Source organism: Acipenser ruthenus, chromosome 46 (assembly GCF_902713425.1).
Source record: "Acipenser ruthenus chromosome 46, fAciRut3.2 maternal haplotype, whole genome shotgun sequence".
In the NCBI taxonomy this organism is placed as follows: domain Eukaryota; kingdom Metazoa; phylum Chordata; class Actinopteri; order Acipenseriformes; family Acipenseridae; genus Acipenser; species Acipenser ruthenus.
This window is the reverse complement of record NC_081234.1, coordinates 8,815,955-8,887,136: the sequence shown is the minus strand read 5'-3', so window position 1 is coordinate 8,887,136 and position 71,182 is coordinate 8,815,955. Positions and strand designations below refer to the sequence as shown.

At 44.1% G+C, this 71,182-nt stretch overlaps 2 protein-coding genes across 4 annotated transcripts; both read left to right on the top strand.

Annotated features, from left to right (window-relative positions):
- The first annotated feature begins 174 nt into the window (after nucleotides 1-174).
- LOC117968934 (ankyrin repeat domain-containing protein 39-like) lies at nucleotides 175-4,400 on the top strand. The gene is made up of 5 exons (XM_034916792.2): nucleotides 175-418; nucleotides 890-1,022; nucleotides 1,207-1,310; nucleotides 1,921-2,124; nucleotides 2,760-4,400. The coding sequence occupies exons 2-5, from the start codon at nucleotides 923-925 to the stop codon at nucleotides 2,952-2,954; spliced, it is 603 nt and encodes a 200-aa protein (XP_034772683.2). The 5' UTR covers nucleotides 175-418; nucleotides 890-922; the 3' UTR covers nucleotides 2,955-4,400.
- A 21,524-nt stretch (nucleotides 4,401-25,924) lies between these two features.
- LOC117397731 (fibroblast growth factor receptor 1) lies at nucleotides 25,925-67,327 on the top strand. Of its 3 annotated transcripts, none has more exons than XM_059013787.1 (18): nucleotides 25,925-26,678; nucleotides 35,796-35,993; nucleotides 44,323-44,580; nucleotides 45,954-46,040; nucleotides 46,271-46,443; nucleotides 47,703-47,826; nucleotides 50,834-51,024; nucleotides 52,173-52,323; nucleotides 59,233-59,426; nucleotides 59,789-59,934; nucleotides 60,703-60,824; nucleotides 61,206-61,316; nucleotides 62,176-62,366; nucleotides 63,437-63,559; nucleotides 63,957-64,027; nucleotides 64,622-64,759; nucleotides 65,263-65,368; nucleotides 66,377-67,327. In XM_059013787.1, exons 2-18 carry the CDS (start codon nucleotides 35,909-35,911, stop codon nucleotides 66,551-66,553), a joined length of 2,448 nt encoding a protein of 815 aa, XP_058869770.1. In that variant the 5' UTR covers nucleotides 25,925-26,678; nucleotides 35,796-35,908; the 3' UTR covers nucleotides 66,554-67,327. The 3 variants fall into 3 exon arrangements, with proteins under 3 accessions (XP_058869770.1, XP_058869773.1, XP_058869772.1); XM_059013789.1 differs by lacking the exon at nucleotides 52,173-52,323 and adding an exon at nucleotides 53,714-53,858 and having other exon boundaries at nucleotides 25,927-26,678; XM_059013790.1 differs by lacking the exon at nucleotides 44,323-44,580 and having other exon boundaries at nucleotides 25,926-26,678.
- Nucleotides 67,328-71,182: the final 3,855 nt, after the last annotated feature.

The window sequence follows — 71,182 nt, the reverse complement described above, 5'->3', positions numbered from 1 at the left end:
GTAAGCAATGGTTAATACATACATAGTATAACTATGGCGAAAAAAAATACCGTACAGATGTACTGTTATGCATTAACATGCATTCTTATACAATTTATTATGCTTAAGTAGTGCTAAAACGCCACCCAGTGGTCAGTGTTTGTAATTACATTTGGGGGGATGACTACATCCACGTTCCCGGATGTTGTGTGAGCGTGTAAGATGGCGTCCGCAGTAAAGGCTGTTATGACTTTTTATTTTAAAATACACTTGATTTGGTAAACTTTTATAAGGGAAGACTGGAATTAGTGATGTGTCTGGAAGAATAATGGTCTCGGCGAGTGTCTTCATCGGGGACAAAAGACTGCGCGCTGTTCTGGAGAACATATTTTGCTGCAGAAAATTTCCCTTTAGGAATCTGAGCTCGGTAAACCGTGAGGTACGGTCACGTGTCCCTACAATGTAAACACACTTCAGCGGCTGTGTGTATGCATGGACCACACACATTTGTGGTGGTGTTTTTATTTACTTTTGACACAAAAAATAAAATGTGCAAAAAGCAAAATTCAAGCAAGCCCAATCCTGTTTTTTGTAAAAAAGCGGAACTGTCAGTGTTCAGCATTCTCAGAGCAGGGTGATTGAGAACACAGCACACCTCAGAACCATAAACCTCTTTGATTTGATATGAAAATGTAACCTGCTTGAGTAATGGAGAACCAATCAGAAGTTTTTACCAAACGGAGAAAGCGTTTATATTACAGTTCTTTATATTTAAGTGAACGTAATGGTCAAAAGTTCCCAGCATTCTAAACCGAGAAACTTCATCGAAAAAGACTTTTAGTCGAAACATTTCTCATTAAACTCATTGAAGTTTCTTCTATATAATACATGTCTAATTGGATACACACAGGGTTGTAACACATTCTGACCGGAGAGGCTGAGAATGGCTTCCGATGGCCGGCCGGACTGCAGCTGCTGCTCCCACGGCTCCACGGCTCCACACAGCGTCCAGCAGACCCTGGACGAGATGGACTTTGAGAGAGGTGAGGGCACGGCCAGGACCGCACTGAGATTCCAGTTTCACCTCGTGTGTCTGAAGGCGTTTGCTGAAACGTCTTCTCGTCGTCCCTAGCTCCTTAATTTGTTGTTGCAGTGGCTCTTCTCTTCCCCAGGTTCCCCTGCCTCCTCGGTGCCCCTCCTCTCTGACTCTCGGTTTTGTGTGTGCAGGTATCTGGTCAGCAGCAGTGGACGGAGACCTGGACAGAGTGAGGACTTTCCTCCTCAAGGGGACAGACCCAAACACAGTGGACAGAGCAGGATACACTGCCCTGGTGAGTGTGAGGAGACCCCCCACACCGGAACCTGTTTCATAGCTGCATAGTGGATACAGCTTGTATCTCTTTCTGTACAGTCTTGTCACTCCTGTGATCCACAACCACAGCAGTACAAATTCCTGTCTTTATTATTATTATTTTATTATTTATTTCTTAGCAGACGCCCTTATCCAGGGCGACTTTCAATTGTTACAAGATATCACATTATTTTTACATACAATTACATAATTTTTTACAGATTATTTTTATATACAATTACCCATTTATACAGTTGGGTTTTTACTGGAGCAATCTAGGTAAAGTACCTTGCTCAAGGGTACAGCAGCAGTGTCCCCCCACCTGGGATTGAACCCACGACCCTCCGGTCAAGAGTCCAGAGCCCTAACCACTACTCCACTCTGCTGTCTGACCCTTAAAAGCACCACCTTGTTTTACAGTTTATTTTTCTCGCACACCCTGACGGTTTCTTCGTTGCTTCTATATTTTGAACCCTGATGAGCCAACATGATTGTGTGCGTTGTGTGCTAAGCCTTTCTCGAGTCTTTGATCCCCAAGAGACGTGGCTTGTATCTTGTTGTAAGCCTGCTGTGCTGGCGGTGTGTTCCAGCACTATGCGAGTCGTGCTGGCTGTCTGGCCGTGTGTGAGCTGCTGCTGGAACACGGAGCCTGTGCCAACTCCCAGACGAGGGGCGGAGCCACCCCCCTGCACCGCGCCGCCTACAGAGGGCACCTGGGCGTGGTCAGATTGCTGCTGTCACAAGGGGCGGAGCCAGGCACCTGTGACGATGACGGCTCCACCCCTTTACACAAGGTACGAGAGACGCCAAAGCACTTCATTCAGAGTCTGCATCTGAAACACGCTGTCCTTTTTACATGAGAGAGAAAAAGAGCTGCCGTCTTGAAAGCCAGTCGCAAGTCAAGGGAGGCTGAACGGGATTTAAGATCATCCTGGTTATTAACAGCCGTTGAGCTAACGTTTTCATATTCACTGGTTCTGAAGCCGAGGGAACACGGAGACACTTTGTGGTTTGGAACTTGGTTTCAGGAGACTAGGTTTCAGGTCACTGCACGGCACACCAGGGGAGACTTGGGGGTTTGATACAGCAACCTCAAACTAGGTCTCCTGGAACCAGCTTTCAAGCCGTTGTTCCTGTAAAACAAAACGCACTTGTGAGGTATTTGCCTATCCTAATTGGTGGAGTAACTGTAGAACTCTAAGAACATGCGTGGTGGATTCTGTTGTCTTGGTCATTTGTAGCAGACAGTCTATGGTTGTAAATTCAGTGCCTACTGCACAATGGACGTTGTTGGGAGCCTCTCTAATTTAGGCAACACATTCCTGTATGCCGATGTTTAGAAATGAGGCGTCAGTTGATTCTGTACTGACGGGTCCCTCGTGAACTGAATGCTGATTGTGAGCTGCCCTCTGGCTGTTTGTTCCCTCAGGCTGCGGGGCAGGGGCGGGTGGAGGTGTGCGAGGTGTTGCTCCAGCGCTGTCCCGAACTTCGAAACCTGCAGGACAAGAGGACCAGGACACCCTGGGAGCTAGCGGAAGACCGCGAGGGACTGCGAGACCTGCTCAAACCACACAGCGAGCGAGCAGACACACAGCCTCTCCGTGCTGCACTGTCTCCTGACTGAGCTGCAATGTGTCCTGTGGACACCAGAGGGAGCCATAATCACGCTGCACGGGCTCATTTCATTTCCATAAATGACCTGCAGATGGCAGCAAAGTCTGAAAGAATGAACATAACACAGTAAGACGTTCTCAAAGCAGAAGTACTGTCCCTTTTTACAGTCATTGAGAGATTCTTATGGGAAATACTCAAATACTGCTTTCTGTGAACGTGCTTTTAACTTGGATCAGGAGCTGCTGTTCTGTTCTAGTTCCCTGCTATAGACAAGTGTAACACACATAATATATATATATATATATATTCAGAGTTATGGCACGGCAGCTTCTCAAACTCCACAGAGTTCACGCAAACTGTTTTAAAATTTCTAAAAATAAAAAATAAAATAAAATAAATGGGCCTGAAGGGGGTTAATAGAATTAAAAGCCAGTGTCACCCAGTGATCTGTGACTTTGGATCAAATTTCTTTTTTGTACTGCTGGCAATAAATTGCTTAAGACAAAAAAACACACACACACCACATCTGGATAATTGCAATAAGAACCATTTAGAATGATTTGAGAAAATAATTCAGAAGATTGTAATTAGAAGAAAGTTTCCTTTGTTTAGCTGATTCCTCCCACAGGAGCGCCGTGTGGCAGGAAGGTTCTGGTTTATATTGGGACTGCAGCCGCCCGCAACAGCAAAATAAATAACCAGCAGAAACGCTTAAACTGTACTATTAATGATGTTTAAAATGTTATTGCTGTGAGTGTCTGCAGCCAATTAAAAAAAAAATCCCCCAGTAGAAATACTCCATCATCATTGACATTGGATCCAGGATCTTTTGGTTTACAAAGATCTCGCAGCAACCTACGCCAAAGTAATGATACCGAGAAGTAACGTGTCCCACCTGAAACAGAAACCAAAAGATGAATGGAAGTACACAAGAGAAAGGAAATCAATTTCGCAGCCTAGCTTGGCACTTTTATTTAAATTCCAAGCTGTGCGCTGGGCCCCGGTCGTGTTTACTGCAGTGATCAGCAGTATTAGCATGCAGCAGCTAGTCACAGATAAATCTCCAGTGCTTCTGGACATTTGATTAGAAAGGGTGATTAAACAGAGTGGACAACAAACCGCTCGGGAAAGACAGACGGCCGTCCTTGTGTTACAGCTCCGAGATATGGGATGAAGCTGAGGGACAGTCAATTGAATCGTGTGTTGGGGTTTAAAACCATTCATAAAATAAGAAATGCTACGCTGTGCATTGGGAACAGCTGTGAGCAAGCGGGCTGCGCAATGTGGCAGGCATTACCCTTTTGGTTTGTGGTGCTGTGGATGTTGCAATACTTTACATTTCTCAAGGTTAAAATGAATTCGCCACAAGTTTGCCCAGATCGCTTTGAATTAGCTGGGCTGCGGTTTCTGAGTCCACCACTCCCAGAAGTCTGGTATCCTCTGCAGATGTAACAACCTTGCAATGTGAGTCTTGGTCCAGGTCATTTATAGAAATGAGGCACAGGAAGGGTCTAAGCACAGACCCTGGTAGGTATCCCACTGAGCACATTACACTGCATGGGTGCAGCTGTTCCTGTCGGACAATGAGAAGCCTTATTCAGCAGCGTGTGAAAGCACAGCAAGGTGTTCTAAAGCATGGTAAAGAGTATGGAAGCATTGTAATGTTGGTTAGGTATTTTTATCTGGACCGGTTTGTTCTGTCAAAATAAAAAAATAAAAATTTGAGATCAAAAGCAAAACTTGTGCTTCTGTCACGCGGAGGAGTGGGAAGAGAATGCTTTGAAAAGCTCTTGTTAGTTGAGAGTGATCGATGGTGCAATAATCTCCTGATTGTGTATGATAGATATTCACAGAACAAAGAGAGAAAGAGAGACGCACACCCGGGTTTGACAGCAACCACACGTGAATCTGGAAGGATTTCATTGGGCACATCTGGCTGGGCTGTGTTTCCATTGCAGAGAGTAACCACATCCGGAGGGGGGGGGGGGGGGGCATCTGGATCTCATTGCGGGGTGAGGGGGGGGGGTAACAGCACGGCGTCTCCATCTCGTCAAGACGGGTGCGCTTGCAGGGGCTACCTGATTCGACTCGGAAACCTGACTTGATCGTTGCTTTCGTTCTCGGGGTAGTCGACAGTACGGATCTAGAGAGAGGATTTCATTGCCCTTTTAATTATTAGTTTTAGAGCTGCTTTACATTCCTGGTGATTGTGTTGTGTTATTCCCAAATGATATTTTCATTTTGCATTTACCCTTGGAAAAGTTCCCACTAGTAAAAAGCAGAACAAAGCGTAATGAAACACTGTGAAAGCATGGTAAACCACAGGGAAGCATTGTAAAGCACAGAGAGGTCTGGTAAAGCATAGGGAAGCATTGTAAAGCACAGAGAGGGATAGTAAAGCATAGGGAAGCATTGTAAAGCACAGAGAGGTCTGGTAAAGCATAGGGAAGCATTGTAAAGCACAGAGAGGGATAGTAAAGCATAGGGAAGCATTGTAAAGCACAGAGAGGTCTGGTAAAGCATAGGGAAGCATTGTAAAGCACAGAGAGGGATAGTAAAGCACAGAGAGGTCTGGTAAAGCTTAGGGGAGCATTGTAAAGCACAGAGAGGTCTGGTAAAGCATAGGGAAGCATTGTAAAGCACAGAGAGGTCTGGTAAAGCATAGGGAAGCATTGTAAAGCACAGAGAGGTCTGGTAAAGCATAGGGAAGCATTGTAAAGCACAGAGAGGTCTGGTAAAGCATAGGGAAGCATTGTAAAGCACAGAGAGGTCTGGTAAAGCATAGGGAAGCATTGTAAAGCACAGAGGTCTGGTAAAGCACAGGGAAGCATTGTAAAGCACAGAGAGGTCTGGTAAAGCATAGGGAAGCATTGTAAAGCACAGAGAGGTCTGGGAAAGCATAGGGAAGCATTGTAAAGCACAGAGAGGTCTGGTAAAGCATAGGGAAGCATTGTAAAGCACAGAGAGGTCTGGGAAAGCATATTAGAAAAATCATGGTACCCTGTGGTAAATGCATAGTGTGCACATTTTTCTGTGGTATCCATTTACTGTGTCTGTATAACTACTGAAGCAAAAGGAATAACCGACTCTGAGATTCATTCCAATTAGATAAGCTGTTTTCAAGATATAACCAAAACGACTGTGGCATCCACTGACTCCACAAAATCCCACTTACTGTAAAGTACACTGCGTTGTATGTGAAGCTTGCATTGTAACCCTGTACTGTCCTGTAACACCTGGGAGTCGGATAAAGGAGTCTGCCAAATCAATCTGTAATAATAAATATGCAGCCCCTGCGGGAGGGACAGAGAGCCCCACCCCCCCATGTGGAATGGGCCGCTGTTTATCCCGGGACATGTGGGTTTTAATTGTTGCTCTGCAGCCCACTCTAAATACAGGGATTCTGTTTGAAAGCACATCCAGTGCTTGTGACAATAAACAGCAGGGCTGGCAGCAGCAAGGAAGACAGCCACAGAGAGTACCCTGCTGCGGGCCTCCCACCACAGGCCCACCGCCTTCACGATGTTTGATTAGACTGAGAATACTCTCCAGCGCTGTGTTCCTTTCCACTGTTATGTTACACACCTACAAATAAATAATTCAGTGTGTTGGTTTCAAGGCCTCTGCGTTTAACTGTTTTTATTTTCTATCCTTTTTGTAACATTACCAGCTTTCCCTGAAATGTTTCTCAATGACTTTTTGTTTATTTGTTTTAATTTTTTGCATGTTTTTTAACAAATCTCCAGGCAGGCATGGCAAGCAGATTGAGAACCGTGTTGAAACTAGAGGCCTACCCCCTTTTTTAAAATGCTGCACTTCTTTCAAAACTTAAAAAGACCTTTATTTCGTTTGCTCGGAGGGCAATACCATATCAAATATCATGGGAGGGGCGTGCCAAAGAGAAAACTCCCCCAGCCGCTGAATGGAGCAGTCCTGCTGTGCGCAGAGAGGAGCTCTGTACAAAATGGAGAGGTTCGAGGAATTTGGATCCTGTCTCTGTGGTTCATTTGGACGATAGAAAGTCCCCACTTCCTCAACAACGAGTCTTGCCAGACCGGCCAGGGATGTTATTTTGTCTCTAAATAGACGGTCGCTGTGGGTTGTGGTTTGGGCAGGAGGTCCAGTGGCAGCTAACTAAACAACGTTTACTTCAGCTGGCAGCAGAACCACCGGCTTGGTGTGCCTGATTAATTTATCCACCTCCACCCTCTACACATCCGCAGTTTCCAGTCTGCACCGTTAGCAAAAGTTTCCCTTGTAAAAGTTTGCCGTGGTAATTTTTCCCCATGCTTTTAACACAGTTTACATGATGTTTTTAAAATATACTTTACCACGCTGTAATGGAGCTCCCCCTAGAGGCTGATGAGTTAACAACACTGACATGAGACCCGGACTGACCTCCGCAGTACTTGGATAAATGAGGCGTCTGTTTGAGTCTGACAAGGCTGGAGGGTTATTCAAACAACATGGCGATAAACATAATAGATCTTTACAGCCGCCAGACCTCAGGACCAGACAGCCTTTGTCTTGTGTTGCCCTCTCTGAGAGCAGGGTCCGTTTCAAGCTACAGTAATCGGGTAAATGGACCCCTTTCAAAGCAGAGCCTCCCCCCCTCACAGGAGCAGCCCCTGTTTTATCTAACGGAGCTGTCCTACAGTAATCCAATAACCGCCTTCAGATCTGAAGACTTTCTTCCAGGGTGCCACAGCACTGATGGCTAATTGAATAGCTTCTGTCGTTTTGAAATGGCAATGTTTTCTGATAAATGAATCTTCTTTCAAGTTAGGTGGAAAGCACAGAGAAATCTGGTCAGGCTTTTCTGATGGTCGAGAGTAAAATCACTTCCAGAGAGTGGCACTGCGCTGACGATGGGTCTGTGGTAATGGGGCACAGCAGCACAGCTACAATGGGATGAAGCTGCCACTTGTTAAATGGCAACACAATGGTATGAACACACAATCCACGCTGCTGGTAATCCACTGCAGTCCCCTATCAGCAGCAGACAGACAGTGTGCTAGCATACCAGGACCACAGCACTGTGCAGTATCATAGGCCAGCAGTGTGGAGTAGTGTTTAGGGCTCTGGACTCTTGACCAGAGGGTCGTGGGTTCAATCCCAGGTGGGGGACACTGCTGCTGTACCCTTGAGCAAGATACTTTACCTAGATTGCTCCAGTAAAAAACCCAACTGTATAAATGGGTAATTGTATGTAAAAAATATCTTGTAACAATTGTAAGTCGCCCTGGATAAGGGCGTCTGTTAAGAAATAAATAATAATAATAATATCTGCTCCCAATGCACTGTGTTGCCATGGCTGGTAATGGGGTCTGTTCTTCAGGACAGCCTTTAGTTCTGTTATTGAAGCGGTTGTAGATAATAATCTCATGAATCTTGTCTGTCGTGCACTTGCATTTCTTACGAATAAATCTCGGTTTGCAAGCCACGTTTTCACCGGGGGAAAGCGTCCACTCCTTCAACAGCTTCTGTCCTGTCAGCTGGATCCAATCCCCTGTCACCTGATTAGGTGAGATGACCCAGGAAGTACACGTGTAACAGGTTTCCTGAGATTAAGCCATGGAAACTGCGAATTTCAATTTCCGCTTGGTAATCAGTGATGTAGAAACAATAGGCACTCGTGTGAAAACGTCAGACCGCTTTGTGCTTTAATCAGGCGTCTTAAACAACTTCAGAAAAGCCTCCTGCGTTTTACCAGTTGTGGCTCTGTGTTCCTTTTCTCTGACTATTTTAAATTGATTGCATGTGTGGCCTATTAAAGCCATTACTTAAATTAGACAATCACTCGCCTGCTTTGACAATTTTCCATGATCTTCCAGTTCCAGCGGTTTGATTTCATATGCCCAGCAAATCAGAACTACAGAAGCAACGGGGTGTTCTAATGCGTGTGCACACTGCTGTGTATAGCTGGCATTCCTTCTCAGGCGACATTGATACAGAGCTTCACTCTTGTTGTTTATCATGTCGTCGGATCCCTCCATGGAATTGGAGCATTATTATTACCAGCTAGGTGGCCGTACATTTCCTCAATACAAACCCGTGCCATGAATAAAGTAACAGAGAAGGTAATGTTTTGGCCACAGACCTAATGTAACAGACCACGTTGCTTCCCCAGAGCTGAGAGGTCGGAACGGGCCAACTGTTGTAAAAAGACACTAAGAGATTATATTTCAGCGTCAAAACCTCCGTTGTGGGTGAGGCTTTAAATCTTCAGACCGAGGGAAAAAAGTTAGAGCTGGGATCTGGAAGCTTCTCTCTCTCTCTCTCTCTCTCTCTCACTCCCCTCAAGCAGGCCCCCAGAGTCGGGGGGAAGCGTTTGCTGAAAGGGGCTGCTTCATAAATGTTTGCCTTCAGTCTGCCCACCCCCGCTGAGCTGCAAGTCCTTCATTTCTGCTGCTGACCAAAAACTCGCCCCTGAATCAGTGCGGCACACTGCCCGCTACTGACCAGACACGAGAAGACACCTACAACCTCAGAACTGTGTAGTGAACTAAATTAGCTGGCTCTCAGATCCCCAGTACAGCACTGAGTTCTCTATACTAGACTGTATTGAATTAGCTGGCTCTCAGATCCCCAGTACAGCACTGAGTTCTCTATACTAGACTGTATTGAATTAGCTGGCTCTCAGAGCCCCAGTACAGCACTGAGTTCTCTATACTAGACTGTATTGAATTAGCTGGCTCTCAGAGCCCCAGTACAGCACTGAGTTCTGTATACTAGACTGTATTGAATTAGCTGGCTCTCAGATCCCCAGTACAGCACTGAGTTCTCTATACTAGACTGTATTGAATTAGCTGGCTCTCAGATCCCCAGTACAGCACTGAGTTCTCTATACTAGACTGTATTGAATTAGCTGGCTCTCAGAGCCCCAGTACAGCACTGAGTTCTCTATACTAGACTGTATTGAATTAGCTGGCTCTCAGAGCCCCAGTACAGCACTGAGTTCTGTATACTAGACTGTATTGAATTAGCTGGCTCTCAGATCCCCAGTACAGCAGTGAGTTCTCTATACTAGACTGTATTGAATTAGCTGGCTCTCAGATCCCCAATACAGCACTGAGTTCTCTATACTAGACTGTATTGAATTAGCTGGCTCTCAGATCCCCAGTACAGCACTGAGTTCTCTATACTAGACTGTATTGAATTAGCTGGCTCACAGATCCCCAGTACAGCACTGAGTTCTCTACACTAGACTGTATTGAATTAGCTGGCTCTCAGATCCCCAGTACTGAGTTCTCTATACTAGACTGTATTGAATTAGCTGGCTCTCAGATCCCCAGTACAGCACTGAGTTCTCTACACTAGACTGTATTGAAATCAACGCCTCTGATTCCTAGACGTTTGAGTTTTTATCTCTTATGTATATTATTTCATGTTTGATTAAGTTTTTTTTTTTTGTTCTAGCAGCAAGCCTCGTCACCAGTATTAAACAGAGACGTCTATCTCTGTTCTGAAGAGCAGAACGAAAACAAGCTCAAAATCTTTCTCCTGCTCTGGCGCCTCAAAGTGGAACAAGCTCCTTCTGGCTATTAGATTAACCTGCGACCCCCAGCACTTTAAATCTAAATCGCTGGAATGTTACGAAGGCTTTTCTCAATGCGTTTCCCAGCAGTGATGGCTAACAGATGATCTGTATTACCTGCCTGTCGAGGTTCTGTTAAGGGACTTGGATCATCTTAGCACATTATCTTCGCAAGGCAGTACAGAAAGACAGAGGAGTTAGATTGTGAGTTACATTGGTAGCACAAGGGCCACACCAAGGGGACGAGTTTGCAATGGGGAGAACAGTATCCCAGCTGTGTTTTTTTTTTTTGGATTGCTATCGCATGACACTTTTTTCAAAGGTTCAGCCAGCTACTAAAGACCATTCCCGGATTCCTCTAGCTAGTCCCTGATGGGATGACTGCATCACCAGTATGTAAAGGTGAGAGAGTGAGACTGGTCTGAGGATTAGTCGCACCTTCTCCACCTGTGCAGCTTCCCTGCTGACGAGCTGACTAAGTTAATTGCTGCTGCTAACGAGATGCAAGGAGTCGGGCGTGTTTCTTGTACAGGGAAGCTTGCACAGGTGTAGAAGGTGAGACTAATAATCTAATGACCTTCAGTCTCACACTGATGCTGGAAAACAACCCTTGTGAGGAACTAACTAGAAGCATCAGGTTTGCAGGTTTCATTGTTGCCTGCAAACAAAATGGCCCATCATTAATCTTATTTTGCACCATGCAAGTGACCAATCAGGTGCATGGCTTGCATCTGGATTGATATGGTGTTGGGACCTGTATATCGCAATGCATATCGTATTGTGAGATATTAGGGTCAGGGTTACACCCCTAGGATTGGGGTAACGATACAGGGAGGTCATGCTACAGCAGGTATGGTGCTATGATATGCTTCACGGTATTATAACAGTGTTGATGGTCCTGATAATTTGAATGGTGTGGGGTAACTTCACATGAGCATTGATGACAGACTATTTCATGAACGGGACAAACTGTATGAACAGAATTTAGATCTTTTATTTAACATCATGTAATCAAAGAAACCTCAAAATGATATGGCAGAAAGTCTACCGGAAGCCATAATAGTAGTACAGTAGTATTTCATGTTAGATGTGGAAGGATTTTCAATTTTTGGTCACTATATGGGAAAACTGCAAAGCGGTGTGCAATTCAGTATGTTACCGTAACTTTATTCAACAGGTTTCATTCGACTTTATGAAGCAAAATCAGTTCATTCTGTAGGGTGATTTGGCCATATCTTTCACTTGTATGCTGACAACACCCAGCTCTACTTAAAACTCGACCCTGGAAGCCCCTCTGGCATGGCCTGGCTCTCAGCTTGCATTCAAGATATCGAGGCCTAGACGTCTGCCAGTTGTCTTCAGCTGAATACTAGCAAATCTGAACTCCTTCTAGTAGGATATAAAACTCAACTTAAGAATCTCAATACAGCTGCCCTGAACCTTGGAAACTGTCTGCTGTTGCCTTCCCCCGCAGTACGAAGCCTACATCTCCTCCGTGGTCAAATCTTCCTTCTACCATCTTCGAAACATCTCCAAAGTCCGTCCCTACCTTTCCCTCCTGGATGTGGAGATACTCTGTCATGCATTTGTCTCCTCTCCACTCAACTACTGCAACTCTCTATATGGTGGTCTCCCGGCATGCACCATAAACCGACTGCAGCTAGTTCAGAATGCCACTGCCAGGATCCTTACGAGATGTAAAAAACGTGATCCCATCACCCCTCGTTTTGCCCAGCTGCACTGGCTACCTTGTAAAGTTCAGGATTACTTTCAAAACTCTCCTGCTCACCTACAATGCCCTTCATCACACAGGTCCCGAGCACCCCCTCAACCTGCTGACCCGCTGTGTCCCAGCCCGCAAGCTGAGGTCCTCCGACTCTGGCCTGCTTGTTATCCTCAAGCAAAAGTGCAGCACACTTGGAGAACGCTCGTTTAGCTTCATGGCTCCGACTCTCTGAAACTCTCTCCCAGCTTTGGTGTGTGACGCTCCCACCGTCGCTCGCTTTAAATCAGCTCTCAAGACCCACCTGTTCACTCTTGCTTCCCATGCTCTTCAAGCCTGATATCTGCTATTAGCTGCTGTGTTGCTGCTACTATTTCATGTATTCTCCACTGTATTTAATGTATTATGCATTGTTTTTCCCTGTATATCATGTGTTATGCATTTCTCTGTATTTAAAGTATTATGGATTTTCTTGTTGTTACTGCATCTTGTAAAGCGCTTTGTGATCCACTATGAAAGGCGCTATATAAAATAAAGATTGATTGATTGATTGATTGATTGATTGATTGATATCATATATGGGAGAGATATTGGCACAGGGAATTGCTTCACCCATGTGCATTTTATCCAGTTTACCCACCCACCCACCTCTGCATTGCCCCCCCCCCTCCATGCACACTATTACATCATTAGCCCCCCCAGGTGGAGCGGGGCAAAACATTTTATCGGACAGAGTTACAACAAGGACAGAGCTTTCTTTTTACGCTTTCCCCAGGCCTTTTTCAGAAAAAAGGATTTTATGACTTGAATTGTCTGCTTATTCCATTGTGCTGTAGCATGGAGTGGAGAGCACAAGCTATTGAGAGGATGAGACTCTGGGGGTTATATGAAGGGCTGTCTGCACGGCAAAGTCTCATGTTGACACTTAATACGCTGGATGTATTTGTCATGTGATTGATGGCTCTAGTTTTGAACTCACCTGCGCGTCGTATATTTATTAATGTCAATATATGGTCAGCTCATGCATATGTCGTCTGTATATTTGATATGCAGGGAGGGAGGGGGAGTCTTGAAGGGATTTGGCTGGGGGAGGGTTCACAGAGTCTGGGCTCCTCGCTGGCTTTGCTGGGGTGGGGGAGGTTTACAAGCTCAGCTGGGGCTCCTGAGGCTCTGGAGGGAGGGAGACAGACTTCCACAGCTTGTCTCAATTAGTCCCAGATTCGGTTTGATGTGCCGTCTGAAAAGAGGCTTATTGTGTTCCTGGCATCGCTTCTGGAAACCCTCCTTGTCGTTTTTTTTTTTTGCAGTGTTTATGGGTTTGTTTATTTCTGGCGAAAACATTTTCTGCAGTCGTGCAAATGTGTGGAGATTTTGAAACCGAGGAAGAGGGCGTTGGTGTACTCAATAAAATAGCTGAGTTTTTAACCAGTACCCTATCAGCAGCAGGCAGACAGTGTGCTGCCATACCAGGACCGCTGCACTGTGCAGTATCTGCTCCCAGTGCATTGTGGGTAATGCTGTGGCCTGCTGATGGCCCTGCTAGCTGGGGTTTCTTCAGGGCAATGCACTGGGATTGCAAAGGATCCTAATCTTAAAATACTGGTATTTTTTTTCCTCTCCATTTTAGAATGTCCAATCAGTGGGCGTCCACCAGTCCCACAACCAAGCCCATCGCTTCTTTACACCCAGGAACTCGAGAGCGAATGTCGGCAAGCTACCGCCCTCTGGAGGACAAAGACCAGCCCTGCAGCTGTCCGCCTGAGCTCACAGGGTGCTTGACCAGTAGGGTCCGCTGTAGCGCGGTGAGGAGAAACAGTTTAGCCTCCCTAACCCGCGGGAGCCACGGAGACCACTGAGCAACAATCGTCAACTTGGCACAGCCAGGATGCAAACCTGCGTGCCCCTGATTGCATGAGCCTGCACAACAAGCAACTGTGACATTCAGGGACCCCTCCTTTTAACATGTTGTAACTGTCTCTCGTACAAGTTATTGGTCATCCAGTAAAAAGCATTATCGATTATGGAGATGTAATCTGCTGAAGAGGAGCCATCAGTAAAATGCACAGCCATGGAGAAAAATCAGGTCTGGAATACAAAAAACAAAGCTGGACTGATAATTCCAGTTGAAACAGTTTCTTACAAGTGTTCTTTAGGGATGCACACGCTGCTCATATTCTTAATAGAAACAGATCTTTTTAGCATGAGGAGTCGGCTTGCTTTGTTGGTATGCATTACTCGTCCCAGTGCCTGCTTTGTTTAGAAATCTGAAGTACTTTGACTTCTTCAGTGCAATTGTATTTGACAGTAATGTCAGCATTGGCAATGCATACGCATGAACCTCATTGCAAAGATGATTGCAGAGGCAACAGAAGCCAGCTCTTTGTCATGCCTTGATCCCAGCCAACATTTTTCAGCCAATACATTTAAAGGGATTTACTGGAAAACTGTAAGTCACCCTGGATAAGGGCGTCTGCTAAGAAATAGATAATAATAATAATAATAATACTAACTAACTGGACAAAATATTGGAAAACCTTGACTCACTTTTTCTTCTGTAAATACCACCCGAGAAATGCATCCTTTTATACATGAAAACCACTAGACCACACTGCCTGCCTCCCTCCCAGTCCCTCAGCTCTAACCACTAGACCACACTGCCTGCCTCCCTCCCAGTCCCTCAGCTCTGACCACAAGACCACACTGCTCCCCTCCCTCCCAGTCCCTCAGCTCTAACCACTAGACCACACTGCCTGCCTCCCTCCCAGTCCCTCAGCTCTAACCACTAGACCACACTGCTTACCTCCCTCCCAGTCCCTCAGCTCTAACCACTAGACCACACTACTTCCCTCCCTCCCAGTCCCTCAGCTCTAACCACTAGACCACACTGCTTCCCTCCCTCCCAGTCCCTCAGCTCTGACCACTAGACCACACTGCTTCCCTCCCTCCCAGTCCCTCAGCTCTGACCACAAGAGCCACACTGCTTCCCTCCCTCCCAGTCCCTCAGCTCTGACCACAAGAGCCACACTGCTTCCCTCCCTCCCAGTCCCTCAGCTCTAACCACTACAGCCACACTGCTTCCCTCCCTCCCAGTCCCTCAGCTCTGACCACTAGAGCCACACTGCTTCCCTCCCTCCCAGTCCCTCAGCTCTAACCACTAGAGCCACACTGCTTCCCTCCCTCCCAGTCCCTCAGCTCTAACCAGAAGAAAGAAGAAAGAACACTCCGAGAATGCGGAGGGCTCCATGTCAGATATCTTAAGAATGCAATTATTATTTCATTTTGTTTTAGCAGCATTTGGCACTTCAAAGCAGAATATTAATTTCATTTGAGTTTTTCTCTTTACAGAAAACCACAACTGACGTGCACATGTGTGAGCAAGATGTCTTTAAAGTCTTTAAAGCTGCTAGATGTTCGAACCGCATTGTTCCATAATACAGAGCCCGCTACAGTTTGCTCAAGACGTTGTTTTCAAAAAAAAAAAAAAAAAAAGTCTGTTGGGTGATCTTTGGTTTCTAGTTACCAGAAAGAAAGAAAAAAAATAATTCCCACTTTACAAAGGATTTTGAAAACTTCATTGTTTGCTTCTGAAAAACTTTTCCGAAAGGGTTCTGCAGCACAATAGATGTGCAAAGATAACAGCCAGTCCCTAATAAAGGTGTAGCTGCTCATTAGGCATTGATTGATGTTTTCACATGCCAGTAAGTTCCTAAGTGTCTCAAACTCAGTGATTCTAATCATCAACCCCCAAAACGGTGTTTCGCACTAGCTGATCAACAGCAAAAGGTTCAGGACAGCTCCTCCCCACTGCATGCTGGGGTATTAATTGAGCTTTGTAAGAAACATCCCCCTACCGAGTCACCATCATCTCCTCACGCAGGGCAGCAGGAGAGCCCCTCAGAGCCCCCCTCAGTTCAGAACCCCCGCCACTGAAGATGGTCTGGACAGAGCCAACACACCTGGAGTGCTGTCCCTTTCCTGAGATCCTCGCAGTGCTCCTAACAACGCCATTCGGAATCCATCCCAGATCTACCCCCCTCCTTTAGCCTGTAATAACACAGAGTTTGCTTGAGTGTGTGGGGAGGGCGTAATCAAGCGTGGCTCGGGTTCAAAGGGTCAAAGAGCACACCTTCCCATTTGCGAGGATTTTGCAGGCTCAAGAAGAGTGACAGTTCCCATGGAGGTGTGAGAGCAAAAGGGCCCTTAATCAGTGAGTCAGGGAAGAGTCCTTGTGCTGCTGCTGTGGATGGGATTGCGAATGGCAGTCACTTCTGAATGGGGAGCCCCTTTGAAATGACCCTTAGTGCAAAAAGAACATTACTAACATGTTATTGAAATAGGTCTTGATGTAGGATTACCATGACCCCATGTAATATATACAGTATATATATATATATATATATATATATATATATATATATATATATATATATATATATATATAATTTATGCCTGTCTCCTCTTTATAAGTAATATATTATTATTATTATTATTATTATTATTATTATTATTATTATTATTATTATTATTATTATTACTATTAAGCAGGTGACAGGCAATGTATGTATTTTTTTTAAATGGCAAAGCCTGTGGTTAATATTACAGAATAAAAGAGAAGATGAAATTGTACATAAACTCATTTATTAACAAAGTTCAGGATGTTTTGTCCTTCAACAATATGTCCCAAATATCTTCTTCCTTGTTAATAAATCAGTTTATGTACAAGTTCAGCTTTACTTCTCTGTTATAACTATGGACACAGCAGTTAAACCATGTTTTTTGTAAACTTAGAGAGAGAATTCAAGAATCGGGATTCAGAGAGCAGGTAGAGCTAGCCGGGCAGACTGACGCTGTTCACAAACTTCACTTCGACCGAGCTATTTTTTTTGGATATATAGGCTATAATTCACCGTCTATAATTATATGTACACAAAAGGGAATCATTTATTTTAGGACTTTTCCGACAAAAGCCCTCCTTCAGCTGTAGAATGAAAAGTCAACACCGCGCAGTAAACTTGTACATCCAACGAAAAAATACAAATTTATGATGAAAGCCAACCGACTGGAACTGAACCTCTTGGAAAATTGTTAAAATAGCAAATTAGTGATAATTCTAATTTAACTGAGGACTTTAATAGGCCACACATGCATGCAGTTAATTTAAAACAGTCAGAGAAAATGAACACAGAGCCACACATGCTGAAAGGCAGGAGACCTTTAAGAAGTTTTTTTTTAAGATGCCTTATTAAAAGCACAAAGCGGTCTGACGTTTTCACACACCGAGTTCCTATTGTTTCTATATCACTGATTACTGACCGAAAATTGAAATTCTCCCACCCCATTCATGTCGGTAGGTGTATAAAGAATATCAATGGTAAATCCTGAGGTTTTTTTTAATAAATTAACACACGACTATACATGAAGAACCACATAACTTTTGTTCTTGGTAAATGACTGTATGCTGTACTGGACAAACAGACCCACAGCTGCCCGCAGTGCAGAGGGAAGCACAGAAACAGCATTTTAAAGAGATTATCAAGGAGATGGAGGAGTTCTTTGAGCGAGGAGTCTCCGGGGGCACAGGGGAGCAGGGGTTGTGCGTGCGTGTGTTTTAATCTTTCAATGCATGTTTTTCATTGTTTGGTGACGTTAGGGAATGTAAACAGACGGCAGTGCAGTTAAACTTCAGGGGACCTCAGCAGGGCTGGCTTTTTGATCGGGCAATATGGAAATATCCATGCAAACGAGACTCAGTAATGGAAATGTTTTGATTGAGGGTAACATGGGCGTTATCCTGTGTGTGTGTGTGTGTCTCTACAGAGCGTGCACACACCGATGCAGAGCAAAACACACGGTCAGAAAAAACAAACATATATTTGTCTGTTTATGAACTAAGAATTCAAATTGGCGGTTTCTGTGGTGGGGGTGCGTTTGTTGCCGACTGAATTATATCCTATTCGTATTTATTCTGAGGATATATATATATATATATATATATATATATATATATATATATATATATATATATATATATATAATTGTATGTATGAGGGCGTTTGGCTGTCCGTATTTTTGTCTATCGTTACGTGAGACTTTTTGCTTGGATATAAAAAAAGAACTGCTTATTAAATTCTCATTAAATTTGGTTTTAATATTATTTAGCGTAAGTTATTGGGAGTATGGGATTGTGGGCACTGTGTGGGTGTGTCTGGCGGTTTACATGTTTGTGTGTGTGTGCCCCTGTCTGTCTCTATGTAGATGTGTGTGTGCGCGCCTGTCTGTCTGTATATTATAGGTGTGTGTGTGTGCGCCCCTGTCTGTCTGTATGTAGGTGTGTGTGTGTGTGTGTGTGTGTCTGTTGCACTGCTTTGGTTCAGAGGTTACGAGGCATGCACCACAAGATTATATCTCTCCAGTAATTAAATAAAACGCTGGGTGAATTGCACTAAGATGTTGTTTAGGTCACTGGAGAATGTGTGCGTCTGGAAAAAAAAACAGGTAAAAGTTAATGATTATTCTGAAAGCATGCTTTATATAAATACGATAACGTAAAATCTGGAGTTTTTATCAGCGTTTTATGGCCGTAAAGTATTTATCAGCCTCTGTGTTCCTGCTTCGGGCTATAACAGTTACTGGGGCTTGTAAAAAATGCCAAAGAATGTGTTTGTTTAGTGAATTCACAGCCTGATGTCTACACCTTGTGATTGCACACAGAACGGAGTTCTGGGTTGCTAGAGGACTTTTCAGATGTGAAACTACAGTTCCTGCCGCTGAGAGCTTGGGAGGGATTAATGGGAGGGAGAGGCAGACACTTGTGTGGTGCAGCGGTTACCTGTCTCCTGTAATGCCCACCTTCCTCAGGGTAATGCTAGGCTGCCCGATGAAGTCAAGTTGTAATTAGGCAGGGAGACAGATCGCGGGACAGCGTGTAGCAGGGGTGCTGAAGTAATGTTAGAAAAACTCCTGACGTAATTACATTTAACTGTGTTAGATTTTATTTCGATGCGATTGTTTGGGCAGACCACAGGTAATGACATTACGCCGACACAAAAGACAGCCTGTTATCATCGGGGAGTTTTATTTAGATTAACTTCTTCTGCTCCATTTGAAAGTCGTGAGTCTAAGATATAATAGCCCCGTCTTTTCAGTGTTCCGGTAGGTAATGTCCTTCAATTCTTGGAAAGGAGAAAATTAAACACGTTTGGCTTTACACAAACAGAAGTGAGTAATATAATTCCAGGGTTCCGGTCTGTGTCTTTATTGTCTGTTATTTGTAAACGTGGAGTGCTTAAAAAATATGCACAGGTGGTGTAAAACACTGCCTGGACACTTTATTAGGACCTAATTCCAGGGCCAGCGTCAGCACCCGGGCAAGAGCCAGGGGCCCCTGACAGCAGAGGGGGGGCCACACACATACAGAAATAATATGAGTAAATGTACTGTTTCTGTGCCAGCTATCCTACTGTGGTGCAGGGATCAGAATGTTCCGCTTCATCCCAAACATGCTCAATGGGATTGAGATCTGGAGATTGCGGTGGCCGTGGAAGACGTCTGAAGTCTCTCTCATGCACCTCCAACAATCTGGCCTTAAAAGCAGCCATCATTTCCATCAGGGTACAAATACAGTTGGGAGGATTTCATCCGCAGTGCTGGTTAGTTAAATTACGTTTTAATGCTGCAGGGGTCACATCATGAGATCAATCCAATGTACGCTCAGGAAGTGAGCAGAGCAGTGCTTACAATACCAAGTCTATAGAATGGGTACTCATGTTCCACAGTGATGGAGTTTACCAGGGGATGAATGGAGTTAGAAATCACTTTGCCTGTCATTATGGAAATTCAGTGGTTAGTCATTAGGGTTCCCAGCTGAGTCAATCTCGTCGCATTTCCATACCGGCGGCAGACAGGCACAGTTTGGGAGGGTTTCGATCAGACCTCTGGACCAGGAAGGTCAAAACCAAGCAAACGAAACAAAGCAAGCAAACAGACTCCCAATGCTGGGCTAGACCATCCCCCCTCAAAAAAACACAGGAATGTGTCCGAGGCTAACTGACAACGAGAAAGCTTTTAAGGGCTATTGACTTCAGAGAAATGAACAGGTGCCGAGTGAGAAGCCTTGACAGGGGCTGGGTGCGGAACACCATGAAAGGGAGTTTACCACAACCCTGCGCAGCCTTGTTGAGCCCTGCTCTGCACACTGGGGTTAAACACATTCACCTCTGAACACTGAAGTGCTGGATCTGAGTGTTACTGTGACTTGAAACACCTGGACCTGCACCGTCAGCACAGCACAGAGCAGGGCTTCCCAATGCTGGTCCAGGGGACCCCACAGTGTTTGCTGGTTTTCATGAGCTCTCAGTTACTTAACTAGACCCTTCATTGAACTGATCATTTGCTTAATTAGACCACCTTAATTGTTTTCAGCTCTTACTGTTGCTGAGTTCAAGTTAGCGGTGACATTTTATAAGTAACTTGAACGCTTCAACTGTTTAACAGCTGTAAACAATTAAAAAAGGTCTAATTAAGCAAATTATCAGTTTGGTTAAGGGTCTAGTTAAGTAACTAGAGACCTCAGTGCTGTACTGGGGATCTGAGAGCCAGCTAATTCAGTACAGTCTAGTATAGAGAACTCAGTGCTGTACTGGGGATCTGAGATCCAGCTAATTCAATACAGTCTAGTATAGAGAACTCAGTGCTGTACTGGGGATCTGAGAGTCAGCTAATTCAATACAGTCTAGTGTAGAGAACTCAGTGCTGTGCTGGGGATCTGAGAGCCAGCTAATTCAATACAGTCTAGTATAGAGAACTCAGTGCTGTAATTCAATACAGTCTAGTATAGAGAACTCAGTGCTGTACTGGGGATCTGAGAGCCAGCTAATTCAATACAGTCTAGTATAGAGAACTCAGTGCTGTACTGGGGATCTGAGAGCCAGCTAATTCAATACAGTCTAGTATAGAGAACTCAGTGCTGTACTGGGGATCTGAGAGCCAGCTAATTCAATACAGTCTAGTATAGAGAACTCAGTGCTGTACTGGGGATCTGAGAGCCAGCTAATTCAATACAGTCTAGTATAGAGAACTCAGTGCTGTACTGGGGATCTGAGAGCCAGCTAATTCAATACAGTCTAGTATACAGTACAGGGGGTCTGATTGTGCTGTTGCTGTGTTCAGGGTTTCTGCTATAGTCTCACTGGCTGTGCTTGCACTGTTGTCCACTGCTGGTCCCATGAAGCCTGGGAGTGTGCCTGTGTCCTCTGTGGTCTCTTCCTGTCTAGACCGTTAATGAAGTGGGGGGTTGGTATTTTTAGAAAGTGGAAACCCCAGTGCCGTTCCGTCCCAAGCCTCAGGATCACAGAGTCGGCACTGCCAGAGAGACTGTGAGCGAACTCTTTAATGCCAGGAGAGATGTGGAGATCCCTCTGAAACAAGGCAGCCAGACAGGGCGGATTTCTGCCTGCTAAACACGGACAAGCCCGACAGCTCTGGTGCTTCTCCGCTGTTGCAGGAAAGAGGTAAGCCGCCTCAGACGCGTCCCTGTGAAGTGAAGCCCAGCTACCAGCAACGCCACTCCTCTCACTGAGAGTTCTCCACTCGCACCTTGTGGCCTCTCACACAGTCATCTGCAGTGGCTATGCAAAGGTCCCATGCTAAGAGCACACTGGCAAGACATTGCTTCACATCCATTATGCTACCAGTGCTGGTGATGCTGTGGTCTGCTGTGGTTTCATCAGAGTAATACACTGGGGTTATAATGGGATAATTATTGGTATTGGTGAGAGACTGGTGCGATAACCCTCTGTACTTAGTGCACTGATATTAACCCACTAGCGCCACCTAGCCCCCCAGATTGGAACCCAGGCCTCCAGAGGAAGGTGAAAGGCTAAGTCTAGTGCATTGACTGGGCAGCAGTGTGGAGTAGTGGTTAGGGCTCTGGACTCTTGACCGGAGGGTTGTGGGTTCAATCCCAGGTGGGGGACACTGCTGCTGTACCCTTGAGCAAGGTACTTTACCTAGACTGCTCTAGTAAAAACCTAACTGTATAAATAGGGAATTGTATGTAAAAAAAATAATGTATTATCTGTATAATGTGATATCTTGTGATATAATGTGAAAAGCTAAGTCTAGTGCATTGACATTAATGCACTGTGCCACATAGATCCTTAGATTTGAACCCAGGATTCCAGAGGTAAAAAGCTAGTCTAGTGCATTGACATTCTGCTGCGGCAACTAGCTCCAGCTGTTCCTGGTTTTGTTTTGTTTCCCCCAAAGCTACAAGGAGCAAGGTGTGTAATATTACTCTCTGTCACTGCGAGCAATAGATACAATGAGATAATGAGATAAACAGGATACTTTTAGCTCTCCCCTCAAGGCAGCTTTTTTGTGTTTTATTTGAGGGCCAGCCAAAAAAACAGCTCTAAAACTTCCCTCCCTCCCCCCTCCCCCCTCCCCCCTCCCCCTCTCTCTCTCTCTCTCTTCCCTTCCTTCTTTTTCATTTCTCTCTCCTCTTCCCTCCCCTTTTCACTTTCTTTTCATTCTCTCCCCCTCCTCCTTCTCTTCCTTTCTTTCTCTATCTCTGTAGCTTTCCCCGCTCCGTCTTAAACCAAAAGCTAATCAGTTCTTTAGCAACAAATCCCACGAATGCAATGCTGTCGATTTGCCGTGCCAGTTCTTGCTTGTGAAACAAATCGCACCTCATGATAATCACATGGTATTGCACTAAATAGGAGCTAAAAAACAAAGGCTGACAAAACAGTCCGAGATCTTCCCTGAAGTTTGAAGTGAGTATGAAGTGACGGATTGGTTGCTGTCAGTACAGCGCCCTCTAGATGATGTGATGTAAACTGCAGAAGAACGAAGGAAAACAGATCCCAACAGAATGCCCAACGCCTATCTGATCGATGCTGCTACAGAAGGGATTTATGTATAACTCATGAGCTGTAATACAAAGTCCCCTGAAACTCTGCCTGTCTCTATGCTTGTGGCCTCTCGCTTTACTGAAGCTCTGCCATCATGACGTCAGTCACTGGGAGGGTGAAGGCCGCTGCTGTTCCATTTACCTTGACGATAAACAGATGGAGCATTGGGTCACTGAGCTCCCCCGTTGCTGCCGAGCTGGTATCACCCCAAGTATCCTCGGAAACGCAGATAGAAGAGCTCATTTCTGAAAAGGGGGGGAGCTCTTAACGCTGGACTCTATCTGAGATGGCGTGCGGTAGGATGCTGCCCTTGAGACCAGTGCTGTGGAAATAAACATTTGGAAGTAACTGATTTATTATTGTGTGTTCAATTTAATTTTTAGTTAAAATTTGGCTTAGGGGGGAAGTCACGTGACCATTTTAACTCAAAGAAGTTGTTCTGATTGAAAAGCACTTGTCTTTGGTTGACTTCATTTCAGTATTTCTCCTGAGCTTTTTTGGTAAAAAAAAATAAAATAAATAAAAAGGGAATGGTTTGATTTGCCAGGCTACAGACGACTCCAGCTGAAATGTCCCTTTTGCAAACACTCTTTCGCTTTCCCCCTCACTTCCTTTCCCGTCCTTCTCTGTATAGCTGATGTGTACCTTTACCACCTGAGAGAACAGAAAAGCAAACTGCATTCCCTCCACAGCGGTATTTACACAGCTTGTCAATCGCTTATTAATTGATAATGTCAACAGCACCACGTGATCTACTTTCCCCACAACCCAGCCTCTATGTTTATAACCCCTAAAATATTTAAGTGTATGTCCTAGATCATTTCTCTATAGGACCTGCTCCTTTGCTATGTGTTTTCGGTGGTCTGCTGTTTTGAATATATGGCTAGTGAGTGAATGCACCTACTCCAGATAAGACTCCCTTATCTGATAGTTTTTAAAACAGACTGTTTTAAGAGAGTCGCTGTCTCTCCGACCTCCCCCACTCGTCTATCTTATTTTGAATACCAGTAATTAGTCACGTTGACCGGGCCCTCAACTCAGTGCTGTTTCAAATCTCCGGTTTAATTTGCTGATAACTAGGCGCACCTCAGCGTGTGAATGGAGCCCATTCGGATGCGCCCGTTTTGTTAAAAACCAACAAAAAACGAAGCAGGCAATTAGCGAGTCATTTAAATGGAAATGGAGGCTAAACACTGACTTGCAAATGGCTTTTGTTTCTTCTTTTAGAATTTTTTTGGGTACACTTTTCCTTAAAATCGATATTAAACGGTAAACCCTTTCTAATTAATTCATTAAGGCGTTTACTCTCTTAAAAAAAAAAATTTGAACGAACCAAGTGCAGTGCGTATTTGTATACTTATAGGGTCGTAGCCTACAAACAAGCCGTTGAGGTTGGAGTATGGTGTTTATTTAGGGAAAGTTCGTTAAAAAAAACAAAAAACAAAAATCATGAACGGAATATTTTTAGGTAGTAGCATATTTTATACATTTTTTGGACGTACAAACTATTGGTCTGTTTGTGTTTCCAATAACCTATGTTTTACATTTGTAATACATGATGGAGGCTGTGTGGTCCAGTGGTTAAAGAAAAGGGCTTGTAACCAGGAGGTCCCCGGTTCAAATCCCACCTCAGCCACTGACTCATTGTGTGACCCTGAGCAAGTCACTTCACCTCCTTGTGCTCCGTCTTTCGGGTGAGACGTAGTTGTAAGTGACTCTGCAGCTGATGCATAGTTCACACACCCTAGTCTCTGTAAGTCGCCTTGGATAAAGGCGTCTGCTAAATAAACACATAATAATAATAAAGATGTTGCAATAGCAGCGGCTTCCAATATGTTCTCCCCTTTCCCACTGACGTTTATGTCGGTGAAGGTTTTAAGAACCCACGTTTTAACACATTAAGTGCCATTGTCCTCATTTCAGGACAGGCTACTTTGTCATTTTTAGGAGCACTTTTTTAAAATTAAAACTGGCATATATCTGTTATTTAAATGCTCTCATTAACTATATTGTTATAGCGTTAAGTCTACGTGTAATATCAAGTTACATGCGTACAGCGCGTGTATTCTGATGCTACTGTACGGGCAGCAGTGTGGAGTAGTGGTTAGGGCCCCGGGCTCTTGACCGGAGGGTCGTGGGTTCAATCCCAGATGGGGGACACTGCTGCTGTACCCTTGAGCAAGGTACTTTACCTAGATTGCTAGATTGCACATTATCTTTTACATAAATGGGTAATTGTATGTAAAAGATAATGTGATATCTTGTAAGTCGCCCTGGATAAGAGCGTCTGCTAAGAAATAAATAATAATAATAATAATAATAATAATAATAATAATACTGTCCTGCATGTATAAATTGCACGTTTTCCCGCCAAAGTGACAGTAATTAGTTTAACTTTCCTAATCAGTGTTTTAATATGACGTCTGTGACTGTCCTTGTCAATGTTGTCCCGACGACTTCATTTATGTGTATATATATAATTAAAAAAACGAAATAGCCATGCATTGACAAACTCTCACGTTCTTCCAGGTTGGAGTTAGGAAGTTTGTTAACAGATGATAATGTAACCGAAACTTCCACACAACTGCAGAAGACGTTTTTGTTTTTTCTTAAAAAAAAACCAAAAAAAAAAACCAGTATTTGCTAAGAAACCAATCGATTTAAATTATTTAAATTATTTAATGTCAATTTGCGCTGCACGTGGGTGGTCTGAGTATATTTTAAGCTGATATTTTAAGGAGCTTTTTTTATATATATATATATATATATATATATATATAGATCACTAAAAGACTACAAGTCCCATGATGCCGTGCGGTAGGTGTGGGTGGCGCTGTGTGCTGGGAGCGCTGGGCAGGTTAGATCCGACCTGATTGTGTATTCTGGCGGCGTTGTGCGGGCGCAGGGTTGGATTGATCTAGTTCTAGTATTTGCTGTAGCGTTAAAGAGAGGGGGGAGGTCGATGCGATCGGGAATGTGAATCACATCACCGGAGTGTACAAAGTGAAAAAAGAAAATCACTGCTAAGGTTATTACAGTCTTGGGAGAAAATATAAGACATTTTTTCATGAGATCATCAATAGCTACTGAGTGACAAAATTAGAACGAAGGGATACGCAAACTTTGGTCAAAGAAAACTTCTCTTTGTAAACATTTTTAAACAATAAAGCCGTGGAGAGACGTTTGTTTCTCCCACGTTTTCGGCAAAGGTACTTATTTCTGAGAAGCTGAATTCAAGGTAGTTTTCTTTATACAGTGTACAGAATTTTGGAGCGACGGATTTTTCTGCTGTCTGCAATTAATTGGAAGCGTCTCGGTTTTTTCCCTCATGTTTTTGAGAAGGCTCTGACTGAAGCGCGATACTTTTGAACGTGGCTTTTGTGGAATTGCTTTTATAAACTCGATAGGCTATTCTGTCTGTTTGGAAAAGGGAAAACTTAACAACCCCCTTGTCTGCTTTGAAGCTCTCGTTTCTGGAGACCGAGGATCTACAGTTTATTCGACATTTTAATAACATTTTTTAAGGATTTCAATCGCTTTGAGTTCGGACCAGAAAAAAAGGTAAGACCGTGTTTATTTTAATAATAATAATAATAAAAATAATAATAATAATAGCCTAGTAGTGGTATTGTCTATTAGATAATATAAGGTACTTTCATTGTAAGCGTATCGTATTAACAATATCGTATCGATAATTTAAAGTACTAAACAGCGCGGGTTGTTTAACTCAGCGGGTGAAGTTTGTTCGAGTTCCCTCGTTGTCCGTATTGCCTTGTTTTAATTCCCGAATTGTACAATGCCATGGGTATTATTGTTTTCCTTAATTTGATCAAACCTAAGGCGTATGCAGTGTGAATGTGGTCCCCTTGTATAACCAAGCGCTTTGATGAGATTGCGAGGGGACAACCACGCCGCTAATTGAGTTTTTTCAGTGTTTATATAAAACTTTTAGTTTTGTTTCTCTCTTTTAAATACAAAATGTATCTTCCTAAACCAATGTCACAGGTCCGTTGCAATAAAGAAGTGCCAACAGGGGTCGGTTAATTAGTTTTAAACGTACAACGACTTTGCAAACGGTGTTTTTTTTATTTTAATTGCTGTTCCCTGTTGCTCTGTTTTACAAAATGTAAAACCTACGTGGTCAGGCACAAATGCAAGGCACGGACAGTGACCTGCGGCACTTTATCGAGCGCCAAACCCGTGCTAGCAATGCCAGTTCGTCCTGAGGTTGGGACGTGTGTGGGATCTGTGTTCTAAAAAAAAAAGGGATTTAACTGGTGACCGTGTATTTGTTATGCAGGCAACAGCCCTGGAAAAATGTAGTCAGATTTTTGGCTCAATGAAATACGAGAGGCAATTACTTGAAAACAGGCTCCGTGTAGTTTTTTTTTCCCTTCTCCCTCGACCGTCCGCTCCGTGCAAACAGCGCTGTGTGGCCATTTGTCCCCGGCGGCGGATCACAGGCGCTTTACACCTTTTGTTTCGACGGACTGCAGCAGCGAGGGGTCCGAGTTACACTTGCATATTCAATCGTGGCTCGTTACTCTTTTCAACAGTGCAATCGAGATGTGATGCTTCTAGGTTAATTAAACCTTTTTTTTAAGCCAGGTGAAACCCGCAATTGCCCCCCCCCCCCCCCTGCCCCAACCGGATATTTACTGTACATTTCGCCCCGTGCATGTTTACGGTAACATGATTCATCTGTTTTTAAATGCGGTCATAGTATCAAATAGCGTTAACATTATTATAAAACTGAGTTTATGGAACAAGAGACAGGTGTCGTTTGCGTTGGAGGTGTAAAGTAACGGATGGGTGAAAGTGACACAACTTTTATGTAAAATATTCAAAGCGGGCCTACGCTTACAGAGAGAGAGGGGGGGGGGGGGGGGGGGGGGTCGCTGTGTCCGGTACAGTACCCTCCGTCTGTTTTTGGTACCGGAGCCTCACAACTTGTGTGGACCGAATTTTGAAATCTACTCATGTCCCGAGTAGTTGTGCGTTAGTTGTGAATAATCCGACAAACACAGAAGTGTTTTAAAACAAACTTCACGCTCTTTTATGAAATGTCACTGGAATTTGAAACGTTTAGTACTGCCCCCCAATAAAAATAAAATCACAATCCGTGTAAATACAGCTGTTACATCGATTAACTAACCCCCCTCCGTAAAATAAACACTGATCAATTCTGAAATATATGCACTGCCTGGCGCTGTATTTTCTAATGTGTAGTTTTTATAGATTAAAAAATAACTACCTTCAATTTGCTCTAAACTTTTAGTAATACTAATCTTGTCAGTAATATAGTGTAACTATGCCCACCTGTCGAATGTAAGGTGCAAAAATACTTCAAAACAGCTAAAGGTTCGTCAAGGATGTCCACGCAAATCTATCTTCCTGCGTGTTAAATTCACCTGCAGAATATTTACTGTGGCGTTGTCTGACTTCAAGCCCGACCCTGCTAGAGCACCTTTTTGTTCTCTTTTTAAATGCTAAATATTTAATTAGAAATGGGATTTCGTGTAGCTAAAAATCATCCCTGGAGAGAGTCCTATTTAAAGGGGCTGTTGTTTGTCATGGGACTGTGCATTATATGCAGAGTCACTTAAATAGGACATTGATTTAACATCTCATCTTCAGCACGGAGCACAAGGAGGTTAAGTGACTTGCTCAGGGTCACCCACAGTGAGTCAGTCTTCTGGTTACAGGCCCTGGACTTTAACCACTGGACCACACTGCCTCCTATAATGGCATTAGTGATGGTATTAGTCCAAGAGGCTGAGTTTATAGTTGAACTGGAGTCTCATACTGGAGGTTCAGAGTGCTACTAGGCATGTGTGTTGACTCCCTCCTCACTGGGAACCAGTCCAATAGCCTGACTAATACTGCTGGTGACAAACTCACCCAAATCAGTCTCTCTCTCACCCTCTCCCCCTGACCCAGGATGCAGGATGCGTCACTTTCAAGGGGTATCTGGCAGTGAATAACAGGCGTGTGTGTGTGCTTTGAATCCAGACCAATATTACAGCCAGTGCTTTTCACTTCCAAGCTGTTTTTAAGTGAAGTAATTTGATTCTGGCACAAAATTGTGAATTCACAACCCCAACATTATATATACGTTTTTTTTTAATTGAACCTAGGTCTGGTGTTATGGGCTTTCCCAGTGTAAGCAACTGGTGCAATCGGAGAGTGGCTCTCACGAGAAATTTGAAATAAGTGACGTACTGCTGTCAACAGACCTTCTATAAGCATTAAACACGAACCAGTGCTACATTTAGAAATACATCTTCAATGACAAATGAAAACATTGAGAGAAACTCGTTTTTTTAAATGCAGTATTTATTAGAGAAAGATGAGATTCAATCACGTTTATCATTGAACTGAAGTGTATATTTTTTAGTATTTCTATATCGGCATACCAGGAACGTAGTTCAGTACAGCGTGCAAGAGATTTAAAAATATATATTTAATGCCATTCCTATTTGAATAAAACGTTTAACCCTGGACACACATGTCCCACAAATAATAATGATGCAAACTTTTTTTTCTAATCTATTTTTTGCATGAGGGGCACGAAACAGGGTTTAAAATATACTGACGGGTTGATCTGCTCATCCAAATTCAGTTTCCTCCTTATTTGAGTCGCTCTGAAGTGGGTTTTAAGAAGAAACTCTTTGAACAAACCGCTCGACTCCTTAAGAGGCTATTCAGGAACAGGAGGGGAGAGTGTAAGAAAGAAACCGTGGTCTCTGTTGAAGAGCTAGTTGGGCTGAGCTGTGCCGATGGAGCAGACAGATATGAGCATGAGAAATGAGTCGAGGCAGAGGCCTGTGCCAGGAGCAAGCTCTGCACTCAGGAATGTGACGCACCAATTCATCGGAGCTGTAATTAGAGGCCCAGCCGGGCTCAGTTCTTTCTTTTTAGTTCTGAACACAGGAAGAAAACACAACCTGTAATTATATCAAAAGGCTTTTTTTTTATATAAATATTTAGATTAGTTGCCAAAAGTAGTTTCATTTTACTTACAGAATTGGCGACATGACAAGTAATAAATACCCAGCCAAGAATATCTAAGCTTTCAGATGTAGGTTGCTATGACCTGCAGCATGCAGAATTGAGGTCAGACCTGCCATATGTAGCACACACTTTTAAAACAATTGAGACTCTTTGTTCTGTAGGTGGTGATGTACTCTGGACTATAAAGGCTGCATCTCCCTGTAGATGTGTCCACAATGGTATATCACACTTTGTCAGAGGGGAGATTGGTGTTTGGTTGGCAGGTGCTTCCCGTTACTAGAATTCACAAATGACTACAGAAGTAATTTCTGTACCATAAGCCATGGTCAACAGAGCAAGAATCTCCCCCTTTCTCTCTCTCTCTCTCCCTCCGTCTGTCCCTCCTGCCTCTAATCCTACAGATGTGAGCTAAGCGAGTTGAAAACCCTTCAATTTCTAGTTGCTTTTGTTCAGAATGCTGGCTGATTACCATCCCGGACGCAGTAATGAAAGGTAGCGTATTCTATCTACTTAAGTTTTTAATGAGGATTTCCTGTGTGGCTTAATTCTTCCACAAAAGCCAAACATGCTAAAACTGTTCTGAAAGAGCTTCTGAGAGCCAGCTAATTCAGTACAGTCTAGTATAGAGAACTTGGTGCTGTACTGGGGATCTGAGAGCCAGCTAATTCAATACAGTCTAGTATAGAGAACTCAGTGCTGTACTGGGGATCTGAAAGCCAGCTAATTCAATACAGTCTAGTATAGAGAACTCAGTGCTGTACTCGGGATCTGAAAGCCAGCTAATTCAAAACAGTCTAGTATAGAGAACTCAGTGCTGTACTGGGGATCTGAGAGCCAGCTAACTCAATACAGTCTAGTATAGAGAACTCAGTGCTGTACTGGAGATCTGAGAGCCAGCTAATTCAATACAGTCTAGTGTAGAGAACTCAGTGCTGTACTGGAGATCTGAGACCCAGCTAATTCAATACAGTCTAGTATAGAGAACTCAGCACTGGGGTTCTGAGAGCCAGCTAATTTTAAATGTGTTTTTAGATGTGGAAACTTTACAATTGCAAAAGAAAGGCTTTGTTAATGAGTTGTGATTTGTCCTGGGACGAGGCTGGAGGGTAATTAGCATCTGTGATTTAGTGCAGACTGGAGGTATATATTATATTTTGTACATGCCAAGAAATAAACTCTCTAATTGGGGTGGAAATCAACACTAAATGTTATTTTTACTGATCTTTCAACTGAAAAAGTTGGTGACCAACATCTGTATTTCACATGCGTGTTTCCGATAGCCAGAAGTTTAATATCTGGATAACATTTAAATGGTTGAACGATTTAAGAAAATTAGTATGACCGCTCTAGCTGCGTGATGACTGACTATTTATAAATTAATTCTACTTCCCCTGCTTCTTGCAAGATTTAAAAGAGAAAAAAAAAAGCTGACGGGAAACCGTGGAACATGTTTTATTTTATTACATTTTTGTAATAAAAATCCGGAACAGGTGACAAGCCCAGATGTTGTTTCCAGATGTGGATCTCGAAGGGCGAGGGTGAGAGGTTGGCACTCTCCTCACCTGGCACCTGGAGAATGTGTAGAAACTTCCAGTTTGGGGAATTTAGCTGGGAGACAGGACTTCTCCTGTGTGTTCGCATCCCGGACTCCTTCTCACTAGCAGGTCCTGTGGTCGTTTTGCTGGTTTATTTAATTAGCATTAAGATGTAATTGGTCACACATTTTTGTCTCCTTACCGCACGGTGCCCCTAAACTCTCAGGATTGTCTTTGATGAGTGGCGTGCTTTAGTGCTGACACACACTCGCACTCATACAGAGCTGGTTCACTCTATTAGTCAGCAAGTCCATTTATACCGTACTGTAGAAAGAAGAAGAAAAAAAGGTTTAATTGCTGCTGCAAATTTGCATTAGTTTCACTGCTGCATTAGCGGCTGTTCCTGTGGTGGTCTGCTTTTAATGCATTATGAATTTGTGGCCATTTAAAAATGACTCTCAATAACAAGAAAGCATTTGCTCTTCAGATGGTGCTCCGTTGCAATCCTACGTAACTAATGGCTGCAAATTGATATGAATTTTTATAGTGGTTTTGCAAGCTGCTTTTGAGTTGATGGCGTGGTAGGATTATCTCCTTGCTGTTTCATGGCTTGTTTACGCGAGCGCGGATTGGCCGCTGCTCTAAATGAGCACGGATACCCTGGGCTAAGTGGTGCATGCAAACGAGGTATTCCTGGCTGTGATGCTACGACTGCACACCCAGCTCCCCTCTCGCTTCAGTGTGATTCTCCCCACTCGCTGACTCAGATGTGCAGTCACTGAAATATTTCTATATTGACTGGGGCAGCTGGCATCTGCCAGGTTAGTGAGTCAGGACCAGTCCCTTCCTCAAACTGTTACAAGAGGCAGCTGTGTAGTGGTGGTAGCAACCAGACTGTGGAACATTCTTAACAAAACACACCCAGACCCCCCCCCCCCCCCCCCCCCCCCCATCTCTACGACTCATTACTGCCACCTTTTCCAGCATGACGATCCTCCTCTGGTTCTTATACCTGGGTTCCATGCTCCCCTCAACCCATGTTCATTTAGGATTTTTTTTTTGGACCTTTTCTCAAAACTCGCACTGCATGGAAACAGTCTTTTCAGGGTCGACTGTCGATGGGGGTTCTGGAGGAATGCGGTAGAACCCGGATCAGCTAGAGCTGGCGGTCAGTCCGGGCCCATTGAATCGAGGCAGAGCGCTACTAACCAGCCTGTCTTCGCTTCTCAGATCTGATCCCCAGCTTTTGTGATTCAGGCTTTCTCTTGTGGTCTCTGCCCAGACCCCACTGTTAACGATGTCTGGATGAGTTTTTATTGAACCCTCAGCGACTGACTGGTTGCTCACACACTACGGAAGCTGTTCTGAAGGCCTCCCTGAGGGGCTGTGGGTTCAAAGCACGCCCAGCTGAGGCTGACACACACCTGCGTGGCTTTGCCAAGATTCACCCCAATGTGGACCGAGACGAAGCAGCTGTGATGAAACATGCTGCTCTCGTTACTGCAGCCCATTACTGATGGGTTTATTAGTCTAGTGTGCTGCAGCTGATCTGTTTGCCAGGTAAAGTGATTACAACCTTGCCCTTGTTCTTGCCCTATTTTTTCATTGACCAGTTTGAGGCAAAGCATTGTCCACCTTTTACCCTTAACTCCTCTGCGGCACATCAGGTCCCCTAGATTTAGGGGGTGGTTATTCTCAAAGTATTCATTAACCCTCTAATGCCCATTTTTAGATGACACTATATATATATATATATATATATATATATATATATATAATATATAAACACAGAAGCAGTCTACCTCATTGATTGCCACCTCAGAAAATATTTGTATGACGTCGGACATACATGTTTGGTGTTGCTTGGTACAACTGTTAAAATATAACTTGACAGAATACATGAACAGAACTGCTTGCAAGTGCTTATTAAACAGGACAAAGCTTTTGGTAAATCACAATAAAAAAATAATTACAATATATCCCTGGATGTCAATTTTTCCATGGTTGCGTTCAGTATCGCGTATGTAAGTATGGGGCAGCAGTGTGGAGTAGTGGTTAGGGCTCTGGACTCCTGACCAGAGGGTCGTGGGTTCAATCCCCAGTGAGGGACACTGCTGCTGTACCCTTGAGCAAGGTACTTTACCTAGATTGCTCCAGTAAAAACCCAACTGTTTAAATGGGTAATTGTATGTAAAATAATGTGATATCTTGTAACAATTGTAAGTCGCCCTGGATAAGGGCGTCTGCTAAGAAATAAATAATAATAATAATAATGTAAAACCACTGACTATTCCACGAATAAGCCATATTTTCCAAAGCTATAGATAATCTCCTTCAAAACGCCACCCCATCTGTATGAGGAAGATGTTGAATTATTATTTTTTTTTAATTTAGTAGTCGCCAATTGTTTATAATTTTGTCTCCCAGTTTAGAATAGCCAATTATTTTTAGGCTCTGCTCACCGCTACCACCTCCGCGGGAGCGGCGAAGACAACCACACGCCCCCCCCCTGCCCCCCCCCCCCTTCTCAGCCAATTGTGTGCCGCCCCCTGGGAGCGCCCGTCCACGGTCGGCAGTGGAATAGCCTGGACTCGAACCGGAGACGTCCAGACTATAGGGCACATCCTGCACTCCTCGCAGAGCTTCTTTACCGGATACACCACCCAGGAGCCCCAGATGTTGAAATCTTTGACTGTGAGGTTGCCTAATTTGTGGAACTGCCCCTATGGAGCAGAACATAAACTGAATCGCTTGAGCTAGAAACCAGGATATCCTGAAAAGTTTTTCTGTTGCTTCTGCTAAACTTTTAAAAACCGTCCTTCAGGACTTCTCCGCACGCAGCGTTTTTAATGGAACCAAGATAAACGACCCCACTTCTGCACGGTTCATGTGAGGAAGCTGTAACTTCCATCCCTGTAATAAAGTTAGGGCTTGCAGCCTTTCAGGAGCTGTCCGATAATTATAAACCAACTCTGATTTTATGTTTCTTTTTATGGTGCATTAATTGCAGGGGACCTAGCGATTTATAATCTGCCATATTTCTGCATGCTGCTGAGCTCTGTGCTGTAGGATAGCATGCCTGGAGGAATTCAAAGATGGATCACACCGTGTAGAGAGTGCTGTGTAGGTGGCCCGTACATGACAAGCTGTGGGTATAGTGGCGGTGCCCGTATGTAAGGCACGTTGGCGTTTCGACCTTTTTCGCTGCGACAAAACTAATCGTGCTTTAGAATGACTAATTTAATAAGTTCTGTTTTCTGAACTGGCTTGCCCACATTTGAAAACTTGAACAATGAACTTTTATTGATCAAGAACCTGGAAAGAGGGATGTTCATTGTTTCGTTATGAATGCTTAACCTGAAATTTAAGAAAAAGTGATGCGTTTTGCTCAAACGTTACTGTGTATCGATCCTACTGAAGTTTAATAAGACTCAAACTGTTAAGTCAAGGAAACTATTTCTTATAGCTTTAGCTGTTTGAGTCTAATGGCTGTTTTCACAGACCCTGATTAGTACTAATCTTGAACGGCTGTACCCAATGTCCCGTATTGGCTGTTCTTGGTACCTCTGAATCGGGTGACTGTTTTACAGTTATGGGTAGAGGCGGTCCAGATCTGAAGAGAACGGACTTCCTCGGGAATCTCGGAATTTTCAGACTCCCGCGGAATTCGCATTCTTCCACGGATTTGCCATATTCTGCAGCTGCATCGTTATCATAATGATCAGAAACACACTGCTCAAGTCACCTGAAATATATAACTTAGCAGTTTGGTTAAATTTAACAGATGGTTTTTGTTCTCCTTCAAAAAGTAGGAGTTAATTCAAGACTGGAGTTCAGTCTCTGAAAATGCTGCCCAATAAGAAGCCTCATGTGATGTTTTTTGTTTCAAAAGATCTTACGGACAAAGTTTAATATATTAAATTGGAAGTACTTCACCCATAAATGGTTTGATAGGAGTATGTTTACTTGATTTTAATAAGCCATTATTATTAATATGAACACTGAACACAAGATACTCCGTAGAGCCCTCCGCTGATATCTATTTCCAGTGTGACCTGCTATGAGCGATTGAATCCTGTGTTCTCACTCTCCTCTCTCTCTCTCTCTCTCTGTCTCTTTCCTGTGTCAGTGCCGGGGTTCCTGGTCGGAGGTCTGGACGTCCCGCAGCTGATGCGATGAAGTGCCCTGCGGACCGTGCCCCACAGCAATAGAGCTAGCCGCCCACCCCACCCTTCTCCGGGGATGTTTCCTTGGAGCCTCCTTCTCTTGTGGGCCCTGTTGGCCCAGGCCAATCGTACACAGGCACGGCCATCCGTCAGTGAGCAAGGTAGGCCTGACCCTTCACCTCTCCTAGCCTCAATCACAAAGCTAGAGGTGGGGACGATGCATCAAGCACACGTCTTGCCTGGGTGGGAGTTGTCTCAAGTGAAGTGAGGGGCTTAGACGTGCTTTTGGAGGGCTGGGTTCGAATTGATTTTGGCGTTGGTGGAGATCAGTGTCACTTTGAGTTAAAAACATATGGCAATTGACTATACCTAGTGGGGTTATCTATTAGGCTGTATATTTCACAATTTCCGGATATTTTTTATTAACATGTAATATGTAGGTCCCAGTAAATATATCTGATAGAATAGTTTAAATTATTTTTTCTCTCACTTAAGTTAATACAGCAAACGCTTGTCTTATTGAAGCACTGCCTGTTAGTAACCTGGCAGCTGGTTTAGTTTACTTTCCGGTAAATGACTCGTCACATTGCGTGGAGCTGCGCGATTTCTTTAATGTCTCCAAGGAAAAAGACACCAGCTGCTTCAAAGGTCGGAAATCTCTCGACAAATTTTTTTCCTGCTTTTTAATAAATTATTATGCAAGCGACAACAAAAAAAACGCTTGTGCGAGAGTAAAACCGAATACCTCTAAGACATAAAGAACTTTGAGTCGACTCAGTGAAAACATGAAGCCGAGTGTTAACTGACTAGTGTTGCAGGGCAGACCGGCCATTATCACACGATGCAGTGAATGTACATGCAGGTGATCAAGCCTCATTGTAGTTTGTAGTCTCAGCGCAGTGGTGTGAACTATTGAAACTGCTCTTTGTCTCCACGGTAGACTTTTCAGTCTAGCATTTCTACAATGCAGGTTTTGTGAATTTTGAAAACATCTTGATCCTAACAGTAAAGAATGTCTCCTGTCTGTAAGCTTGTTTGGAAGTGCGTGATTGTTTCCACAGTCTCTTGTAAAAAAAACATCTGGGAAGTTTGCATGCGTGAAAAAGGAAACGCTCCACACGCAGCATCAACAGAAGAGTATTATAAGAATTATTATAACCACCCTGTAGGTAAATCCCTTTTGAATAAACGCATTTAAAAAATAAAAGGGACCCGGGGGGGGGGGGGGGGGGGGGGGATTTAAAATGAGCACCATCTGTATGAGAAGACTGGCCTACCTGCGGTCATGCCCCTTCTCGCTTGTTCTTTTCTTTCTTCTTATCTAATGAAAAGGTATCTGGTGTCCCCAGTAACGAGTTAATGGTGGGGAAGCGGTACATATTCTGCTTTTGAAACTGTGTGGGAGCTGTTTTAACTACACCCTGGGGCTGTGTTGCGCTTTGAGATCAGGTTTCTGGGAATGTCTTGGGTTTCTGTGGGGAGAGAGGAGGGGGTAGTGTGTGTGTGCTTCATTCACAAAATGGCAGGCTTGGGTGCAGTGTTGAAAGTAAAAAGTAATCCATTAGTCACCAGTTACTTGAACCAATTTGTAACTACTTCCAGTAACTAAAATATCACCAGGTACAAGTCTCTGTTTTAATGTGCATGCATAACTTTTTGTTTGTCTATTGCTTTCACTGTTGCCCATTTTTCCTACCCTCGTCTTGCTGTTCAGCTTCCAGCTAACTGTGGAGTGGAGGGGGGTTAATACTCTAAACACAAGAGGAAAACCAGAGTACGTTTTTTTCTCTGACTCGGGTGAAGTCTTTTCTGCCAGGAAAGCGAAGGCACAAAGAATGTGCGAGCGCATGTTTCGGATCGACCCACAGCGGAGTGCCGGAACAGCCTGTAGGGGGTTGAGTTTTGTTTTTTTACAATTGCACGGGGCGAGGTAGAGAGAGCAGGCATTTGGGCTGCTGGGGGCGGGACACTTTGGGAAGGTTTGTTCTCCGCAGTTTGCACTTCCTGTCTGTAGCCTGGGGGGAAGGGCTGTCAATCAAACTGAGCCGGGAGAACAACACTTGACGCTTATCTGAAGATCGGCTGTCAGTCACCCCTCGGGGTAGAGATTTGATATTGTGGGTTCAGGGTGAAGCTTTGAGTGACGCTGCTGGGATCAACAAGGCTGCCAACTGGCCTGCTTGCTGGCTTCCGGTTGCTATGACGATGCCTAGTTACTGGTAAATTAAATTGCTTCATTTGCACACAGCAGGGTTCAAACGCTGAATCCGATTTCGTTGACAGGTTTAAATACAGACCACCCAAGCGACCCGCGTTCCGTGGGTCAGACATTAAAACCTGTATCACTTGCATGTGATTGTATGTGCACTCCATTCATTGATGGGTTCTGAATTCAAGTGGCAAATTATATCATTTTTAAATGAACCTATCTTGATTTCTTTTACTTTTTTTATTGATTTTGAAGTTTCATCCACAGCTAATAGTCTGGATCAACATTCCAGCTGATGAAACTTGGGACCTATGGGGTAGCATTTTCTCTCTTTGCAGCAAAACTGCAAAGTAGTTATGTCAATTTTTTTTTTTATGGAGATGTTCTGAGATCTTATGAAACTTTGGTGGACTGGTTGTAGTTAAGGGGGAAAAAACAACATGTCTATACTTGTGGGGGGAGGGTAGGGGGGAGGGTATTTAGGTATGCAAATGGTCTCAAGGGGAGAGGTTGTTAACAGACCCCCTACCTACCCCCAGGGGCAGTGATTGATAGCCATGCTCCGAGGGAGGAGGTGGGAGTGTGAGGGGAGGATGTTGTCAGGCCCTCTGGGTCACAGTTCAGCTCCAGCAGCTGGTTTGTGGCAGGCTGACTTCCAGAAGGCCCCCGAAGGGGAGTTAGTGCACATGTTGTTCCTCCAGGAGCCTGTCTCTCTGGGACCGGTGCAGCTCAGACACAGGGCTGTCCCCGTGCCTGAATCTGTCTGGCCCAGAGGTTCCCTGCTGTGAGGAGGGGGGGGGGGGAGGGAGGGGGGGGAGAGGCTTTAAACATTACTTCGTTAGCATAACTTTGTTGCAAGACCCTTTCTTTTCTGTTTTAGTTTTCCAGACTTCATTTTACTGTAGATTATTTCCCTGTGAATGTGGTATTGAGACCCCAACAGACGCCACCTCAAGTCCTTTGTCCGGCTGAGGGGAGTACAACATTGTATCTGGGGTCCTAACAGCGAGTGAATCTACAGTGGAGACGAACCTCACCAGAGTCAGCCTAAATAAAGCATGAGAAACGAACAGCATTTAAGAGAGAAAGTTTCTGTGTGATGTAGTAAAAAAGCAGTTACATTTACACCATATCTGATTCGAAATGCACGTTTTATTTTAATATTTTATCAACTGCGTGAACTATCGGTTAGTGCATCAAACTCCGTCAGTGGGGGTGGGGAGGAATCCGATCACTTAACTAGATAAAACTGGGCTGCAATTTTCAACATGGGGTAATTACAGATATACAAGAAAAAATTAAAACCATATGGGGCAACTTTTAAACTTAAAAAAAAAAAAAAAAGATGAAGTACATTAAGAAGTTTAAGTGGGCCACTCTGGATGGCACAGCAGTGTTTGTGCCCCCTGTTCGGGTTTCGTTGTTTTGCATTCCTCCGCATGGGTTGTTGACAGGGCTCCAGCAGCCCTGGCACTCTCCCACATTCCTGCCTGTCAACAGACCAGGACAGGATTCGGCCTCCTGATTTTTTGGAGCTGGGGGAGTGAGGAGCTACAGCCTTGTCCGATCACTGTTCTCCGGTGGAGAACTCTCCTTTCTGTAACTGGACAACGATCCTTGTATCGAAGATGACAAACAGTTTAATACTCAAACCAGATTGTGGCCCGTTGGCGGACAATCTTCCCTCCTGTTTCGTCGTTCCGTTTGTCAAACCTCAGCTTTTTATCTGCTCCTATTTAAATAACCGTATGACAGGAGAACATTGCTTTCAGCAGCACTCCACGGGCGTTTGTCAGTGTGTTTCCCGTTGTACCAAAATTCAGCACTCTGCATTGGCTGGATAAGCCACAGTGACTACACAAGACTTTGCCCGCCCTGGCATACAATGCAATACAAATCCTACAATTTTTGAATGGACGTCAAAATGTGGGCTATTCATTTTGATTATTGCGTCCCGGGGTCAGTTTGTATGTGAGGGATGGTGTCTCCTAAGTGAGGTCTACTGAAATGCGGTGGCATTTGAATGGGAGATTGCATTGTTCTGTTTGTCCTGGCTAATGCTACAACACAGAAAGCCATTACTAAGATTTCCCGAGGTCGGACTGCATTATGCAAATCCCTAAGTTCCCTCTAACCTCCAAGACTGAGGGCGACACCAGCCTAACCCTCATTTAAAAAGCAAGCAGAAAACAAAATGTCTGTCTGTCTGTCTGTCTGTCACACTCCACATCCGTCATGGCCAATATGTGAATCGGTGTTTGATAAATCTTGGGGGCAAACCTGAACAAGCATCGAAAAAGGCTTGCGATTTCAAACACAAAACCTGTTTTTATAGCATTTTATAGCAGCCTTTTTATGGTGTACTTTGCATTATTTACTGGCAGGTTTGTTTACAGAAGTCCTCCTAATAAAATAATAAAGAAAAAACATAGGCTTGTGGTAACTTTTGGAAGGTAAGGTTCCTCGCAAATTTTTTTAAAGATTTATATATTTACCAGGTTGCTGTCTTTTTTTTTTTTTTTTTGGTTTTGTTTATGTGGAGAAAGTTGATCCTGCCCTCAGGCCCCATTTCCTGTTGGGATTAAAAGGCCGCTCAGGCATGTGTTCACCAGGAAATACCTTCAGTAGGCCCAAGAGCGGTCTCCATGGTTACCGGCTGTGGAACCTGCTGCCACAGGCCTCAAGCTCCTTTTTTTATTGTTCATCGGAGCTCTTTGTTGTGTGTCTGCTTGGCGAGAGAGAGAGGCTGTGTGTGTGCTGAATGCTGGTTCACAGTCGCCCGTAAGGGTTAGTTTTTTTTTCTTCGAGGGAAGGGGGTTTGTTAGTCCAGATTGTAGTCTGGCGTGGAGCTGTGTTTTGTCTCATTTTTGAATGGAAATGTCAGTAAAGGGAGTCCTGGACGTGGGCTGAATGGCAGGGTCTTAAGGTTAATCTTTAAGCTGTTCCTTCTTTACTCTCTGTTTTTTATTATTTTAATTGCCTTCACTTTTTCAACAAGGTTATAAGCTCTCTCTCACCCCTCCTCCCCATCCCTCCGGTTATTTTCAGATGCCTATACCACAACCCTCCCCAGCCTCTCTCCACCAGTCTTGCATAAGTTGAGGTGTCTAATGTTTAAAAACATAAGTGGCTTCAGTCTGGCCTTCACCATGTTTGTTGTTGTCTTGCCAAAACTGCATATCCAAACAATGAAATCAAGCAAGTTATAACGTAAGTTGTTTAATTTAGTTAAACTAACGAGGCTTTTCTGAAAGGTTGTTTTTGTGGATAACAGGGTTTCAGCTTTGTGTTGCAGACGTGCAGTTTAAATGGCTGGATTGTGGTTGCATGCCACATTATCCACGGTGAGATTGCAGGTCAGGCACCTTTGCAGACGCCTTGGGGAATTGCAGTGGACCCTCATTAACCCCCTGGAGCCACCCTACTGCCACAGCCCAGGGCTTCAAAGAGCAGGGTCTGGGAAAGTCTGAAATCTTGGTTCACACAAGAGTCAGCCCTGCTAGGAATCACCAGCTGGGAAGCTTGGTTAAAGTTTGCCAGCGAAAAGTGCTATAAACTGAGAATGAATATCCCAGAGGACATTGCTGGCTTCAGCAATGTGATGTTCTGTACACACTCACCGCTTTCACGCTCTGCCAGTCAGTTATCCCTTCCTAGGCTGGAGGGAGCCCCCTTTCTCTTAGGGGGATGAGGGAGGGAGCAGTTCAGTCTCCATGCCTCAAGCCTGCCCTGGACTGGAGGGAGCCCCCTTTCTCTTAGGGGGTGAGGAAGCAGTTCTGTTTTTTTTATTGGTTATTTATCAATATAATACCAATGTTGTGGTATAATATTCAGTTGACTATTTGGGTCGGTATTGGATTGATTTATTGATGTTAATATAATGCATTTTCTATGATGATCAGATTTTGCTATAGTATTGGATTACTCCACCTTTCAAACATAGATTTTACCTTTTATCGAACCCGGGTCTCCAAATGCGAAAGGCTCGCTAGTTGGCATGCTCCTCTTCCAAGCCCACTTACTTTCAACCATGTGTTTCTGTCTTATATTTGTGGGGTTGATAAACAACATGGTTTAACTTTTACAAAGAGGTATATTTTACTAGAGGTTTATGGGTTTCCCGAAGACCCTTCTATAGATTTTTGAACCCCCCCCCCCCAGTAAATCTGATCAAATGTGACCCACATAAAAATATCATGGTTACTTTGTGTAGGAAAGGCGTTTGCAAACGTTGTTACTCCAGCTTTGCTTTTATAATGACCTGTCGGCTAAACAAAGGGCTGCTTAGCAAGGTTTCCGTAGAGTCCCATGACCTCCGGGGAGGTGAGGCAGTTCAGCTGGGAGAGAGAAACCAAAACATCCTCTCCCTGCCTGCCAGACGGGTCCTGTCAACAGGATGGATGCCACGGCAGATTAATCAGTTTAGCTCTCGGGTCGAAGCGGCCCGTGATTTGATTGCAGTAAAGGGGGGGCTCAGGTGTCCCTGTAAGAGAGCTCCTGCCCCCACCCCCCCCCCACCCCCAAATTCGATTTGTCCCGCTAACGCCAGGACCCTGGGTGCAGGCAAGGTCTAAACGTCAGTGCAATTCAATTTCTGAAATTTCAGCGCGAGAAAGTGGAAACTATGATTCTGACCTAGGGTGTTGAGAGTGGAGGGGGAGGGAGGGATGCGGGGTGGTTTGAATGGCCATCAAATTTGTAACTGTTGATGATTTGTCTGCAGTAGTTTCCTCTATAGCTTTCTCATCGGGGGGGCAAGAACTGTTTTCTGTATTTCCTTATCTTGTTTTTGCTTTACATGTATATATTTGTGGATACGTTTGTATACGTCTGTTCACTTTGTCTGTATATTTGTTTTATCTGTGTGTGTTTGTATGGTTTTTTTGTGTAATCGGTTGTGTGCTGAGATTCTAGATCATCAGAATTAAAATAAGCTAAATGTTAATGTCCTTATTTCCCATGAAGTCTCCAGTTCTAAACTGAGTCACCAATTATTTTATTATAATTGAATTCAAATGCGGGATATGCCTGTTCCACAATGATTATCAGCCTCTCGAAGGTGGTGGTGGGAAACCACCAGAAAGTCTGTTCTCCTCTGATTTAACAAAAACATGTTAATGTTCGAGAGGAATAGAAATCTATCCTTCAGTTCTTATGAGATTTTGACGGTAGCTCCCTTTTAAAACCCTCCATTCGTAGCTTGTCTGATTTTTAGGATCAGACTGCTGGATTGTCGGATTTCAGACCTGGTGTTGATTTTTCAGTCTGTTGTTGAGGCCAGCTAAAATGGTTCTCCAACTCCAACTGAGATGTTTGCTGGATCATTGACTTCTTCTGGAGCCACTGAGTCCCAAAGGGAGGGATCCAAAGGAACGCCAAGCCAGAGAAGATTTGAGGTTTGGAAAAATTCACCAAATCTACCAATCCAGTGCAATTGGCTCTTCTAAAGCTGCAGGAAGACCAGAATCTAAAGACTGAAGTGTGTAAGCCTGGGCGAATGAGGAAGCCTCCCCCCTCCCCTCGGACATGACTGGAGGACATTGTCCAGCTTCCAACAAGCATTCCTTCTAAACCACCTCTTCCATGTATTTCATCAACCTAAAGCCATGGTGATGGGACTCCTGTGTCTGTCTCTGTCTTCGTCTTTCTCTCCGTGTCTCTTCAAAGGCTCTGGTGTCTGTTTTGTTTTCAAGCTCTATTGAACACGCATGGAGGTAGTACAGTGGTGTCAGAAGAAAGGTTGTATTTTTTATTTTTTTTTGGCTGGGTTTTGTCATACTTGTTTGCTTAAGAAGCGTTCTGGAATCGGAGACTTTTTTAGTAGTAGCAAGAGTTGAACTGAGGGAAAATTACAAGAAATGAAGGGGTTGGTTTGGTGAATCTACACTGTCATAGACAAGCCACAACTGGATTTTTTTATGGCTGTTTTACAGCACTGGGGAATCACCGTGGATTGTATCCACCACCTGTCTGTGGTTATCCTGGGATAAACCCTAAAAATAAGTGGCAGATCCATCCTGGTGCTGTGAAATACCCTTAAAAAAATCCAGTCGTGGCTTGTCCAGACAGGGTTTAAATTGATCAAGTCACCCTAGAGAAAATACTTTTTGGACGTCCAATTCTTTTGTTCGTCTACTTTGGATTGTGTCTTAAGTTTTAAGTTATGGAACGAGTAAAACGACTTCCTGAGAATTGATTTGTTGTTGAATTGAGTTTAATTCCGGCTTCACCACCCACCGGACCAAATTTGCATGTGTTTTTATTATTATTTTTTGACTCAGTCCCGCCGGACGCGCGAGTGGAGACGTACGTGGTGCGCCCCGGAGAGTCCTTGGAGCTACGCTGCAACATGCGGGACGACATGACCAGTGTGAACTGGACCAAGGACCGCGTGGCCCTACTGGGAGGAGAGCACATCCACATCATGCCAGGTCAGCTGGAGATCCAGAACACGGAGCTTGGCGACTCGGGGCTGTACTCCTGCGAAGGCATCGGACCCCTGGGCAGCGAGACCACCTTCTTCTCCGTCAACGTCTCAGGTACGTTGTGGGTGGGGGGCAACTTTATCATGGGATCACCACAACCCCCATTGCTTCCTAAAACCCATTCCTCTCCCTTCTGGGAGTTTTTTTTTTTTTTTCATCTGTCATCTCCATAAGAACCTTCATTTCATCTACTGACATCTGGGTTTCATTCTGTATGGTGTAATATATGTAAACTCTTTGACCTCCAACCTAACACGACTGCCGTCATGTGATCTTTATAGAATGGTCGATACCAAACAACCTGCTTTCCATATTTATTGACTAGATTTGTGTTGTCCAAGAAACTAAGTGAACCTTTCTCGGGGAAACCATCTGCAATCCAGATTTGTAGAGCTAGTCCGAAGGCCCGGGTTCTGTTGGCTTGTAAGGGGATCGCTCTTGCTAGGATCTGGGTTCACGCCCCTGCCCGTTTGAAAGAGTCTCTGGTTTGACATCTGTTCTTCTCTCATCTTTTGAACAAAACGACAATCATTTTTCCAGGCACGTTTTCGATTACGTTAAGGCAATCTGCGGACTAAGATGTGGAGTGGCCTACAGAAAGAAGCACATGGGAGACGAGATATTTCACCCCCCCCTCCAATATTTTGGGCTATGCCAATACTCACTAGCTGTGTTTGGGGGCTCTGAACTTCAACATTCCTGGTCTACCCCGTCTCTAGGAAGATATTCTGCTTGTCAGCCATCTCATTCTCAACAGACATGTTCAAACCTGCTTAATATCAGGTCTCTTGCTGTGAAGCCTGGGATACGCAATCCTAGGGGACTCGGCTGGGAAACCTGTTCAGCTGCTTTGTTTGAGTATTTGTAGTAATGTGTGAATCTACAAAGAGTTTGTAGCAATGTACACATCAACGTCAAAATAACTATTTATTGTGCGATGGAGAATTTAAACTTGATCTTCACTGGGAATCGGTAGATCCTAATGGATTTGATCTTTAGTGTGCTTCACAGTATTCCTAGCTTTACTGAAGAGGCTTTCAAGAAAGGCAGTAATGTGATCTGATTGGTTAAGGGGTTTTGTAGGCTTGGATGTGTGTGTGTGTTTTCAGGCTCACAAGTTTGTCTCAATGAAAATTTCAAGACCCCCTCGCCAAAATGTAATGAACCTTTGCGTGGGTATTTAGTTCTAACAAGCCATGTGTTATGTTGTGAATTGGACCAACCAAGGTACTCATGCCTTCTTGACTGAATGTGCAAGGCTGTATCTTTTTAAGCCTGCTCGTGTGGTTCTCATGAAACTGTGTGCGCGTTTTGATCGGAGGTCTGGCTCTGGACCCTCTGGACCCTGTGGACAAGTCCCATGCTGAGCTGGGTATGCCTGGCCCCTGCTGCTGGACTCTAACCCGCTTCTTCCTCTTCTCTTTCAGCCGACGCTCATCCTTCCTCGGAGGACGAGGAGGATGACGACTCTTCCTCGGAGGAGAAGGAAGGGTCCAGCAGCCAGAAGCAGATTCGTAAGTGTGCTTCAGAGTTTAACCAATGAAGCCCAATTTCTCACCCACTGAATATAATAATAGCTTAACTTTACCTAGATTTGCTCCAGTAAAAACCCAACTGTATAAATGGGTAATTGTATGTAAAAATAATGTAATATCTTGTAACAATTGGAAGTCGTCCTGGATAGTCGTCTGCTAAGAAATAAATAATAATAATAATAATAAATAATTTCTCTCTCTCTCTCCAGCGGTGCTCCCGTTCTGGGCCATGCCCGACAAGATGGAAAAGAAGCTCCACGCCGTGCCGGCTGCCAAGACGGTGAAGTTCCGATGCCCAGCGAAGGGCAGCCCCACCCCTAGCCTGCGCTGGCTGAAGAATGGCAAGGAGTTCAAGCCTGACCACCGCATCGGAGGCTACAAGGTACGCCTCTCCCCCACTGCCTTGTGCGATTCATCCAGGACATCACCAAGGCTTTACAATCCATTACTACTTCTCACAAGCAGCCTTGTCACTGGTGTCCCACTATCATGAAGTTTCTACATCGATTGCAGATTGATCACACTTTCTTTCCTCTAGTCTGTTATCCTAACACTAGCTGTGAGCTGCCTTATGCCGAGAGAGTAACAGAGCTGCTGCTAACGTGGTCTAACCCTGAATTACCGAGAGGGAGAAGCGTGTCTCGAGCCAAATCTTTCTTAATGAGAAATGTTTGACACCTTTTTGCAAGGCTGAGACTCGAGAGGTGAAACCCAACGCCACAAAGGAGGGATTATTGTTGAACAATACAAGTGCCTGGAGGAGAGGGATTTCTCTGCCGCCTTCCTGTTACATTGATACGTGGTTCTCAAATGCACAACTCAGCCCGCTGCTCGCATTGCAAATGAAGGTCATGTTTACCGGCTATATTCTCTTCTAGCAAACATTTCAGGTGGATTCCCAGATATCTGGCTAATGCCTGTCTAATGTACAGAAATTTATATTTTTCCCCAAAAGGTTTCTTCTTTATGATTTAAATTTGTTTTTATATGAGGTGTTACATCTATAAAGGGACCAGATAACAGGTGATTGCGGATGCTGCCCTAAGGATGGTGGCATCATAGAGCTATCGGAAGAGGTTAAAACCAGATTGGATCTGAATGAATCGGAACCTGCTTTGCAATGCCCATCGCGTATCTCTGTGTGTTTTATATAGCATAGAATTGCAACAGAGATAGTCGCCTAGACCAGCTGGTTCCTTGGTTTTATATTTGAACGGGGTCTAGACTGCTGTCATTGACCAAGATAGCTGTGCCACAGTGTGAATCTAAATTGCTCCAGGTAATAGGGGTGGTTTGGGTTTGCTCACTTATAACTTGAGGAAATTTTTTAAAAAAAAGGGAGAAATGTGAGAATCTGTTTGTTCAGAAGCCAGTTTAACCCAGAAGCCTACTCCCCCCCCCACCCCACCCCCCCCCGCTGCTCTACCTGGGCATGACTAAGAGCTCTATTGAGGCCGCTTGGGGGGAGGGAAGGGGAGAATTTAAGCCACCAGGATGAGATGGCTGAAACAGAACATGATGCACAGTGAATCTAAGCGAGAATAGTTAAGATATCTTCAGGGCACTCCTAGCAAGTTAAGGTCAAGTCCCTGGTCCTGCTAGCTCTCTGAGCTCTGTGTCTCTCTCTCTTTGTCTCCACAGGTGCGGGAGCACACCTGGAGCATCATCCTGGACTCGGTGGTGCCCTCAGACAAGGGCAACTACACCTGCATGGTGGAGAACAAGTATGGGAGCATCAACCACACATACCAGCTGGACGTAGTGGGTGAGTGGCAAGCAGGGGGGAGAACGCACTGGGAATCGCGGGCAAAAATGTAACGCTACCCTGCCTGCTGCTGACATCGCATTGCTTCTGTTTTGATTTGTTGTGCAAGTGAAATCAAATCAAAAGTCTTGGAGAATTGTCAAAATAGGCAAGCCTCGCAACTAAGGCAGCGTTCGTTTTGATTACAAAACTGAAAAGGATGGACGCTGTTGCTTTGCTTCCAACAATCCTAACACTTCTTTGGAGCATTTAGAATGTTAAAGCACAAGCCTGCTCACCCCGGGTGTGGATTCCATGTTTACGCCCCCTCGTCGCTTGATTGGTCAGTGTTGTGACGTACTTCCACCCATCCCGCTTTGGGAAAGGGTCTGAAAAAAAATCAGGGGCAGCTCGGATTGGCAGCCAACGCGGGTCGTCTAAATGAACATGGAAACGCAGTATCGGGGGCAGCAGGGGTTCAGCCCGGGTTGAGGGGAGCATGGAAACGAGGTATAAGAAACTCAGAACTGTTGACAGAGGAGGATCGTCCTGTTGGAAAAGGTGGCGTTAATGAGCCGTAGAGATCGGGGTGGTCTGGGTGTGTTTTGTTAATGTTCCACACGGGCTGGTTGCTACCACCACTGCACAGCTGCCTTGTAGCCTTATCCCTCCCCCTATCCTGGGAACATGACCAGTTTTTATTTATTTTTTTTGTCTTCGACATACTTCATTGCTACGCATGTTTATAAAACACCGCTATTCACGAAATATTTCAAGACGGAGGTGCACTTTGATCTGAGCTTGATCCGGATGACAGTATTTTAATAGAAGAATTTCAAAAAGACTTTACAAAATTCTGAAAAATACACTTCTACACCCAGCCCTCCTGTCCTGAAGGCCTTTTAAAATGTAATAGATTACCGTACGGTACCTTCAAATGCATTAGCTACAGGATATTCTTAATGAGGTCTTCATTATAGCTAACATAGGCATCCAAGGGCTTGTTTGTATATTGATTTTTCGTGACATCTTTCCCAGCTCCACGGACACAAAGCTAATATTCAATAGTTTTTCAGGTGTAAGCAAGTATCAACCAATTTGCACATTTTAATAAGGCATGCTTACAACTTCATCTGAGATGTAATCTGCAGAGACAGCTGGCAGCGTTGCAATGGAGTCGTGCACGGAGTTGCAGGAATGGAACGCTGCAGTTTTGGTAGTCAGATGTAATTTCTGACTCTATGATTCTGCACTTGCCCCATATTCAATCACCTTGACCCTGGTCTGACCCACCGGCATAGTGTGGTTATGAACTCATTTTAAATCGTTATGGATTTTTCCCATTCTTTTTTTTTTGAGGGATTGCTTCATTTAGTGGTCTAGTCTGTAATAAGAAACTGTTCCTTAAACCTGGCTTCTCCTAATCTGTAGTATCTTTTGCAATTTTTGTACTTTTCAATTTGCAAACGTCTTGTTTCTGTGCATAGTGCTTCATAATGCTATAGTCAGGAGCTGCAGTTACAAGTGTAATAAGTTCTAGTGTAATGGAATAATGGAGCGAATGGAACACCCAGGCCTTATAACTTCTGCAGTATAAAGGGGGAGACGCATCATTGTAAAGGTACTCTTTGCCAACGCTGAACAAAACCATCCCTAACTTCACTTCATCGAGACTTCTGAGGGAAAAGGAAAACCCTTTCAAACAGACAATCTTCTCTGCAAATGCCTTCAAAGAACAACAGCTTGGTTGGGAACCATTAATCAAGATCTATCTGCACCCTCCCCACCCCTCAATGTAAATACGGAAAAAGGAATTGTTTTGAAGATGGGGTGGGGTGTCTAACCACGTTGGATTATTTGGGAATCTGACAGGAAGCCCCCACACCCCTCTTCTCAATTGCAGTTTATAATTTAATTCTGGAGTGGGACCACCCTTCAACTCGGTGGTGGTGGAGGGTGGGGGGTCTGGAAGTCTTTACACACGCTCTGGAGGAAAGGAGACTTTTTTTCTAATTGAGTCTGAAGGAACTTTTTTATGCATTTTCTTTCAAATTCTTTTTTTTTTTTTTTTTTTGCTTTAGTCTTGCACCTGTTTTTAATTGCTTTGCTGCTTCCAGTTTTATTTTGGTAGTGAATTCATTAAACGAAGATGCAACAAGAGAGAAAGAATCCATCGGGCAGGAAAAAGCATCGACGAGGGAGAGCGAAAGAAACTTGTTTCAATGGGAAGTCCTGGTTTTGGGATAGGAATGATGACAAATTACTAAACATTTCTCATTTTTTATTCTGTGTTTAAAAAAAAAAAGAAATCTAATCTCCAACTTTTCTGATTTTGGCGTCCTTTTGCTCGTTCTTGTGACAGCCGGGCTGGCAGTCTTTAACCCCTCAGTCTGATTTGTTTTCTCAAACAAGGAGAGGGAGGGAGGGAGGGAGGGAGTGCAGGACTAATTGCATATGCTGTCAGACTAGGCAGAAAAACAACCATTATCCTGAGTAATTGTAGCATTTCCTTGGCAAAGAGAAACACCAACGAACATTTGGACAGGCCCCTTGTTTAGGAGCACAGCTTGTGGGGGAATAGTTTGGGTTTGAGGTGAACATGGGGGAAGAGGGGCTACGGAAACAATGAGATTAACAAAAGGGTTAGAAGCATGTCCGAAACGACTTCTTGATTTTAAGGTTCTTGTTGCCGGGCGGATGTGTGAGTGAGGAGGAAGTTTTTTTTTGGGGGGGGGGTCAAGTTTAACCTCTGGAAAAGAGCTGAAGGATTAAGTGACTGGGGTCACGTAAAGGGTAGGTTGCTTCAAGAATATAAATCAGTTTTAACATCTACTTTGCTTTCTGAGCTAAAACAGAATGTCCTATTGGTTTTATTATACCAGTGAGACTTTACAGGGAATTCCTGCACAGCTACTGTAAGACAACAGCCATGAGCTTGATCTTTACCTTCATTCTCAACAAGGCGTGTCAAACCTCTAATTGAAAAAGCCCCAGTCTAACTCCTGTCTATCTGTCTCTTGTGTTCCAGAGCGTTCTCCACACAGGCCCATTCTTCAGGCCGGTCTGCCCGCAAACAGGACCGCCGTACTGGGCAGCGATGTGGAGTTCACCTGCAAGGTGTACAGCGACCCCCAGCCCCACATCCAGTGGCTGAAGCACATGCAGATCAACGGCAGCCGATTGGGGCCGGATGGGAATCCCTTTGTCCAGGTTCTCAAGGTATTGTCTTCAACAGCAAGCGCCCCCCGGGAGCCGTTTTCGAGCACTGCAACAGAGATATGATGCATGCGACACACTTGGGACTTGACACGAGAGTACTCTCACGTGGCTGTGGATCGTGCACGTGGTAATTTGCATGACACATTGCAGCCTCTCTGGACACTTTTTTTTTTTTCTTGGTATCTCTGAATAGATAATTGTCTCCTCTTTAAAAAAATATGCCAAGGATTTTAATTAGCGAGACCTCTCACAAGTAGAATGGCACTCCAAAATGTTTTCCTTGTTCCAGGAAAGCAGCACAGCTGGGGACGGGGAGTTTGTTGCCAGATAACTTCACTCAGACTACTTGCTCACTAAATATCTTGCAATCCCTGAATAGAAAATGGTCTCCTCTTTTTAAAAATATTCTAAGGATTTTAATGAGCCATCAGTCTCAAGTTCAGTGGTACCCTAAATATGATTCATTTAGATAAGTAAGCGGTCTGAGTGAGGAAAAATGGGCAATACACTCCCAACCCCTAGTCTTGATGTAAATTATTTTTTGCCATCATTTGTGCCAGTACTGTACATACATGACACTACATACATGAAGCCACATCGTCCTCAAAACAGTATGTGTTCTGCAGTAATGTGTTAATAATTCACCCTGTCTATAAACCAACCTTCATGTATTAGGACAGATGGTGGACTTTAGAACGGCTGGGGTCTGTCGCCCCTTTTACCCCACTGTGACCCCTTGCTTGCTCTCCTAAATACCTTGGTATCCCCAGTCTAGATAACTGCCCCATCTTCAGATAAATGCAAACGATGATAACAGGTCAGACTGACACAGCTGTAAATGGGCACACTAGTTCAAACAACTGGCCTTATCACACAAGTCCACAGAATAGTCCCTCCCTGGAGACCTCTTTCAAATTGTGATGTCACTACCCATTGGCTCCCTACAGTACCTAAATATCCAATCACCAGAACCCTGAGAGCCAGCCAATTGGCTAGATTGATTTTGCTTCCAATTGGCTCGATATAAGATAATGCCTTGTCAGTGTATGTCTGGTTGCTTGATAACGATGGCCAGGCTGAGATGACATGATGCTTTGAAGAGAGGTTTTTTTTTCACCATTCTTGTTGTCTCACTGGTTTGTTTCCAGCACTCCGGGATTAATAGTTCGGACGCGGAAGTGCTCAGCCTGTACAATGTCACCGAGGAGGAGAGTGGAGAGTATATTTGTAAAGTGTCCAATTATATAGGAGAAGCCAACCAGTCTGCGTGGCTAACGGTCACCAGGCCCGAGGCAAGAGGTAACGTCCAGAGACACCTGCTCCACTCGACTACTGACCGAACGAGCAAAGAAACCACCAGCTGTTTCTCTCCTCCCTCCTGCGTTTTTGTGTTTCTTCCCGGTGTTTGACACCCATGGAAAATCCTCACCTTGCCGCCCCCAATGTGCTTTTGAGTCTTCCCTTTCCTTAAGCATTGCCGAGGGGAACCTCTGACCCATCGCTTAATCTCCTTCCAGATACCCTTTCCTTAGTTTCTTCTGTTTGTTTGCTTCTATTCTTACCCTCTTGCGTTCCTCTAAGCCAGGCGAAACAAAACCCCTTGTCCCCTGTTTTATAGAACCCCTCCCCATTACAATCTCTCTGCTGCTTTATCTGCTCCTGGACTTGGTGTTAACAGCCAAGTCTGTAGGTGTTTTTTTAAAGAGATTCAGATAGCCATGGGTGATTATCAATTGAAAGATGTGTGATTTAGCTTGTTTCTGGCATCTGATTTATGTTAGTAGCACGTCCTTGACAAGGATCACATCTAGTTCAGTAACCCAAGCAGATCTCAAACGGCAGCATGTGGGAAAATGAGTTTTCATCCTTCAGAGTAAGACGCCAAAACAGAAGTAGGTTGGTTAAAGCTTGCAGTCCAGTACTGATGAATTGAGGGTAACTTCAGCCAAGTTTTGCTATGGTGGCTTTGATCCGTTTCAATCTAGAACAGTGTGAGATCAGTTAGACTTCTTCTTCTCTTGGCTAGTCTTCCTAAGGTATGAGTTGCGAATGGTCAGCCCGTGGTTTTCCATTGGCTGAGCTAGTCTTCAGATCCTTGGTGCTGCTCAGACGCATGAGCGATGGATTATCTGTGTCTAGTAAATGTATTGAATAGATGATGCCCCTTTTAAAGGACACTCCTCCATCTGGATAATCCACTGTACACATGCAAAGTAATGTTGAAAAGTCAAGGAACGCTAGCAAAATGGCCAATCAACACCTTGAACCCTTCAGTGGCTACCAACTTCTCTGTTCTGTGAGGCTTAGAAAGGAGACTTTGTGGGGAAACCAGGTAACTCCTATCTTCCTCAACTTTCCCTTAACTCTCTACCCTTTTCCCAAGCTCTAAATCTCAAAAACCAGCCGGGGGTCGGCATTCCGTGATCGGATTTTCCATGTCTCCCATCTCCTGCATGTCGAGATGGAGAAATGGGGCGGAAGCTCTGAAAAATGGTGACGGGTCAGAATAGGGGAAGCTGTCAATTTTTAACCAAAACCTAGACTAACAAGGGTGTCCTCAGTCTGGGGGTTGGGGGTGCGTGCCAGGGAGGAAACGCCACCCTCCAGAAACCCCCTCCTCCCTTTTTCTCACACCTGGTCTCAAAGGCGTTTTTGCTTTTTGTCGGTTTGCTTCCATTTTCTCTTCTAGACGGCCGGGGTTAACACGACGGACAAGGAAATGGAAGTCCTCCACTTGAGGAATGTCTCTTTTGAGGATGCTGGGGAGTATACATGCTTGGCAGGGAATTCTATTGGGCTCTCTCATCACTCTGCATGGTTGACAGTTCTTCAAGGTATAAACGGCTTTCTCTCTCTTTCCCTCTCCTTTTTCTTTTGGTTTCTTTTCTGTTTTTCCTGATCCTTTCTGCAGAAGTACAGGTTATGCATTGGAAACACACAAGAGCCAGTGGTCTGAGGAGTGTGTGGCTTGTGGCGAATTCATGATCAGATTTATTCAAATTTAATTTTAACTATCCAACCCGACAAGGACGGAGTGAAAAATCAAATATAGTGGTGCTTAGGTTTGCCTTTTTTAGGTACGCTCTTCAAATTGCTGTACAGAAATTCAGAAATAGAGAAGAGAAAAAATGGAAATCTGAGTGATCAAGTTGTTGCCTTTTAGATACAAATTTATGAAAACCATGTAGAATTCTGTAAACGGGCGCAAGATAATGCAGGCGATTATTGAGGAGTTTTACACCTGTCTTCTAACCTTGGGAAGTTTTGTTAACTTTACTAAAAACTACCAATAAATATAATTCAAGGACTCAAGCATTCAAATTTTGAAAAACGTTAAATTGGTATTTCCTCTTAATGGATGTGTCCTACATAACCCATCCTATAACCGTGTCGTTGATTTGAAAATGAAGACTAATTTAATAAGGGAGAGAGTGCAGCGTTCATGATGCGTCAGTCTTTGAAACGGACGCCACTCCGAAGCCACACCTCTTGTTTCTCAATGCGTAACGATGGCAGGTCAGCTGACTGGATCCAGCCAGCCCTGCAGCTCTCGTGGGTCCCCAAGCTGGGTGCTCCTCTCCTGGGAAGGATTGAACCCTCAAGCCCATCCGGTTCTGAACTAGATGGCAAGGGAAACCCATCTTTTTATTTCTTGCTTTTAAAAAGAAGACGTCCCAGATCTCTTGTGTACATATCTATTGGAGTTATGAAGAGATGTAACAGCCCAACCCGTACCAGCTGGGGTCTAGTGTTTAGAACATTTTACAGTACCATGGAATCGCTGGGGGTATCTTACCCAGTGCTGTAAAATTGTCTAAGAAAATTCCAACTGTGGTCTATTGGGGATCAAATCTATTCCTTAAGTTGAGTTATACTAGCTATTGAAGTAGTGTACAGCCATGCTACAGCTATACAATGTAATTCCAACACCAGCTTTATTGCAATGCAAGCTTAAAACGTTCATTGAAATATGCAGAAGGTTGTTGTATTTTTTTTTTTTTTTTTTAATTACAGTAAAATATATACCAATTTAGTTTTTTATAGCAGACAATCTTGTTTTATTTGAGCTTAAAGGCAGAAATCTAAGATATGCTAAAATGAGATCTGGTGACCTTTTCATTTTTAAAAAAGCAAATCCATCATTTTTTTTTCTTTTTCTAAATGAAGTATTAAAAAAAATTGTTTGGGTGGGATAATTGACAAGAAGGCCTCGAGAGCGCCCCCTCTCTGTCTCCTCCTCTCATGGCATCTCCTCTCTGGAGCATGCCCAGTTGAAGCCGCTTCACTTCCTGTCGAAGAGGCCGTTCAGCTGCTGTTGGGGGCGTGGCTCTGATAATTGAAGGTCTTGTGGGAAGCTTCCTTCCAGTTTCTGAGGAACAGCTTCCTCAGTTATCAGCCTCTTGTCATTAAACCCCCCAGACACAAGGGGGTGCTGTCTTATGTTTTCCCTGGTTGCTGGGTGTTGGCCGGGGTGCAAATTCTATGCTGGTATTTTTCTGCAAGTATAGAAGGATACGATTTGAGATTGACTGATTTCTACCCCTTGAAGAAGTTTCCAGTTGGTTTCTGTGGTAATACAAGTTGAACACGTTCTTCATAGTTCATTTCTAACTTGTTTTTAATATCCCTTAGTGTGTGTGTCTTCTATTTTAGTATTTTTTTCTGCTGCAATCATTATGACCTTTCTCTCAATGCTCCCGATTTTTTTGAACGGTGGTCCAGACAAACTGGTCTTAATTTTGTGAATGCTAGATTCAATTCCATTCTTGGAAGCGTAGAGACAAGGGACACAATATAAGCTAGGTAACAAAATGGTGTCTCTGCAAAATGTTTTTGTAGAAATTAGTTTTGTAAATCAGTGTCCTTCTGTGCAATTAACTTGTTAACTAGTGGCAACCAAACAACTTGTATACTGTACTGTAACGGTTTGAGATATTGGCTTCATATACTAGGTACACAGCTGTGTTCTATGATTCTCCTAGGTCAAGAAAATATAATGAATCCCTTTTGTGTCAATGATTTTGACAAGCTGTGGCAATTACAAAGCCTCCCATCTCACTCTAGTTGAGGTAGCTATTTCGTATTTGCAAGGTTATATAAAGTCTGCATGCTCAGTATGTTGGTGGCATTGACCTCTGCTCGATATGCTACAGTATAGATGTTAAGAGTTTCTTGGGTAAAGAGATGCACGGTTTGAGGTGTGTCTTTCTAGTTGCTACACAGCTGTATTCTATGATACTCTCAAAGTTCATTTTAGAGGTGTTTTGGTAAAATATTCTATTTTGCGCTCTTCACGTGACTAAAAAAAAAATCTGGGCTTCAGCTGTGTTTCATAAACTTTTATAACGTCAAGCAGCAACCGATCCTGTGCTAAAGCCATGGCTGAACTGCATCAATCATTCAGTGCATTAAATTACCACAGTGTCACACCGCAAATACAAGATCTTGACAATTTATTACTAAAACCTGAGGTGCCTACTGAACACAACTCCATCCTGCATGCGTCTGCAGCTCTCTGCTCACGCCACTCTCCTTATCAACGCAGAGCTGGTCCGCATCATTAAAAGGAGGGTTATAACTGAACTAGGACTGTGCAGGTACTTGGATATTGTGAGTATTGCTCTTAACTAACATGTTTCAAGCAGGTTATTTAGACGTGTTCAAAACCTTCCCTCGATTGCCCTTCTGTACACAACTGAGTACCAATCAAGAACAATCTGACTGATTTGAATACAGAAGTCGTGATCCGCAAAACACAGCCGAGCTTAACCCTACCTGCCAGTGTTCAGGGTGTCTAGAAAACCAGGCTGTCCTGTCTGATGGCGCCTTGCCTCTCATTCCAACAACAGTGTTTCCAATGCAAGGTAGACAGATTCTCCTCCACTGGGGTATAAAACATGACAAATGATTGCAGCAGAAAACTCCTTTTTCTAGGGAGCTTCTGGAAACGCACAGAGGGGTTTAAAATGGGTAAGAAATGGAGTCCATGTCACACGGACGATATTTGAGATCTGTGTGTTTTTTCTTCTTTAACCTGGCTTTAATATACTGTATAACATCTATGGATATTGCATTGGGGTAACCTCTTTTTTGTGCAGCTGGTTTTGGATTTTGGGGAGGGGGGGGGGTGCTGTTGCATCCAATAGGATTATTCCTGTGTTCCTAACGAGAGACCAAACCATCAGAAACCAGTCTGGGTGTTTTACTGGGAACTAGAACTTCTGCAAGCGGTAGACTGACTCTGTGTGTGTGTGTGGGGGGAGGGGGGTGGGGGGGGTCGGAGTGGGGAGAGGGGGGGGTCGGAGTGGGGGGAGGGGAGAGTTGAGAGTTACATGTCTTGTAAATTGTCTTGTATATACATTGTTATAGTGCTGCCAACCACCATATATTCAAAATATTACTACTGGTACCTTACCAATCATTTGAAAGCAGTTTGCCTGCTGAATATCCCAGCTTTCTTGCAAGTATCTCATCATAGTGCTGTAGATGCAGTTTTCTATTGTCCCGTGTGATGGATTTACTTCCTGTGTGCTGATATTGATAAAGATTCAGTGCTGTCTTAATCCCTGCGGCACAGGAAGTGAATCTATAGCATTGATAAATGGGCTTCACCAGCTGTGAAGAGAGTCTGGAAAACAAATCGGCCGCACAAAGACTTGAGGACTGTGAGAAACCAGGAGAAACTGGCATGTAACCAGAATTTACAGAAGCTTTCATCAAACATCTTCTTAGTGCTTTAAAAAGGGCATGTAAATACCTTTCCCTGGCTGGCTCATGTACTTTATTATTAGTTATTCCACTTTCTTGGAAAGGTATCTCCATTCAACAAAGCAGGACTTTAGTTTACGCCCATATGACACTGAGTCTTAATTTGCACAGCATTTTTTTTCTCCTCTACTTCAAATATTGGCATTATTAAATAACACTCTGGTGGACAAACAGTGCGTCACAGAGCGTCTGTCACAGGTATTTCTCCTTTGCACACCGTGTACCCTCCAGTTTCCTTAGTGTTGTGTGAATTACGAGTGGTATATATTTTGCTTACTGTCGAGGGCTACCCAGGCAGTGCCCTGTAGCTGTGAGGGAGGCTGGCGTGTGGCCTGGCTTCTATCTTTGTCTTGACTCTACCTAGTGTTTTTAAATTCACAAGATTTCACCTTTTTTTATAGCCTCTGGGATGGAAAAATAGCAACTTTCCAAACAGGGCGTTTTAAAAAGCATTGGATACCTAATCTCAGCCTAAACCATTTTTAAAGCTATGAGTAAAGCAGTGTTCACACTGTTTATTCGCTGTGTTTTCTAGAGTAAAAAAATCAAACCTCTGGAATTGAATACTACCTTTCATACTTGAGCGTAATCGCTGTGGAAAGAAATGCAAAATCCGCCACGATCGCCACGCTGTCCTGCTAAATTTGGATTTGATCTGAAGGCAATATGGATCAGATGCAAGCTGCCGCGTGGTTATTGCTCCAAAGAAGGCGGCTGAATACAAGAATCACAGCGAATTAACCCTGCTGTGTGATTTAGCCCTTGGCGCAAGCATGCAGTTCAGATGTTTTATTTGCAATTTGCAAACGGATACGTTGCACATCTTATGATGGATCTTAAAGCCCCAATGAGAGTTCCTCTTGAAGCAGTAACTGGATCGTGTTTTTCATGCTGAAAGCTTCTGTGAACGTCAAGTAAAATCGCAGGCGCTGGTACAGATGTGGGTTGGCAGCACATCTGTTGTGGTTTTAAAAATTAAACTGTTTTTTTTATTGCATTAATATTGGTGTTTATGTAGTCATGGTTTTTACCCACAGCTCTAGAGTCAATGTGTGTAGAAATACTAAATAAATCTAAAATTCATTGACATAGAATTTTGTTTTCAATGTTCTTCAGCAAAGACTTCCAGTCTAAACGTTTCTTTTAGTATTTCCAAATTTAGCATGAAGTGTTTTTAATAGCTGTGGATGATATAAGTGCTTTATATATTAATCTTTTACTGGGTATCATTTCAACAACAAAGTTTTTGTCGTACAAAAAACGGAAATTGGTTTAAACGACAACCAGAATAAGTAGGAAAAGCTTAAAAAGGCTAAATTGGGTTAGCTGTGCAGGAATATGACATATTAGAGAATATCTGTGACCTCGAGCTATCTGGGGGGCTGTGCGCTGGTATTGAAGAGCCTCACTAACGTCTTTCCCCCACCCCGCCCTGCTCAGCGGACCCTCCCCCCCAGCCCGTCTCAAACCAGCTCTATCTTGAGGTGCTTATCTACTGCACTGGAGCCTTCCTCATCTGCTGCATGGTGGTCATTGCCATCATCTTCAAGATGAAGAGCAGCGCCAAGAAGAGTGACTTCAACAGCCAGCTGGCTGTGCACAAGCTAGCCAAGAGCATACCGCTGCGCAGACAGGTAACAAAGTAGACAGGGGTTTGAAACGCATATACACTCCTCCCTTCTCTCTCCCTTCTCACTCCCTCGCTCTAACCCCCTCTCCCTTCTCTCTCTCCCTTGCTCGCAGACTGGTAACAAAGTAGATAGATGGTTTGAAACCAGTCATTTTTTCCTCCTCTACACTTTGATATCCTTTACCTCTCCTCAAACCTCCATCACACCCACTCTCCCCCTCTCCCTCTCTCCCATCGCTGTCTCGCGCTCTCTCCCCCTCCCTCTCTCTCTCTCTCTCCCCCCTCCCCCCCCCTCTCTCTCCCCCCTCCCCCTCTCTCTCTCTCTCGTCTCAGCCTCTCTAACCTGCCTCTCTCTCTCCCCTCCAGGTGTCGGTTGGCTCCAGCTCCTCCATGCACTCTGGGGTGATGCTGGTGCGCCCCTCTCGCCTCTCCTCCAGCGGGACCCCCATGCTCCCTGGGGTGTCTGAATACGAGCTGCCAGAAGACCCCCGCTGGGAGTGTAACAGAGACAGGTAACCATGGCGACGCACGCAGTGCAGGACTGTTCCCCCTCAATTAGGAGAACTGAAATGATCAGGAGCCTGAGCAATGCTGTCGAATAAACCATGCCTCCCCTGATGCGTGCGTCGTGTTTAACCTCCTGTCTTGAGTATTGCCATGCCTTGTTTGTTTGTGTACCTGCTACTGAACTCGGAAGGCTTCTGCTTGTCCAGACTGCAGCTGTCGGACTGCTTTCTCACACTCGTCTTACTCCAGTGCTCAGGTCCTGACACTGGTTAGCAGTGTGCCATGGAATTGATTTGCTGTAAAAACTTAAGGTCCTAACTGGATTAGAGCCATCCTCTCTCCAAGAACTACCAACTCTGTATATTCCTATTCTTTCCTTGAGATCAGAAAATGCAGAACCTCTAGTTGTTCCAAAAAATCGTATTAAATTAACTGGAGCCAAAGTTTTTTGCAGTTGTGCTCCTTGTTAGTGGAACTCTGTTTCGCTTGACATGAGGCAGGATGAAACGGTGGATTCTTTTGAAGTCTAAATTGAAAACATACTTTGAATGTGCTTTTTATATAATGGGCTGTAGCTGGAGTGTATTGTACACATGAGCTCTCTTGTTTTAACTTTGCAAAGCATTCTGGGATGCCATGGCATGAAGGGCGCTATGTAAAAAAAGAAATTTGCGTTGTATGGACAGCTCCTAATAGTAAAGACTTGGTTGTGCTGCGATAGAAGGATTTAACATCATCTGGGTGACTAAAATGCCTCTCTGGCGCCCCCACAGGCTGGTGCTGGGAAAGCCGCTGGGCGAGGGCTGTTTCGGTCAGGTGGTGATGGGAGAGGCCTTGGGATTGGACAAGGAGAAACCCAACCGGGTCACCAAGGTGGCTGTCAAGATGCTGAAGTGTGAGTGACCAGAGCTTTGAGGGAGGGAGCTGGGCAACCTGTTAACTTATATTATATAACCATAAAGATAATACAGTAAGATTTGATTGCCTACATGTGTCAACCAGAACCTGTTTGTAACCACTCGGATGACCATAATATAATTGAATGCAGTATTAATGTGTTCATGTCACCTGATGTGTATGTATGGAATGCAGAAATAGCCTTGTATAGTTACTGCTGTTGTATAGTTATCTCTGCTCCACACGCGTGTCTCAGGTAGAAACGTGTTGGGGAGGAGCATTGAAATGTTCAAGCTGTGAAGCAGTGGGCAGTTTGGGGTTAGCGGTGTGGAAACGCTAACCCCGCCTGGCTCTCTCTGTTTGTCTTGTGGTTTTCCAGCGGACGCCACAGAGAAGGACCTGTCTGACCTGATATCTGAGATGGAGATGATGAAGATGATTGGCAAGCACAAGAACATCATCAACTTGCTGGGTGCCTGCACTCAGGACGGTGAGGGACTGGGAGAGGGGCAGGCTGGGGTGGGGTGGAGTGGGGCTGGGAGCCCCCATGGTGACTGGGGTGGGGCTGGGAGAGGGGCAGGCTGGGGTGGGGTGGAGTGGGGCTGGGAGCCCCCATGGTGACTGGGGTGGGGCTGGGAGAGGGGCAGGCTGGGGTGGGGTGGAGTGGGGCTGGGAGCCCCCATGGTGACTGGGGTGGGGCTGGGAGAGGGGAAGGCTGGGGTGGGGTGGAGTGGGGCTGGGAGCCCCCATGGTGACTGGGGTGGGGCTGGGAGAGGGGCAGGCTGGGGTGGGGTGGAGTGGGGCTGGGAGCCCCCATGGTGACTGGGGTGGGGCTGGGAGAGGGACAGGCTGGGGTGGGGTGGGGTGAGATTTGGGCTGGGGTGGGGCTGGGAGCCCCAATGGTGACGGTTCTACACATACTGTCATTTACTTTCAACGTGAATTTTGGCAGGTAGATTTTTACACATGAAAAAAATATTTAAAACGATCCAGGGTTTCACCCCGGACTGTCGGCTTGGATCTTGGCCGTATTTTAAAATTTCCCAGAGATACACAAGAAAGGCCCATCTTGAAAAGGATATAATGTTTGGAACAGCCATCCTTGGCCCTTGACAATGGGTCTGTAAGTAAGTCTTTCCTAGCCGTATTTAAGCACTGTAAGCTATAGATTATAATGGACTTGCCCCATACTGACACAAGACTCTACTGAGGTGGGGGGAATAGACTTGGACTCTTGTCTGTGAGATTCAAGGAGGTCTCAATGTTAAGGGACTTGCTCAGTGGTGTTGGGCACGGACTACACTGTGGTCTTTAACGCTGTGCTGCGTCTCTCTCGTTGCCCCTCCCAGGCCCCCTCTATGTGATTGTAGAGTACGCAGAAAAGGGAAATCTGCGGGAGTTTCTGCGTGCACGGCGCCCCCCGGGGATGGAGTACTGCTATAACCCCGACCAGGTCTCTGAAGAGTACATGTCTATCAAGGACCTGGTCTCCTGTGCGTATCAGGTGGCCCGCGGCATGGGGTATCTGGCCTCCAAGAAGGTAAGGGGAGACCTCCCAATTCTGATGTAGCTTGCACTGGATTTGCTGTGAGACCTGGTATTAACATCATTCAGTGCCAGTTATCGAGTATTAGATTGTGAGGATATGTGTGTATGAGGGGGTCTGTCCATCTGTGTGCTTTTTGCATAGACCTGGAAATTATTCGATTGGGATGAAACTTGGTATGAACGTTATTTAATAGAGTGGGGTATACGGAGAGATGTCTGTACGTCGCATTTCTAACTAGAAGTTACCCCTGCATGCTGTAAATCAGTCATTTTAATGTCCTTTTCAGAATCTGGGGATGTAAAGAGATGCCTGACACTAACCTAGAAAGCGCTTCTCCGATTTTGTATTTGAATTGTTTTTTTTAGCACTAGATAGTGAGTGTGTCGGGTGGGTGGGGGTTGCCTTTCCTAGACTTGCGCACACGCATTTTTGTATGTGGGCTTTTTGTGCTGCTGGCTCTCATTTTGTATTTAGGGAATGGGAGGGGATGCAAGTGTGGATGATGGCTTATGACTCTCGGTCATTTTCTAGTACGTGACTCCAGCTTGCCTTGGCGTCTCTGACTCCTCTCTCCTCTCTCGCTCTCTCTTGCTCTCTCTCACTTTCTTTCTTTCTTTCTTTCTTTCTTTCTTTCTTTCTCTCTCACTCTCTTCTCTCGCTTTCTTTCTTTCTTTTTCTTTCTCGCTCTTTCTCGCTTTCTTTCTTGCTCTCTCTCTCCGCTCGCTCTCTCTCTCTCACTTTCTTTCTTTCTTTCTTTCTTTCTTTCTTTCTTTCTTTCTTTCTTTCTCTCTCTCCTCTCTTGCTCTCTCTCGCTTTCTTTCTTTCTGTCCCTCGCTCTCTCTCCCCCGCTCGCTCTCCCCTCTCGCTCTTGCTCTCTGTGTGTCTCTCTCTCTCTCCCTCTGCTCTCCCCCTCTCTCTCTTCTCTCTGTCTGTCTGTCTCTCTCTCTCGCTCTCTCCTCTCTCTCTCGCTCTCTCTCTCCCTCCCTCTCTCTATCTCGCTCGCTCGCTCTCTCTCTCTCTCTCTCTCTCTCTCTCTCTCTCTCTCTCTCTCTCTCTCTCAGTGTATCCACAGGGACCTGGCTGCTCGCAATGTGCTCGTCACCGAGGAGAACGTCATGAAGATAGCAGACTTCGGTCTGGCCCGAGACATCCACCACATTGATTACTACAAAAAGACCACCAACGTGAGTCGCGGGCCTCCAGACAATGATTAAATACAGTTTGAAACTTCGCTTTCCTCCCCGGCACACATGACATCATCAGAGAAATGTACTAGGAACGCAGCCCTCTCTTTGATATGTTCAGTACTGTAGTGTCTGTCATGGGGGGGGGGTGCGTGAGGCCATGAGGACTGGAAACATTTAAAAAAAAAAAATAGATTCTGTGCTTTTAAATGATTTCCTCCTCTTGTGTACTCCAATCAAGCTGACTTGGAAAAAAAATCTCCATGGTCAAATAGGCCAGTGGTATAAACCAATACTGTATAAATAGTGTGACAGTGACGATGAAACACATGGAAATACGGGAGTGTAAGTGAAAAACAAATGCAACTGCTTTGATTGTGTTTCTCATTTGTTTCAGGGCCGTTTGCCTGTTAAGTGGATGGCTCCGGAGGCCTTGTTTGACAGAATATACACGCACCAGAGCGATGTGTAAGTACTGTGTGTCGTTCACAGAGCAAACTGCAGCAGCAATAGGCTAACACACGGGTCACAGTATATTATTAGAACACAGCAATGTGTCTCGAGTATGGTTTGGGATGTTCATTCAGTGTCCATGTATTTTTTTTCCTATTATTATTATTATTATTATTATTATTATTATTATTATTATTATTTATTTCTTAGCAGACATCCTTATCCAGGGTGACTTAAAATTGTTACAAGATATCACATTATTTTTATATACAATTACCTATTTATACAGTTGGGTTTTTACAGGAGTAATCTAGGTAAAGTACATTGCTCAAGGGTACAGCAGCAGTGTCCCCCACCTGGGATTGAACCCACGACCCTTTGGTCAAGAGTCCAGAGCCCTAACCACTACTCCACACTGCTGCCCCACTATAGTTCAAGAGGGAATAAAATGGCCTCAGTTTGTTTTTTATAAAAGCTTCAGATAGGAAACGGCTATCGTGTAGGAAGACCTATTTTACAAGAAAATATAAAACAAATAATAATGGCAGGACGTTTTTCAGTTATACCTGTAGTCCTGTGGTGACGCTGCTCTCCTCTGTCCTCTCCCAGATGGTCGTTCGGGGTCCTGCTGTGGGAGATCTTCACCCTGGGGGGCTCGCCGTACCCCGGGGTCCCGGTCGAGGAGCTCTTCAAGCTGCTCAAAGAGGGTCACCGCATGGACAAGCCCACCACCTGCACCCATGAGCTGTGAGAACCTCTCCGTCTTTCATCTGAGAAGCACATGCGCTTCCCCGAGCCTCTCAGGGCTGCTGCCAGTGTTGGAATTAGAGCTCAGTGCCGTGGATTATTCCACTGACTCACAGCCTGCTCCTAACAGGACTGTTGAAGCCATTTCTTTCCACAGTTATTTTGTATTCTGTCCAGACAGCGATGCAATTCCCCAGTGACAGGAGTAGCTATGACCTAGTATAGGATTATTTCCAGCAAGCATAGTTTTTAAGTATCACTTAAGGGAGTAACTGGGAGGTTGAAGGCTCAAAGATGATGAGTGATATATGGAGATGAGAATTGGCATGCTGGGGCTATAGGAGGGTGTGTCTGTCTGTCTGTCTGTCCATCACGGTCATCAACTCTGGTTTTGAATTTGCAGCCGTGACGGGGGTGCATGTTACTGGACACCCGATTTTTTTGGTTCTGCACCAGGACTGGGTGGCAGGCCCTGCTGACCCCCTCTTTCTCCCCCCCCTCAGGTACATGATGATGCGAGACTGCTGGCATGCTGTCCCCTCACAGAGACCCACCTTCAAGCAGCTGGTTGAAGACCTGGACCGCATCCTCATCATGGCCTCCAATCAGGTGAGATCTTGTTCATCCGTCTTCAGCTTGTTCAGAACGCAGCTGCCAGACTGCCTCCTTGCATTGGTTACCAGTTGCTGGATTGATTTTAGGTTGCTGTAATAACTTCTAAGGTCTTTTCATAGATTAGGCCTGTTTTTATCTCCAAGAACTACTTACTCTGTATGTTCCTGCTTGTTCCTTGAGATCAGAAAATGCTTTTTTTTTTTTTTTTGTAATCATCTTAAATTCACTGGAGCCAGAGCTTTTTGCTCGTTAGTGGAACTCTCTTCCGGTTGACATGAGGCAGGTTGAGACGCTGGTTTCTGTTAAGTCTAAATTGAAAACATACTTTGTTTGAATGTGCTTTTTATATAATTGGCTGTAGCTGGAGTGTATTGTACACATGAGCTCTCTTGTTTTTAATTCTGCACAGCGCTCTGGGATGCCATGGTGTCAAGGGAGCTATATAAAAATACATTTGTATTATATTGTACAGAAGCAAGTGTAAGTTCTTCTGTGCTGTGGCCAAACTGAGTCAAGTTGACCACAGTTCGACTAGAAGGTGGTGTTGACAGTAGGGCTGTGCAGGTACTCCCTGTACAGCGATTCCCTTTTAACATGTTTTACGATGTTAGGTATGCATTCAAATGGAATCAAACTTCTAACAAAACATATTTCATATTCATATTCATTATTAAGTACCAATCAATAGCAATCTTGACCTGTCATTTTTCCATGCATACAAGACATCAGTTTTTCTGTCATAGATTTCACTTTCCGGTTTTTCACGTTGCTTGTTTCCATAGCAATGTGTTCCCTCCGCAGTGCATTGTGGGATTGTAGTCCTGGGAGAAAATAATGGATCTCCCAGAATGCAATACTGGTAGATAATTCAGAGAGTGATTTACTCTTAAAGTAGGGCTAAGGAAATCACTTGAGAGAGGTCAACTATATTCACTTTTAATAAATCCTGCTTGTGATTGGATCTGGTGAAGTCGATCTAACCATGTGTTTGGTCCCTCTCAGGATTACCTGGATCTGACTGCCCCTCTGGATCAATACTCCCCCAGCTACCCAGACACTCGCTGCTCCACCTGCTCCTCCGGGGAAGACTCTGTCTTCTCACATGACCCCCACGTGGAGGAGCCCTGCCTGCCCAGGTTACCTCCGCAGCAAAACGGGGTGGGCTTCAAGAAGCGCTGAGCCGCCCCTCTCCAGACCCTCACACTGAACCCTGGAGCACAGCGTCCATCACACAGCCAATCTTGGGATCTGTTTGTGAACACTAGAAAATGTTTTGTACGCTTTGAACAACGGATCACCAAATGAAATTCTGGGATGAAAGAAGTACCAGTTTTTTGTTTTTTTTGTTTTTTTTTTGCTTATGGGACCAGTTCAGGAAGGATGCTATTTGGACTCTTCAAGAAGCTCCAGAACTGAGCCATGCACTCCTGCGTTCGTACGGGACGGTGTTGAAAATGGACCGCAAAATCCCGGGACGTCTTCAGAGGAAGAGACGTGCCTGTGTCAATATTTCACTTCTTAAAATGTTATTTTTTAAAACGAAATGTTTTTGTTTTGCTTCGCAAAAAACCAAGGAATGGCCCGACGGCAGCCTTTCTCATGTTTAATTTTATTATTTTTATATATATTTTTTTTTTATAAAAGCGTAGAGCACTGCACAGACTGCCAAAACCCCCTGGTGCTTACGCCTTTGTAAATACAGTTAGAAAATGTATAAATATGAATATATATTTACACTGTACTCCAATTTATTTCTTGGTAAAAGGCAACAGACTTCTCCTAACCATTTTTTTAAAAATATTTTCTTTAAAACAAACAAAAAAAATTGTAAATGGATTAGCAGGTGCTGAAACTGTGCTACTCCTTCTATTGATCATGAACTGGCCAGTTGTTGTCAGTAGTTTTGCCTTGTCTTGATACGCACTGCAATTTCCAATACAGCTGTTACTCTCATTTCTTCTGTAGTCCTTGTGCTTTCCCTGTTTGGAAATCATTTGCAAGCTGCGTTTTTGTGCACACTTCTTTTTACTCCAGTGTCACTCCAAGCTGTCTCGTGCGCTCTGTGTTATCTGAAAGAAACGCCACCTTGTTGACACTCCGGTTTGTTTACATTCCCCCACATAGATTCACCTTTTTAATGGCCACTTCCCCAGGTAAAAAGGAGCCAGATATACAATGGCAGAGGTGTGTGTTATAAAAAGACATCTTCAAGCTGTTCTATCTCCGATGGCAAAGTCGAAATTGAAGCCTCATTTCCATTACTGATTCATGACTCCTCCTTTATTAGGTGTCTTCAGACAATAGCACTGACAATGTTATATCGGTTTGACTGCATTTTTGATTGCTAACACAGTGGCACAGATGTATACAGTATTTGATAAGGTATAGTTAGCTGCACGAAACACCGAGAAGGACCCAGTTCTCTTGTTAAAGCTAAAGTCGCCACTTTCAAAAATAAACTTGTAGGTGGATAATATTTGGGGTACCACTGCACCTGTGGAACTGACTATAAAAGATTTCAATGAACATACATTTTGAGAGGACTGTGTCGGTACCATCCAATCTTTAAACAGCTAAAGTCTTCATTATGTTCAGCATTTATGAGATAGATGGTATCATTTTAAAATGGTGTTTGGATTAAGAAATAATTGGACAATAAAAAATAAAAAAAACACTATGGCAATAGACAAGTTAACTTCTACATTTCTGAAATATACCCAATGGTGAAAATTAAATAAAGGGAAACAACTTCCATAGTAAAATATTTTCTCTCTCTCTCTCTCTCTCTCTCTCTCTCTCTCTCTCTCTCAAAATCCCGATCTAACAGACAATTGTATTTGAATTGGAACACAGTTACTGGCGTCTGCTTCTTGTAGGAAAATGAAAAACCACGTTTTAAACGCTTCTGGAAACTTGGAGCGGTTTCGATCTCTGGGTCGTTTATCGCAGGTTACAAGGGGTCCCTTTTTAAATATGCTAATGAGCTGCTGACATCAGAAGAAATATCTGCGCTCTGTGAAAGCACCGCTGAGTGGTAAACAGGTAATTTACGGCCGCCGGAATGGCTGTGTGGTTGCAGTGGCTCATCAATCTACCCCCGGGCTTGCAGAGGCTGCCAGGGAACAGGAGCCAGACATTAAGAGGAGATGCATTACCAGAGCTGCACCGAGGACAAACAACATGACAGAGGCTGTTCCTGCAGATATAAAACTCTCCTTCAGCAACAAGAAATACAGGGCTTGGACAGAGTGTTAGAAATGCAGGCGACAGTGTCGGTTAGGGGGATTCGTTTGTTCTGAAGGATGCTGGATCATTCATCAATAATTACTACTGCTAATTACTTCAGTCCGGGGGGGTTGGGAATCTGAAGAATGGTGACGAGAGTATTGAGTTACATGTAATCAGATTACTTTCAAATCTATTACAGTAAGGGATTACCTTTTCAAATGTAATATTGACAAGTAATCAGATTACTTTCTATTACTTCAGTTGGCAGGAGCACCCGTGTCAATAGTTTATTAGCATTAAAATGAAGGTCCTGGTTCGTAAAACTCAAATGCAAAACGAGTGTTCCTGTTTTCTGTCGTCTCTGTCCTCCGTTCAGATGCATTGGTTTTTATTACATGAGTTGCTGTTATTGATAATACTGGAAACCACTTATTTTTAAAAGAAAACATTAACTCAAAACCATATACCATTTGTGTAGGCTACAAAAAAATCATAGACCACAATATATGAGAAGTTTATAAATAAATGGGACACTTTTTAGCTGGTATGTGAGGGATCTACAAATAAAATCTACTTCTATGTCTAGCTATTAATCATCATATTGATTACCTTAATATTACTATATATATATTTATATATACAAGAAGACACAAGAATCTAAAAGAATACATGGTTCACAGTGAAATTCACTCTTCTGCAGAACCTTTAGAAGGCACAGTCCCATGCAACAGACCACGATGTATGACATGCAGATATATTAACTCCCAAACTGAGGCCCTAAATCATCACTCCACATCCACCAGCCCTTTTCATGTACTTCTAAAGGGGTAGTGTGCGGTATCATCTGAACAACCAATTATACACTGGGGAAACCAAAAGACGTTTAGCAGATGGTTTTGTGGAACATTTACGAAGCATTCAAATCAACACCTTGACATTTCCAGTAGCCCGACACTTCAACAGCAATAATCACACTGCTGAAGACATCACCATCTGTGGAATCAGTCAGTGTTTTGGTACAAATTCTACTGGGAAGCAAAGAGAACGTGGGCTTATCTTCAAACCTGGAACTTTGGAGCCTCTTGGAATGAACATTCTATTCTCGCATCATCTTAACATCATCCTCAGAAAGTTTACTGCACTGTGTTACTTTTCTTTCTACACAGCTGAAGAAGGGCTTTTGCCCGAAACGACCTGAAATAAATGATTTTTTATCATTTAAACTTTTTGTGTACGTTATTTTTAAACCCATCGGTTTGTAAATCGTGGACTGTGTGTTTTTACAGTGGCGGTACGGCGCACTATCACAGCCAGGCCTGTTCCCCTGCTCGGGATCAGCTTTCACCTTCGAACACAGACTCCCTTTCACTGGCTCCACAGAACCCCGAGCCCTCGCTCTGCCTGTGAGTCATCTGCAAGCCGGAGGCAATCAATTAGCCCCAGGCTGCGCCCTGCTGTGGCTGGGATTAGAGCGCTTCCTTCCTTAACTGTATTTGGAGGCTCAAGGCAGCCGAAGCAGGCAGGCAGGGAGCATAACAATTTCCGGGAAGAGATTGAGTTTGGAGAGCTGCCCTCCCTTGTCCTGTTCTGGGGACAAACACACTCCCCCCTCCTTCTTGAAACATCCAGTTCTCTGGGCAGGAACAGAAGGTGGTTTCTTCGGATTGGTGTAGGTGTTTTCTACAGCTTTTCCATCACATTCACAATGCATTAACCAGCAAACGCTGCAGCGTTTTTTTTTCTGTAAAATAAACTACTACGATGTGTGAAGCTGCTGTGTTGTGCTGTGTTTTTTTTAACTGATTTTAACTTAGCATGCTGGTAAATGCTTTGTGAATACAGCGTCATGATAATTAAATATATATTGAAATATCATGTGCGTAGAGATATGTTGAAAAATATACTCAGGACATGTTCTCCTCAATTATATTAAATATGTATTCAAGATTATATTGACAGTATACATATTTCCCCAGATTCATTTTCAGTGTTATGTATGTCCAGGGTCCACCCTTTAGAACGCTGTAGCCAGGAGCCACAGTCGAGAGACTGGGATGAGAGTGCTAGTGAAATGGCATACGAGAACATTATGGACCATTATTAATCTGACCTCAATCAGGAATCACATTTCGAATCAATAGAAAAAAACAACAGCGTTGGTTCGTTTAAAATGAGATCATTTGCAACTTGAATTAAGAGCCCAGCAATGAAGGGAGTGTACATGCAATCGCATGTTGATAATGACAAACTGCAGTTTTTTTTAGTTTTTTTTTTACATCACCCAAACAGTTAAATCCAATTTCTCCACTCATATGTTATTCGGACTCTTGTGTTGTCCGCTGAGGCCCGGAACCAGCCACGACTGACTCTAAATCCAATCTGACAAGTCAGTTGTACTTTGTGGGTTGTCCAATGCCTGTCTCAGGTCTGCTGGTTTTAATATCAGTTTGACTCAGGACCGTTGTCATATAAACCCTAAGCTGTTTACCTGAGACTTGCAACTCCTATCTGGTTCTCAGTTCCTTATAGAAAGACAGGTTCCTGGGTCTCTGATGAACTCGGTTTGAATAACAAGAAAAT

Excerpts from the sequence above, each read along its gene's own strand:
- LOC117968934 (XM_034916792.2), top strand. The coding sequence starts at position 923 with ATGGCTTCCGATGGCCGGCCGGACTGCAGCTGCTGCTCCCACGGCTCC. Across the intron at positions 1,023-1,206 it reads CGAGATGGACTTTGAGAGAG|GTATCTGGTCAGCAGCAGTG; the intron begins GTGAGGGCACGG and ends TTGTGTGTGCAG. Across the intron at positions 1,311-1,920 it reads GAGCAGGATACACTGCCCTG|CACTATGCGAGTCGTGCTGG; the intron begins GTGAGTGTGAGG and ends GGTGTGTTCCAG.
- LOC117397731 (XM_059013787.1), top strand. The coding sequence starts at position 35,909 with ATGTTTCCTTGGAGCCTCCTTCTCTTGTGGGCCCTGTTGGCCCAGGCC. Across the intron at positions 61,317-62,175 it reads GGGTGCCTGCACTCAGGACG|GCCCCCTCTATGTGATTGTA; the intron begins GTGAGGGACTGG and ends TGCCCCTCCCAG. Across the intron at positions 62,367-63,436 it reads GGTATCTGGCCTCCAAGAAG|TGTATCCACAGGGACCTGGC; the intron begins GTAAGGGGAGAC and ends TCTCTCTCTCAG.